Consider the following 72089-nt stretch of genomic DNA (forward strand, 5'->3'; position numbering starts at 1 on the left):
CACCTGTGCACTAATAATAGATGTCCTTCTGTCCAGCCACATACATATCACAACTTCCACAACAGCTTCCATATATCCACTTCTCCCCCTTTTTAGTCAAAATTGACCAAAGGTGACCTTTTTCAAAATAACACTTCAATCTTTCAAACATCAGCATCAGAATAGCTTCCATCCACATAGTCTAGTCCTTGCCACAACACAGTTTACCCAGTCAGAAATATCCTCTGGGATAACCACAAACTCCTTTACTTGCTATAGGTTCTCATGAACACAGATCCCCAACTTCCCCCTTAAACATTCAAATTGATTAGCATCCAAAGCTTTAGTGAAAATGTCTGCTAATTGCTTTTCAGTAGTAACATGCTCCAGAGTTATGATCTTCTCTTCTACGAGTTCTCTGATGAAGTGATTACGAATGTCAATGTGCTTTGTCCTGCTATGTTGAATAGGATTTTTGGAAATATTTATGGCACTCAGGTTATCACAGTATAATGTCATGACTTCTTGTGTGACATTGTATTCAGACAACATCTGCTTCATCCAGACCAGTTGAGAACAACTACTCCCAGCTGCTATGTATTCAGCTTCAGCAGTGGATAGAGATACACAGTTTTGTTTCTTGCTAAACCATGAAATCAGATTGTTCCCCAAAAAGAAGCATCCCCCAGATGTGCTTTTCCTATCATCAGCACTTCCAGCCCAATCAGCATCATAGTAACTAGTCAACATGGATCCAGATCCATGAGTATACAACATCCCATAGTCACTGGTGCCATTGACATATTTCAGTATTCTCTTCACTTGGTTTATGTGACTGACTTTTGGTTCAGCTTGATACCTATCACAAACACCTACAGCAAATGCAATGTTAGGTCTGCTTGCTGTGAGATATAGCAGACTTCCTATCATGCTTTTGTATAGACTCTGATCTACACTGACACCATTTTCGTCTTTGGAGATTTTCACATGAGTAGGAGCAGGTGTCCTTTTATGGCTTGCATTTTCCATTCCAAACTTCTTCACAATGTTCTTGGCATACTTGCTTTGAGATAGAAAGATAGAGTCTTCCATCTGTTTGACTTGTAGCCCAAGAAAGTAGGTCAGTTCTCCAACAAGGCTCATCTCAAACTCAAATTGCATTTGTCTAACAAAATGTTCAACCATCTGCTCTGACATCCCACCAAAAACAATGTCATCTACATATATTTGTGCCACCATGAGCTTTCCTCCTTCATTCTTCATAAACAAAGTTTTGTCAATACCTCCCTTTTTGTATCCATTGTCAGTGAGGAACACTGTGAGTCTCTCATACCAAGCCCTAGGAGCTTGCTTCAACCCATAGAGGGCTTTCTTTAATCTGTACACATGTTGTGGAAGATTTGGATCTGTGAATCCTTTAGGCTGTTCAACATATACTTCTTCATTTAAGTAGCCATTCAGGAAGGCACTTTTTACATCCATTTGAAACAACTTGAATTTCATAATGCATGCCACTCCAAGCAATAGTCTAATGGACTCAAGGCGAGCTACATGAGCAAATGTTTCATCAAAGTCTACTCCTTCAACTTGAGTATATCCTTGAGCTACTAATCTAGCTTTGTTTTTAGTAACAACCCCTTGCTCATTAGATTTATTCTTATATACCCACTTTGTTCCTATGACATTTACTCCTTCAGGTCTAGGAACCAATTCCCATACTTCATTCCTCTTGAATTGGCCTAACTCCTCTTGCATTGCATTGATCCAGAACTCATCAGTCAAGGCTTCCTTGATATTTCTGGGTTCAATCTTTGACACAAAGCAGCCATGTGAGATCACTTCCCTTGATCTAGTAGTGACTCCTTTATCTGGATCTCCTATGATAAGATCTTTGGGATGATCCTTCTGAATTCTGATAGAGGGTCCCTTGTTTATTTTGTCATCTTCAGGTTCAGCTTGAGGAGGTTCTTCTTCCTTATTTTTGTCTAAGAGGTCAACTGGAGAATCATTCAGAGATGTCTCAACATCGTCTGTGACATCCGTCTGTTGGTCATCAACCACAACATTAATGGATTCCATCAATACATTAGTTCTGGAATTAAAGACCCTGTAGGCTCTGCTGTTTGTTGAATAGCCTAGAAATATTTTTTCATCACTCTTGGGATCCATGTTCCTTCTTTGCTCACGATCAGCCAGGATATAACATTTGCTACCAAATACATGGAAATATTTGACTGTGGGTTTTCTTCCTTTCCAGACTTCATAAAGGGTTGTGGGAGTTCCTTTCTTCAATGTCACTCTGTTGTGAACATAACAGGATATGTTCATGGCTTCAGCCCAAAAATGATAGGGTAATTTCTTAGCATGAATCATAGCTCTGGATGATTCTTGAAGAGTCCTATTTTTTCTTTCCACCACACCATTTTGCTGGGGAGTGATGGGGGATGAGAACTCATGATGAATTCCTTCTGAAGAGCAGAATTCAGCAAATTTGTTGTTCTCAAACTCCTTCCCATGATCACTTCTAATTTTGACAACAGGACTTTCTTTTTCCCTTTGAAGTTTCAAACAAAGCTCCTTAAAGACTTCAAATACATCAGATTTTTCTCTTATAAAATTGATCCAGGTGTATCTGGAGAAGTCATCCACCACCACATATGCATATTTCTTCCCACCAAGGCTTTCTACTTGCATGGGTCCCATCAAGTCCATATGAAGTAGCTCCAGGACTTTGGTAGTTGTGTCATGTCTAAGCCTCTGGTGTGACATCCTTATTTGTTTTCCAATCTGACATTCTCCACAGATTTTTCCCTCATCAATCTTTAAGTTGGGAATTCCTCTAACAACTTCAACAGATATGATCCTTTTCATACCTTTAAGGTGCAGGTGGCCCAATCTTTGATGTCATATCTTCACCTCTTCTTCTTTGGCTAAGGTACACATTGAAGAGTATCCAGTTTCTTGAGAGCTCCACATGTAGCAGTTGTCTTTGGACCTAACTCCCTTCATGATTACTTTATTTTCTTTGTTAGTAATTAGACATTCAGTTTTGGTGAAGTTTACATTCAGACCTTAATCACACAGTTGACTGATGCTTATAAGATTAGCAGTTAATCCCTTAACAAGTAGGACATCATCAAGGTCAGGAACTCCAGGGCAATCCAACCTTCCCATTCCCTTGATTTCCCCCTTTGCACCATCACCAAAGGTAACATAACTCATGGCATGAGGATGAAGTTCAGTTAGCAGATTTTTGTTCCCAGTCATATGTCTGGAGCAACCACTGTCAAAATACCAATCTTCTTTAGCTGAAACTCTGAGGGAAGTGTGAGCTATGAGACTTGTGACCTTTGTCTTAGGAGCCCATTGCTTTTTGTTGACAGTCTTGTGATGCTTGGACCTTGATTGGTATTGAGACTGAACAGGGCCGGGATAGCCACATAGCTTATAGCAAAAGGGCTTCAGGTGGCCAAATTTTCCACAGTATTGGCATTTCCATCTTTGATGCTTCCCTTTTTGCTGTTGTGACATCTGATGTGACATCTCAGGTTTGCTTTTAACATGGCTGCACTTAGGTTTGAGTTTTGGTTTGCAACCAGTGTAACTGCACTCAGCCTTGAATCCAATACCAGATTTGTTTCCTGTTATTTGGCCAGTCTGGAGAATCTTGTCTAAGATGACAGATCCATTGTTAAGCATTCTTACATACTTAGTCATCTCATCTAGTTTGGAATTCAAGAATACAGCTTCCACCTTCAATTTTGAGATGGTTTCCACAAGCTCTTCCTTTTCATTTTCCAGCTGAGCTATCACTTTCTTCTGGCTTTCAACTTGTTTGCACACTCCTGCCCTTCTGTGGCACAACTCTTTAAGGGTTTTTTCATCATCAATTGATTCTTCCTCAGACCCCCATCTTCCTGTCAATGCAGTCACATGGTTTGTGGCTTCTTCTATTTCACTTCCATCAGACCAAGAGGCCACAAGACTCCTCTTTTGTTTCTTGAGGTAGGTCCCACATTCAGTTTTAATATGACCATACCCATTACACTCATAGCACTGAACTTCTTTGGGCTTTTCTTCAGACTTTGGTTTCTTACCAAAGCTGTTGGATTTACTGATGTCAGATATGATGTTCTTGACATTACCCTTTGCTCTCACATCTACCCTTTTTATCAGTCTGTTGAACTGTCTTCCCAGCATTGCTATCTCATTTGCCAGGTCTTCATCAATATCTTGACCACCTTCCTCATCTTCCTCTTCAGTCTTTGACATAAATGCTATGCTCTTGGCTTTCTTTTCAGCTCCATCACATATTCCTATCTCAAATGTTTGGAGGGATCCAATTAGCTAATCAACTCTCATATTTGAGATGTGTTGAGATTCTTCTATGGCTGTTACTTTCATAGCAAATCTCTTGGGGAGTGATCTGAGTATTTTTCTTACTAACTTTTCATCTGACATCTTCTCACCCAAAGCTCCAGAGGCATTGGCAATTTCAAGGATACTCATGTAGAATTCATGAATATTTTCATCTTCTTTCATTCTTAAGTTTTCAAACTTGGAGGTGAGCTGCTGAAGTCTAGACATCTTTACCCTATAGGTGCCTTCATGAGTGGTCTTGAGAATGTCTCAAGCATCTTTGGCCACTTCAAAGTTGTTTACCAGCCTGAAAATATTCTTGTCTACCCCATTGAATATTGCATTCAATGCTTTAGAGTTTCCAAGAGCAAGATCATCCTCTTCCTTGGACCATTTTTCTTCAGGATGCACCCAACCTGTTAACACAGTTTTCCAAGCCTTGTTATCAAGGGATTTTAGAAACGCTACCATTCGAGGTTTCCAATAGTCATAGTTAGAACCATCCAAAATTGGTGGCCTATGAACAGATCCTCCATCTCTCTCCATTGTACCAGAAAGTATTGCCCCTAGATCTCACCCAGAACCAGAGCAGGATGCCTGCTCTGATACCAATTGAAATTCTGGTATCAGATATAAGATGTCGAAGGTAATGTCACGACACTAATATCTGTTAACACACAATGGATAAAAAATACATAATGGTAAAGCAAATAACACAAGCAATTGTTAACCCAGTTCGGTGCAACTCACCTACGTCTGGGGGCTACTAAGCCAGGAAGGAAATTCACTAAAATAGAATTAGTTCAAAGACTCTTCGTACACTTCAAAAAGTTACAGTCTTTCTCACCTAATCTCTACCCGTGCAATTTTTACCTAAGCACTCTTAGATATGAGAACCCACTCACTTCCCTACAGTCACACACCAGTGATTTTAAGCAACAATCCCTTGTGAAAAGAAAATACTTTTCAATTACACACTCTTGATTTTACTTCACAGTTTCAATCAAGAAGACACACTCTTGATCTTGCTTCACAGCTTTGATCAAGAAGACACACACTTTTGCTTAACAGCTTTAGAGTGACAAATTACAACCACAAATCAGTCCAATTCAATCATCAATGGATGACTTGAATGACCCACAAGTCTCAAGACTAAACAAACACAAACCCTAGCTCTCTCTCTATATTTCGCTCAGTATTGGTTGTGTGTTCAAACAGGTTTTCTAAGTCCTTTTTTATAGAAGCATCCAGCTGGGCTTGGACATCTTGAAAACCCTAAATCTATTTTCCAACCAAATCTTTTTATAACAACTAGTTAGATCTCCTTGGAAAATAAGTAAATCTGGTTGTAATCCATGATTGAATGCGCCAGCTAATCATATCTTCAATCATACAAAGATTGCCATTAATTGTGCAATCACAAAACACCAGACATTCACACTGAATGTTCTGTGTACAAGATGTTATGACATCGGGTCTGACATCCTAGAAAAATCCTGCATAATCCAATAATTCCTTTTATAACTTCCAGCTGGTACATCCATATCAGATGCCATGACCTTGTGTATGTCATCTGAAACAATCATGCATGAACATGTCTTTCATTTAAGATCCAGCAGGTACATCCAATATCAGAAGCCTTATCATTGTATGTGGCATTCTGAAACAATCCTGCATGAACATGTTCTTGAACTCCAGCAGGTACATAGGATATCTCATGTTAAGACATCACACATAACATCTTGTGAACACTCTTTGTTTTACCAAAATTGTTGTCAACACTTAGAATCAACACATATAACAAAAAAAGAGAAGGGGATTTTGTAAATTTCATAATTTCCTTGGTCACAAAACTCACCAAGGAAATTTGGTGCAGAAAGCTCTGGAAGAAGGAAGGGTCCAGTTTGGAGAAAGGCCAAAAATGCAGGTGGATTCTGACCCTTTTAAGGTGGAAGAAGCATTGTATGTTGAGCCTCTAGAGTGCATGATGGTGGAGACTACTGATGGTCCCATTGAGGTTCTCAAAGCAACCTCGTTAGCTGAATCATTTGAAGTAATGATGTTCGAAACTACCGAAGGTTTTGGAGTCAAAGACGAAAGGAGGTCTGAGTCGGCCTATCCCCAGCTTGGCGAAAGTTTTTCTGACTTCCAAGAGAAGTGAAAGGAGAGGGGATCAAAAGCTTTATTATGCCTGAAGTGTAGCACGGTATTCGACGAGAAAATCGCCGAAAGATTGGAGGCCGAGAAGGAGGAAAAGTCTGTTGTCCCACGATTCGTGTTCGACAGGCGCGGAACACCTCGAAGGAACGAAGAGTACAAAAGACAATTTCAACGTCCCCGCCCGAAGACATTCATTCCTCCAACTGATGTTCCACGGGAGAAGTGGATAGAACCTGTTAATCAGAAGGGGGGCAAGAAGCCAAAATGGAGGGTGTTGGAAAAAGAGGCAATGTCTCCAGAGAAGATAAGAGGTTACACAATCTCTCCTAACTACAAAGGAAAGGATCCTATGACTAGGACACAATGGAGACGCCACCAGCGAAACAAAAAAGTTGGGGAAGTTGTTACCACCCCACAGTCGAAGACCTCGGAGACTGCTGGACAAAAGGAACAGGTGTCAAAGGTCAAGGGACTTGCAAAAATGATGGCCAACCAGACAGTGGCCATGACCGTCGACTCGACGGGAAAGAAGGCAGTGATAGCTACTCAAGACATGGAATGTTCGTCAGAGATCGAGGGACGGCCACGAAGCGAGGAAAAATGAAGGAGGTGGAGCCGGAGTATTCTCCCCAACCAGAGGAAGAAGAACCTGGGTATTCTCCTCAGTCTGATGAGGAATTCGACGAGGATATGTACGATGAAAACAACAATGATATCTACAGTGATGATTTTGTCGTAAATTATGGCATTGTGTCGGTACTACCAGTCGAATACGACATGGTATCTGAGGTTTCTAAAACAGAGGGAGACTTTGTACCAGACGAAACAAAATGGGGGAAAGCATTTATGCTACTATGTCATGAACAGCGGCGTGGTGGAGGAGCAGAAAGTAATGTTTGAAAGACCCAGTCCTGGGATGATATGCCATCTAAAACCATTGTTCATCAGAGCTAAGGTGGATGGAATGGCAGTGAATAACATTTTTGTCGACGGAGGTGCTACAGTCAACCTAATTCCCTATACTCTGTTCAAGAAGATGGGAAAAGTCGATGAAGATCTCCGACAACACAACATGGTCCTTTCAAATTATGAAGGGAAAGCCAATAATATAATGGGGGTGGTCCAGGTCGACCTCGCGGTAGGCACGACAACACGTTCAACACTATTTATGGTAATAGAATCAAAAGCCAACTTCAACTTACTCCTGGGTCGAGAATGGATCCATGGGAAAGGGGTTGTTCCCTTAACGGTCCACCAAAGGCTTATAATCTGGAGAAAAGACGGCATCATAGAGAATATTGAGGCTGACCAAAGTTATTACCGGGTCGATGACAGGGGTTCCAAGAGTTCGTTTGACCAATATTTGGCGAACATAGCGCCATGTAATGACGAATCGGGATCTTATACTTCCGTCAATGCTGGTCGAGTTATGAACTTGGACCCTAATCATGGTTTCATTTGGGATAACAAGGAATACACAGGGTCAGAGACAGGAATTCCACCTACGGGGTGGCCAACAGTCGACAAATATGACTGTTGAGTCAGAAAGCCTGGCTCGAATTTCAGCCTATTTGGCTTAAAACAGGAGGAAATCAATTATAGAAAGGAAGAAACTTCATAATTTGGCCTGTGAGGCCGAAAGTCTAGATGATGGTCGACTAGACCAGACAACAGTTTTAGAAACCCGGAGGCTTTATTGTATCTATGACAATGAGCCTTTGGGGTTCGAAAAGAACCCACAAAATAAGTCCCAGAAGATGCAAGCGCAAGATCCCCTCGAAGAAATCGACCTGGGAAATGGAATAACAAAAAGACCAACTTACATAAGTACTAAGGTGGGGTCAGAGATGAAGGCAAAGCTAGTCGAGGTATTGACTGAATACAAGGACTGCTTTGTCTGGGATTATGAAGAAATTCCAGGTTTGGATCGAAGCGTAGTAGAACATTGACTGCCTATCCAACCTGGGAAGAAGCCGTTGAAGCAACACCCTCGACAGTTTGCTTCGAACGTTACTTCGAAGATCAAGCAAGAAATCGAAAAGACTCCTAAAAATTCGTTTCATAAGAACGACAAGGTACGTCGAATCGTTGTCCAACATAGTGCTTGTCATCAAGAAAAACAGAACTCTTAGGATTTATATAGATTTCAGAGATCTAAACAACGCCACACCAAAGGATGAATATTCGATGCCAGTGGCAAAATGTTGGTCGACTCGGCTGCAGGTTTTGAGTAATTGAGCCTACTTGATGGATACTTCGGCTACAATCAGATTCTCATTGTCGAAGAGGATGTCCCCAAGACAGCTTTTCAATGCCCTGGTGCGCTGGGGACATACGAGTGGGTCGTCATGCCGTTTGGTTTAAAAAACACAGGAGCAACTTACCAAAGGGCCACGAATGCCATCTTTCATGACTTCATTAGGAAGTTCATGCAGGTATATATCGACGACATCATGGTGAAATCGTCATCTCAAGAAGCACACCTAGATCACCTTCGACGCTCGTTTAATAGAATGAGGAAATATGGATTGAAAATGAATCCATTGAAGTGTGCTTTCGAGGTACACGCAGGTGACTTCCTGGGATTTATGGTACACAAACGAGGTATAGAGATCAATCAGAATAAGACGAAGGCGATCTTAGACCTCAAAAGCCCATCTACAAAGAAACAACTCCAGTCTTTGTTGGGGAAAATAAACTTCTTAAGAAGGTTCATCTCAAACATAAATGGTAAAACAAAGGTGTTTTTGCCACAACTTAAAATTAAGAAGGAAAGTGATTTTCACTTAGGCCCTAAACAACAAAAGGCTTTCGACGCGATCAAGGGGTACCTTACCAAGCCTCATATCCTGTTGCCCCCTAGTAGAAATAAAAGTATGAGTTTATATATTGTTGCATCTGATACAACTATAGGGAGCATGTTAGCCCAAGAGGACTGTAATGGTGTTGAAAGGCCCATATATTACCTCAGTAGAATGTTGGTAGATGCTGAAACTAGGTACAATCTCATATAAAAACTATGTTTGTGTTTGTACTTTGCCTGTACGAAATTAAAACAATATATTAAACTAGTTGATGTTTATGTTTCGTCTCATTACGATATTAATAAACATATGTTGTCTAAGCCTATTCTACATAGTAGAATTGGGAAATGGGCATTGGCGTTGACAGAGTTTTCTCTAACTTTCAAGCCTTTAAAAGCCATGAAAGGCTAGATCGTGGCAGATTTTATAGTGGATCATGCCATGGTCGAATCATCCCTGAATATGGTCGACACCACACCATGGCGTCTATATTTCGATGGATCGAGTCACAAAGACGGAACAGGAGTCGGGGTTTTGATATTATCCCCTCATGTAGGTCCGACGAAGTTTAAGTACACGATCAATGAGAAGTGTTCCAACAACAAAGCCGAATACGAGGCCTTAATAGTCGGCCTTCAGCTTTTGAAAGAGTTGGGAGCTAGTCGAATCGAAGTGGAGGGAGACTCGGAGTTGATAATAAAGAAAGCCACGCGCGAATATAAGTGCATCAAAGGGAGTTTGCTGAAATATCTTGTGACTGCAATCCAGTTACTAGAACACTTCGAAGTTGTAGACATAAGACATATGCCCAGAAGTGAGAACCAAGAGGCAAACCATCTGGCCTAAGTCGCTTTAAGGTATAAGATGTCTAAGTCGAAGTTACAAGATATGATCGAGGTTTGAGGAAAAATGGTGTCAAGTATGCCCCCAACAGAAGACGTCCTCGACGAGAACGTCAGTCATGGTGGGGGCCCGATGAAGAGTGTCAAGAAACCCGTGGAGTCGAAGAGGCATGGGAACATGAAGTTTTTTCTATCAACAGTTCATCACCGACAAATTGGAGAAAGCCAATCATCGACTACTTGGAGAATCCAGTCGGAAGTACTGAAAGAAAAACCAAATATAGGGTTTTGAGCTACGTGTGGTCAGACAACGAATTGCTAAAGAAGACACCAGAAGGGTTACTACTCAAATGCCTGGGAGATACCGAAGCGTATTTATCCATCTACAAAATACAGAGTGGGGCCTGTGGCACCCACCAGGCAGGCTATAAGATGAAATGGTTGTTATTCCGACAAGGGGTTTACTGGCCTAGCATGTTGAAAGATTGCATCGAGTTTGCCAAAGGATGTCAGGAATGTCAAAGGCATGCGGGTATCCAACATATGCCAACAAGCGAGTTGCATGCTATTATAAAACCATGGCCTTTTAGGGGATGGGCTTTAGACATCATTGGAGAAATTCGTCCGGCTTCGTCGAAGCAATAGAAGTTTATCCTAGTCGGGATAGACTACTTCACCAAATGGGTCGAAGTTATCCCTCTGGTAAAGGTGGACCAAGAGGCGGTGATCGAATTCATTCAGAGACATATCGTGTATAGGTTTGGGATCCCCGAGACCATTACGACGGATCAAGGGTCAGTATTCGTGGAACGAAAGATGCAGGAATTTTTCGTTGAGACAGGTTTTAAATTGGTTACCTCTACACCCTACTATGCACAAGAAAATGGCCAAGTAGAAGCAAACAACAAAGTAATAATAAGTCTGATTAAGAAGCATGTTGGTAAAAATCCAAAGAATTGGCACAAGACTTTGGACCAAATTCTATGGGCATGTCGAACGTCCCCCAAAGAGGTGACGAATTCGACGCTATTTCGACTAATGTTTGGTCATGACTCCATATTGTCGACGGAGATATGCCTACAGTGTGTCAGATTCCAGCGTCAAAATGATCTTCAGTCAGAGCAATACTAGAACATGATGTTCGACGAGTTGGCTGATTTAGACGAAGAAAGGTTGGTTGCGGTCGAAATGCTGATCCGGCAAAAGGAACGCGTAGCCAAGGTATACAATAGAAAAATAAAGGGAAAAACCTTTGTTGGTAATGATTACGTGTGGAAAGTAATTTTGCCTATGGATCGTCGAGATCGAACCCTAGGTAAGTGGTCACTGAAATGGGAAGGACCATTCTGAGTAACTCGGACATACAATAATAATGCGTATGAAATCGAAGAACTTGGTGGGGATCAAAGGGTCTTAAGAGTAAATGGAAATTATTTGAAGAAATATAAACCTATGCTACAGGAAATACGAATCCAAACATAAGTTTCATTGATTTTGGAGAAAGTGTCCCAGGAGGACATTACAAATATGGTCGACAGACCTACAAAATATTGAAGAAAAATTTAAATGGGGAACCTAGATTTGAAATCCTCAAACGCGGCCATCTCATGCTTAATCCTATTATCTAGAGAGATTTTCTTCCCGCGTAGATACTTGATGTTGGCTTCAATTTTGAGGGCTCTCTCCCCATGAGATACCCCTCTCATGACCTCACCGTCGATTGCCTCCTGCTCAGAGATCCCTTCAACCGTCTCCAAAGAAGCCTTCTGCGCTTCAACTTCGGCAATCTTTTTGTGATGGAGGTGGTGCTTCAGTTGACAATCGACGAATTTGTTGCAGTTTTCTTAAGGCCTCTACAAGATTCCGATGTTTGATTAGCCTTATGTCATCCGGAGCCTTCTTCCGCCGCATAGGAGTGGGTGAAGTCTTGGGTGGAGCTTTCGACGGAGAGAAAATGTGCACTCTCTTATGAGTCTTCATTGTCCGTCGTAGGCGCCTCTTCAAACACCTGAATATGGAGACATATAAAGAAGCAGTTAAAAAAGTCTTAGCAGAAAATTGGTTCACAAGAAGGATGGGTCATACCTGTGGAGGAGGGCTCGAAGGCACCCGTTTCTTTTTCAGAGGTTTCACCAGAGGCGGTTCAACAACCCTCTTTCGACCCTAACAACAAAAAACCGTCAGATTGGCAGAACACCAAATAAATAAAATTAAGTTAGTGTAAAGGTACCTTTTTAGGGGCTTCATCGACAGTAGGATTTTGGATTTTTGGGTGGGGAGCAATGACAGATGGAGGCGGAGGTTGTATGTCGCCAGCGAGGGTGGAGAGTGCATTAACCATGTTCTAGAGGAACTGGTCGCTGGCAAAGGAGCTATTATAGTAGGAGTTCCACCAGTCATCAAACTCAGTGGTCGTCAAGAAAGAGTTGGAATCGAAAAACTAGAAGTTCATAGCAGTTGTTGGATCGACAGAAACGAAGACAAGCCATGTGATCATCAGCGGTTAGAGATCGACCAGACCAAATGATGTCGGTATCATGAGATACCAGGTACTTTGGAACCATCTGGCTCAGACCAAGTTGACGGGCGACAAGGTTCGGTTGGTGGCTCATGAAGCCTAATCCCTTCGGACCTGGTTCAATCCTATAGGATAACAAAGTTGGAGTCAGAAAAGCCCTCCATATAGCGTTCGACTGTGCTGCAGATTTGGGGGAGCTGCCAGGAAGGGGTCCTTGAACCATTTAGGGCCAAAATTCCAGTCAGCAAATGGCGCCATACCAGGAGCGAACTTGTTCGCTTCAATGAACATGTTTAGATATTTCAGAGCCAATTTGGCCCATTCGATTGACCAGTCTTCGTTCAGTCACATAAGACGCTCTGACATGGTGTATCCCAGTTGATACTTGAAGGTAGCATTTAGCCAGTGTTGTAGGAGCCACAAAGGACCTGACAAGTTCAGGGATTTGGGGGTGTTGGCGAGGAGTTTCAGCTTCAAGGTTGCCAGCCCCAGGGCCTGGTACAAAGAAGCCAGCAAAAGTTTGTCCAACGATATTTATCAACCCTCATGTATCTGGATCGCCAGGGCAATATAACTCTTGGCTATCTGCAGGGACCCGGGTCAGAAGACATAATAAGAGAGCCACAAGGTGAGGAAAGTATGTGTTCTTCATCGGACACTTCGAAAAAATCTTTGTTGTGATGGTCTTCGATATAATTCAAGAGGCTGGCCCGACCAAATGTGAAGGTATTCTCAGTCGAAAGAGTTGGGTGGAAGGTCTCCCCTAAGGGTGAAAGGCCGGTAATTTCCGCCACGTCGAAGAGAGTAGGCGTCAACATCCCACATGGCAGCTGGAAGGTGTTGGTCAAACCCTCCCAGAAGTAAAGAGACGCCAGCGACATGCAAGGGTTAACACGATGGGCGTACCTCGAGACCTGAATGAGGTCGAAAATCCTAACGCTCCTCCGCTGCTCTTGACGCTTGCGCTGGACTTTGTTAAGCCACGCCAAGTACTCCTTGTTGCCAGGAGTGGGCATGGAGAGAAAAACCCTAGCTTTTGCCTCCATGAATCTGACATCAAGTGCGACAGATCTGTCAAAAGTAGGAGGCATATCGGGTTTATACCCAGGAAAGAAGGATGCGAACTTTGATTAGGTATATTCCTTCAGTAGGAGAAATGGCTAACCACCTTGACATCTATGATGCTGAGTTGAAGGCAAACTTAAGGGTACATGAGAATTTCAAAGGTTTTCCAAGAGACTATCTAGAAGGAAAAGTTGTTGACTTTGCAACCTCCATGAAGTGGGATTCTTTGGAAAACGTCATGATCATTCTCATCTTTGGATTGACTCTCTTCCCCAGTGAAGAAAATTTTATGGACTATGCAGCCATAAATGTGTTATTAGCTGCGAAGGTTGAGGATTAGGATCTTACCCCTGCTCTCCTTGCAGATGTATACTACACCCTCCATCACAGACATGCCAAACATAGAGGTATGATGTTGTGTTGTGCTTCACTACTCTCCACTACTCTACAAGTGCACATCTCTCACCTTGCAAAAGATATGATTATTGTTGACGTTATGAGTGGACTAAGTGGGCTCAATAATTGGTCTCACTTAACAATAATAATATCATATGGCATCCATAAATCCTTCACCGTGATGACATGATCATAAGTTATGGGAGCTTCTCCAATGTACCCCTCATAGGGTCAAGGGGGTGCATAACCTACAATTCAGCGTTGGCTATAAGACAACTAGGATATCATTTGCCTTATAAACCTGATGACAAAATTATTAGAGGGTTTTGTTCTACAAGGGGTAACTTTGAACAATTCAACTATCCAGAAGGTTATCCCTGTCTGGAGACAAATTAGCATAGGTAGAAGTAGCTTAAAGAGCCCTAGATATGAGGTTATAGTATCTTATGCTCAATGGATGAAGGAAATAATGCATAAAGTGAAGTTAAATTTTGCTCTCAAGCAGCCAGTTGCAATAAGGACACCTCTACCAGTTGTAGTTTCTATGGAGGAAGTGGACATCTTTAACGCCATTATCCTCCAACTTAGAAAAGAAAAGGAGGAATTGGAGTAAAATGTTCATCAAGTTACGTATGAGAGAAATTATCTGAGGATGGATCTTGACCAAGCGGTAGAACAACTTAGAAGGAGTGAAGAAATGACTATGATAGAAGATGTCAAGAAAGACCAAGCCTACACTGACCTTAAAGTTGTTAGCTCAAGCCTTAAGACACATAAGAATGGTTTAGATAAAGCTTGGAGTCAGAGTGATGAATTGAAAGAGATTTGGATGAATTCTACCAAATAACAAAGGGAAATGAAGGAAGAATATGAAGCATGCATCCAAGGTTTAGAAGCTGAAGTCCAAAGTCTCGCCAATGCTCTCTGAGAAGTCAGAATTCAAGCCATGTATAAGCAATAACAAAGAACGGCAGCTGAGGGATTACTCTCAATGCGTCCATCTGAATGGAGAAAGGCATATGAAGAGATAGTAGAACTTAAGAGGCAGATGAACCTCACTGATGAAGCTTATGAAGAAATGAGGGTGTGGGGAACTTATATGGAGGAAAATAATCACAAGTCCCCATATCTGAACTTGTGACTCACCTCTTTCACAATAACGATAATATATGATGCATGGCATATGATAATGCAATGACAACCACAACAATGATTAGATCCCCACATCTGACTGTAAACAATCATGCAAAAACAACAACACAATAATGATTACATTCCCATATCTAACTGTAAACAATCATGCATTTAAACACATTAGTGGTGGTTCTCACTCCGAAATACGCATCTCAACAATCATTAACAAGTATTTATAACAATTCACATAATTATAATTTCACTTCTCAACATATATTCACACATAGAATAAACATCCACACAACACTCAATCATGTTAAATCATCTTAACATCACTTCATTATTGATACATTCATTAACCATTTGTTCGTTATCATTAACTATTACGTAATAAGTAAAACAATTATTTTTTCACAAATTCCAGCACCCATCTAGCCTCTGAATACATCACTATGGGATAGTCATATGCCTTAGATTTCCAACTCTTTGAACTGCACTTCATTTGGATTCACATAACTAAATTCATGGCAAAAATGATCGAATAAAATAATAGGTTTCAGCTTAGCAATTTTTCAAATTTTACCTAGCATTAATCCATTGATATGGGCCATCAATCGATTGACCTAATTCCTTAATACATTATATTTCTATTATTTTTCACATTTTGACTTAGAGCAATTGATTGATTCAGGGAATTAATCGATTGGCATGGTTTAATTTTGTAGATTTTCCCAAAATTTCACGTGATCAATCGATTGACATAAGATGCCAATCATTGACATCAACAAATTTTCTAAAAATTCTAGTTTTCAACACATTTACTTCATCTTCCCCATCCCCTAACCCTCATACATCAAACCAATTCATATTATATAACCCAAAATACATCATATCATGAATTTAACAGCATATAACAAACTCATAACAATTAAACATGTTATCACACACAAACTAAATCATGGATCATAATTGGATACACAATTTGCATAAATTTCATAAAGAATTCATCAACACATCAACAATGGTGAAATTAAAATAAAACTCTAAAAGAGGATGATGATCCATCTCTACCCTTCATACAATATACACCCATATAAGAGTAATCTCCCCCCCCCCCTTACCTTGGATTTCCATAAAAGCAAGCTCTAAGCTCTTTAACAATAGTGTTTTTCTTCCCAAACTCTAGGTTGCCTTTCTTGCCTCTTTTCTCTTTACCTCTCAGTTATCTCACTTCTCTGTCATCGATTCACACTAGTGATGTCTCCACACTCAAGTCATCCCTCACTTGCACATTGTTTATTTGAGCCACATGAGATGGATTTGGGACATACCTCTTGTCATACCCCAATTTTCCCTTAAATCAATCAACCAATTCATTCCTCCATACATTTGCATCATATGCCTAATGTGTACAAAATCAACCAGAATAAAATTTTAGTTTTACAAAAAGAACAGTTGAATCGATTTTCAATTGCAGAAAATTTCAAATTTCAAATTCGGGCCGACAATTGTCTGTTTTATTGGTCTATGTTATGCATAATTTAATCTGGTATGCTCGTTTTATTTTTGTGCACCTTCGGGCGGTCACATTTTGGTCATTCTCAGCCTTTTCATCTAGTTATTTTTAACTGCGAAATTTGATATGCGTCTGTCTATTTTACTGAACTTTATTTCGTGTAGATTATTTTAATGCGTTCATTTTATTTTTTTCACGCATTTTTGCACTTGGAGATACGTAGGAGTGATATTCAACGTCTCGTCAAACACCCTAATAAAAAATATTTATTTTCTCTTTTTCTTCTCAGACTCTTAATAATTAGAAGAAAGCAAACAAACAAAAGTTAACATTCCATTCGCAAAACTAAATAAATGGTTCTCGTTGAGTATAATGGATGTGAGGGGTGCTAACACCTTCCCCTTTGCATAATCGACACCTGAACCCGAATTTGGTTGCGACTACCATTTTCTTTTTCTTTTAAGGCTTTTATCGATATTTCCCCTTTCCTTTTTAGAATGAATAAAGTTCGGTGGAAACTCTATTATCATCTCGATCGTGCGAGCACTCATGGTCATTTTTTACGCCGCGAAACATACGAAGTTGAGACACATGAAACACACTATGAAGATTCGAAAGAGACGGTGGCAAAACAACTTTGTAGAATACTTCTCCTACTCGCTTCATGATCTAATAAGAACCAATGAAACATAGTCTGAGCTTTCAAGATTTCAAAGCACGGCCAACACCTATTACTAGAGTAACTCTAAAAAACACATGATCTACCTCTTGGAATTAAAGTGTTTTCCTTCTCTTAACATAATAACACTTTTGGCGACTTGATCGATCACCATTTACACTCAGTTTTCATCATCTATCCAACATTGAATCTTCAAGAATCGGTAACATTTTGCTCTTTATTTTAGTGATTTCTTTAATTTATTGCATTTTATGAATTTCCGCTTTTTATGTTGCATTAGTAGCTTTTCTCTTTTTGTCGCATTTTATGCGTTTATGTGTAGTACTGTTTGGTTTCTAGGTCAATTAACAAGTCCAAAAGTTGCGTACTAGAAGAATGAAAGTCAAAGACTTAATGAAAAGTGAAAAATAGACAAAACTGGGGGATGACATGGGTGCCCGTGTCAGCTGACATGGCCCGTGTCAGCATGTGCAGAACCATCCAGTGAAAACCCAGAAAACAGTGGGCTGACACGGGTGCCCGTGTCAGCATGAACCTGAAAGATTATTGCGTGCAAGACAACGAAAAGCTAGGCTGGAACTTTCAGAAGCAACCCCTATTGTTTATGAGTCTGAAAAAGAAGAAGCTGTTTCAGTTCATTCAGAAGACTCCGAAGCCGTTTCTGAACCAAAAAATGGTTGAACTAATGGCTGAAGCTCCACCACCTCCTGCAGAAAGACTTCTGGGTGATTATGGGGGTGCAAATGCTCCTACTGGAAGGTTAGCAATTGTGAACCAACCGGTAAATGTTGATCACTTTCAGCTGCATCCTTCAACGATTCGTCAACTCGAAAGGAGACCGTTCTCCGAAAAAATCAATGAAGATGCCAATAAGCATTTACAAAGATTTCTGACCATGATGACATCGTTAAAAATTGAGGGACACTCAGAGGAAGCTAAAAAGTTGGTGATGTTCCCGTTTACACTGTCAGAAGATGTCGAAGAGTGGTTTTACTCTTTACCCGCGGGAAGCATAACAGCTTGGCAACAAATGGAGACTACATTTTTGAATGAGTACTTCCCTGCTTCTGTGTATATCCACAAGAGATATGATATTATTAATTTCAAACAGAAGGAAGGAGAGTCACTTGGAGATGCTTACAAGAGGTTCAAGAGATTGTTGGTTGCATGTCCTACTCATAATATGGATGCAACTGAACAGATGCAAAATTTTGTGAATGGACTTAGAATGAAGACTAAGCAACTCATAGACACAGCTGCCGGTGGCTCAACAAATTTTACAATAGCCACTGGAATAAAGAAAATCATTGAAGCCATTGCAGCAAATGAGCATCTGGAACTCTATGACCGCAGTGTAAGTCAACCTGAAGATATCATTGATCTCAAACTAGTAAATCAAGTTGTGAAGATGGAAGATCAAATAACAGCTGAAGTAGAGAGAAGACTCAAGAAAATGACTCTTGACACTCAAATGGTGGAATAAGTCCAACCGGTCCAACCTATTCAAGCTGTTAGTTGTGAAATTTATGGAGGTCCTCACTTCGCCATGCATTGTGTGGCAACTGCTCAACAGGTAGAAGAGATTAATTTTCTGAAGCAGAACAATCCTTACTTCAATACTTATAATCCTGGATGGAAAAATCATCCAATTTTTTCCTGGAAGGACCAACAAGGAAATGCTCAGAAGCAAGCACCCACCCAGTATCAAAGCCAACCACAACAACATTATCAACCACAACAACAACAACCTTATCAGCAGCAGTTTCACTAACCCCAACAACAATTTCAACAACAGGTTCCAAGAAAAGCAGATTGGGAAATTGCCATTGAAAAAATGGCAGCTCAAAGTTCACAATTTCAAGAGGAGACTAGAAGTAATCTGAGAAACACTGGTCTTCAATAAAAAATCTGGAAGTGCAAATGAGTCAGATTGCTCAACAACTCGCGGGTTCGCAAACACTAGGTGCATTACCGAGTACTACAGTTACAAATCCAAGAGAGCATAATAATGTGAGTGCGGTAACCACAAGGAGTGGTAAGGAAAAAGAAGTCCATGAAAAAGATGATGACTAAGAAGACCAATTGCTTAAAGTTTATTTGGAGATAAAAGAAAATGAGGTTGTTAGTGAAGAGGTGACGGTACCTAAACCAATGGTTAAAGAAAAAGCTAGTGAATCAAAGTCGGTTGTCAAACTCCCTTTCCCCACAAGAAATAAGAAGAAAGAGCAACATGAGAAGAACATCGAGAAATTCTTGGAGATGTTCAAAAAGCTTGAGATTAACATTCCGTTCTTGGAGGCACTTGAGCAAATGCCCTCTTATGCTAAATTCATGAAGGATATTATTTCAAAAAGAAGGAGCACTGACACTGACTCTATTGTACTAACCGAAACTGGTAGTGCTATTTTGCAGGGTATGAAGATTTCGGTAAAGAAAAAAGATCGAGGCTCGGTAATTATCCCTTGCACTATCGGGGATAGATCTTTCAAAAAGGCCCTTATCGACTTGGGGGCATGTGTGAGTCTCATGCCGTTATCCATCTACAAGAGGTTGGGGATTGGAAAAGTACAGGATACCAGAATGACACTTCAATTTGCTGACCACTCTGTGAAGAGACCTTATGGAGTGGTGGAAGATGTTCTTGTGAAGATTGATAAGTTTGTGTTTCCGGTAGACTTTGTGATCTTATAAATGCCGGAAGATGAAGAGATACCGCTCATTCTCGGTAGACCATTTTTGGAGACCGGGAGGTGTTTGATAGATATAGAAGAAGGCACCATGACTCTAAAAGTTTATGATGAAGAGTTAAAAATTGATGTGCGTAACACCATGAAATACAAAGATGATGTGGCCACCAGTTAACATATAAAGGTGATTGGTCAAATGGTTCTGAAAGAAAATCCTCTAGGTGAACAAAAATTTCCCTTGGAAAGAGTTCTAAGTCTATCAATCTCTGAAGACACTGAAGAAGTTGATGAAAAGGAAATGGAAGTGTTAACTATGATGGTAACACAACCGCCCTTTAAGGGATCTCGATCACTCCGATGGGAAAACTTAAGGGAACCCCAAGTTGAGGAAAAGAAAGATGAAACTAAGAAAGCGGTTGAGCTAAAACAATTGCCTGAAAATATTAAATATGTTTTTCTAGATCCCGAAAGAAAATGCCCGGCGATTATAAGCTCTAATCTAGAGGTTTCTCAAGAAGACAAGCTTGTCAAGGTTTTGAAGAAGCACAAAAGTGCAATGGGATGGGCGATAGAAGACTTGAAGGGAATTAGCCCTACGGTGTGTATGCATAAAATTCTCATGGAGGATGGTCACAAACCAGTGGTGCAACCACAAAGAAGACTAAATCCCGTAATGAAGGAAGTGGTTAGGAAAGAGTTTGTTAAACTGTTAGATGTCGGGTTAATTTATCCCATATCCGATAGCTCTTGGGTGAGTCATGTTCATGTGGTCCCGAAGAAAGGAGGAACTACAGTTATAAGGAATGAGAAAAATGAGTTACTCCCTACTAGGACGGTCATGGGTTGGCGTGTGTGCATCGACTACAAGAGGTTGAATCTGGCGACCAGAAAGGATCATTTTCCATTACCATTCATTGATCAGATGTTGGAAAGGTTGGCAGGTCATGAGTACTATTGTTTCCTTGATGGATACTCTGGATACAATCAGATAGCGGTTGCACCGGAAGATCAAGAGAAGACAGCTTTTACATGCCCCTATGGTATCTTTGCTTACAGAAGAATGCCATTCGGGTTATGTAATGCACCAGCTACATTTCAAAGATGCATGACCTCCATTTTTGCAGACATGCTGGAAAAGCATATGGAGGTCTTCAATGATGACTTCTCGGTATTTGGCTTTTCTTTTGATAATTGTTTAACTAACCTTTCCCCTGTGTTAGAAAGATGCCAACAGGCCAATCTAATTCTCAACTGGGAGAAGTATCACTTCATGGTGCGAGAAGGAATAGTCTTGGGTCACAAAATCTCTCACAAAGGGATAGAAGTGGACCAAGCCAAGATTGAGGTAATAGAAAAGCTACCACCTCCTATGAACGGAAAAGGTATAAGAAGTTTCTTAGGACATGCGGGTTTCTACCGCAGGTTCATAAGAGATTTTTCCAAGATAGCTGAACCCTTAACTACCCCGTTGGTTAAGGACAAAGCTTTCATTTTTTATAAAGAGTGTGTCGTTGCTTTTGAAACCATAAAAAATAAATTGGTGACGGCACCTATTGTCATTGCTCCTGATTGGTCTCTACCTTTTGAGATCATGTGCGATGCAAGTGGCAATGCAGTAGGAGCGGTTCTTGGGCAACGTAAAGATAAACTGTTGCATGTCATATATTATGCTAGTCATGTGTTGAACCCTACACAGATGAATTACGCAACTACCAAAAAGGAGTTGCTAGCTGTAGTCTATGCCTTTGATAAATTCAGGCAATATCTATTGGGTTCCAGAGTCATTGTTTATACTGACCATGCTGTTTTGAAGTATTTGTTTGCTAAGCAGGACTCTAAGCCAAGATTGTTGCGATGGATCCTGCTCCTCCAAGAGTTTGATGTGGAAATCCGGGAAAAAAGAGGGTGCGAAAATACTGTGGCAGATCACCTCTCCCGAATGTCCCCAATAGAGGAGAATGAGAAAAAGCGTCCAATAAAGGATGAGTTTGTTGATGAACACATCCTTGCTGTTATTGGAATGCCTTGGTTCGCAGACTACGCGAACTATCTAGTAGGCGGGGTGATCCCGAGTGAATTTGATTCTAACCGTAAGAAAAAGTTTGTTCATGATTGCAGGTTCTATTTGTGGGACGATCCATTCTTGTACAAGAAGGGAGTAGATGGGTTGGTCAGAAGATGTGTTCCAGAAGAAGAACAGAGGGATGTGCTGAAAGCTTGTCACGATTCTGACTACGGTGGACACTTTAGTGGCGATAGAACCGCTGCCAAAGTCCTCCAGTCAGGCTTATACTGGCCGACACTTTTCAAAGATGCTCAGCAAGTGATCAAAGAGTGCGATAAGTGCCAAAGAATGGGAAACATCTCGAAAAGAAATCAGATGCCGCAAAACCCCATGTTGGAAGTTGAACTCTTTGATGTGTGGGGTCTTTATTTTATGGGACCGTTTCCACCGTCATTTGGAAAGAATTACATTTTGGTGGCGGTGGGTTATGTATCCAAGTGGGTAGAAGCAGTCGCTCTACCAACAAATGATGCAAAAGTGGTGGTCAAGTTTTTGAAAGAAAACATATTTGTCATGTTTGGAGTGCCAAGAGCTTTAATAAGTGATGAAGGAACTCACTTCTTAAATCACCTAATGGAGAAGCTACTCTTGAAATACAATGTGAAACATCGGATAGCCACTCCATACCACCCGCAAACAAGTGGTCAAGTTAAAGTGTCAAATAGGTAGCTGAAACAAATCCTAGAGAAGACAATTAATGCTTCTCACAAGGATTGGGCGAGTAAGTTGGATGATGCGCTTTGGGCATATCGTACTGCTTTCAAACACCGATTGGTATGTCCGCGTATCAATTGGTATATGGTAAGGCATGTCACCTACCCTTGGAACTTGAACACAAAGCTTTGTGGGCGTAAAAATTCCTTAACTTGGATCTTGTGAAAGCGGGAGAATCCTGAATCCTTCAACTCCATGAGTTGGAAGAATTTAGGAACCGGGCATATGAAAATGAAAAGATCTACAAAGATCAAACGAAAAAATGGCATGACAGAAGAATCCAAAGGAAGGAATTCTGGGAAGGACAAATGGTACTATTATTTAATTCAAGGATGAAGTTATTCTCTGGAAAACTGAGATCGAAATGGTCGGGTCTGTTTGTGGTGCACAAGGTATATCCCCATGGAGCAGTCGAAATAAAAAATCCATCCAACGGGGACATTTTTAAAGTGAATGGCCAGAGATTGAAGCCTTACAATGTGGGGCAAGCAGTTGACCAAATTGATGTTGTTCATCTTGTCTGATAAGATGAGCAACCGTCGAGCCAAGCGACGTTAAACGAAGCGCTACGTGGGAGGCAACCCACGCTTTTGTATCTAATTATGCTCTTTGTTTTATTGTGTGTTATTTACTTGTAGGTGTGAACAGTGTTTGCTAAGAGAAGTTAAAGATAGCGGTAGCAAAAAGTCTCTGAAAATGCATAAGCAGAAGCCAGGCACAACTCAAGAAAAGAAACAAAGAAAAATAAGAAAACATGGGCCTGACACGGGCGCCCGTGTCAGGATATGCAAAGGAAGGGTGGAAATTGGAATTCCAGGGGCCTGACACGGCCGCCCGTGTCAGGTGACACGACCCATGTCAGCCCCTGCGTGGAATAAGTTGGAAAAAGCGCGTTTTGGCAGGACACAACCCGTGTCATGGGGTAGTGTTCCGCTGACACGGTCGCCCGTGTCAGCTGACACGGCCGTGTCAGCTGACACGGCCGTGTCAGCTAGCGCAGTGGTGATTTTTTTTGGAAAATATGACCGTTGGAGCATGGTCCCACCTACGAAATTCACCCTATAAATACACATTATCCCCCATTCTCTCCTCATTTACCACATATCTTCCATTCTCTTTCACCTCCATCTTTCTTTCTCTCAAAAATACCTAAAACCTCCATTCTCTTCACTCAAAGCTCTCCACTTTCACCTCATATCTCCATCAATTCTCCATCCGTCTTCACAAAAGTTTCACCATTCTCCACCCTCAACCTTCCTACGGTAAGATTTTCCCCTAATCTCTCTTTTTAAATTCTTGTTCCTTTTTTTGTTGTGTGCAGGTACGAAAATGTCTCGCCGAGTCGAAAAAAGCAAAAATGTGGCGGAATCATCCCGTCCACGACAAAGGGCGAGAAGAACCCCGAACGAGCACGACATTGTGTTCGAGAACCTGGAGCACCAGAAGAGGTATGCGGTTCATTTAAAAAGAAAATTAACCCCCACGAGGTATATGTGTAATGGCACTCTGCAGGAATTGGGATTGCAAGCGGAGGTCCACCGTATGTTCCACACCTTAGGGATGTTAGAATTCATGCAGCTGGAAGCGCCTACTTTCGCGTGCATTACGCTTGAATTCCTGAGCACCATTGAATTTAAGCTAAAAAATAGTTGGAATGGAACGGAAAAAGAATATTACGGTACGTTGCAATTTCGATTATTTAATATTGATATGGAATTGACTGTGGATGAGTTAGGGAGGATCTTAAAACTCCAAATCATAGGCCCTGGAGCGGTGCCTGATACGTTTGTCCCAGCGGAATTTTGGACCGCCATAACAGGTAACACTAAATATGTTTCCAAAGGGGCAAAGGCATCGGGTATCCATAACCCGTGTTTCAGGTACGCACAGAAGACGTTGGCATACACCATGTTTGGTCGCGGAGACAACACCGGTGTTGCCACTCAAAGGGAGTTGTTCTTCCTGTACAGTATGACATCCCAGAATCCAATCAACGTAGCAGCATTTGCAGCTGACTACTTAGGAAGAGTTGGTCGCGCTACTTCATAAGATATTTCTGTTGGCAGCATGATTACTCAGATTACCGATCATTTTGGATTTGGCACTGCACTCTCTGACTCTCCACAGGTGCCAGGTAAAAACAAATTGGACATGGCCGCCTTGATCCAATAAGGCATGATTGCGATAAAACAAGATTATCACTCTCTTATGTGTCAAAAAGTCTATGTCATTGCTTTACCTGCTTACGATTTCATCAGTATTACTAACAGAGTCAACTGGCTTTATGACTGTCCCGACTTGGAAGAGGGGGACGAAGATTTTTTTGACTCTTTTCCTGCAGATGAACCGATGGAAGGTGCACCGAGTACCGAGGAGCCTTTTCACCAGCAACCGCCAGAACCGACTCAAGCCTCCGGGTCCTACTCCATGCCGCAAGACCAATGGGGCTGGATTCAGGATGAGACCGGTCACCTTCACACGGGGCAATCCAGGCAAGGTGAGGAGCTCACCAGGTTCGGAGTCGAACAACACCGTCAAGGGACGGTTTTAGATGAGATGAACGTGATGATGCAACGCATGATGTTGCATTATCCGTACCCGCCACCACCTCCGCAGTAAACACTGTAAGTACCCCTCTTATCTTGACTTTAAACATTGCGGATAATGTTTGGTTCAAGTGTGGGGGGGGGGGGGGGGGTTTAATTGCTTTATATTTTATTTTTATTTTGTGTTACTTTTCGTTGTGTGGCTGTTTTAAATTTTTTTAAGTTACAGATGGAAGTGTATTATGTTGGAAAAATTATAGACTAGTGGATAGTGAGGGAAAGACGCAACCCCGGGTTTGCTCCCGAGGCAACCTGGAAAATGATACAGCTGAGAAACATAATGTTGGACGCAACTTGGAAACTCTAGACCGAAAGAGGAGAAGGTAAGCCCAAGCTGAAAAAGAAGTTGTCTGTCATAAAGAGTGGTTTGGAACCTGCAAGCTTATCCAACATGGTGAGATCTCAGCTTAACAAACACAAAAAGAGCGCATTCAGGTATGACTTTATCTCTCTAATTTTGTGCAAGTTCTACTGATACAACACAATACAAAAACGCACACTGAGGCACGTTGTTTGTTTTCACCCTTTTAGCCTTTCTAGCCATCCATAATGTTATATTCATCCGTTGTTAACCCCGTTGAGCCTGTACCCCTTTGTTTGTGTAAACCGTCATGTTAACCATAAGCCAAACACTTCCTACCCTCGCTCGGCATGATTGTTGTAATGTATAATGTATGCAAGAAGATAAGTTTGGGGTGGTAATCCTTAGAAGAAATGTTGGAAAAAGGGCAAGTGCAAGAAAAAGAAAAAGAAAAACTATGTAGAAACATCCGCTTCTACCAAAAAAATATGAAAAAATAGAGAAATGAAGAATAAGCACTTGCCTTGGAAATAGACTCACGCATTAATGTGATAATCTAAAGAAAAATTCGAGTGAAAAAGAGTCAAGATTGGACGACACCCCAGAAAATAATTCTTGCACAAGGAAAAACAACAACATGAATGCCGAGTTGTAAAACCATTTGTTATCCATTTTTGTTGTTTACTCTCCCACTGTACCTAAGCCCCGTTACAACCCTAAAGACCTCTTAAAGTGTGTGAATTGTGTTTGTGTAGTTGACGTAGAATCTATTCAAAAAGTAAGAGTTGATATTGCATACCTTGATTTCGTGAGTGCTAAACACCTTAACCCCGAGAGATTTTGTGAGTAGTGTGAAGAAGTTTGCAGGTAAAAGAACACTCTCAAATGATAAGGCAATGGAGAAGTTCAAATGGGTAAACCAGAAGCCTAATCGGGAAGGAGAAAGATAAGTTGCGAATAACATCAGTTGTGTTGTGGAGAGAATAGAATCCATGGTTGACCTCCGTGTTGTCTCTTACATCACTTGAGGACAAGCAATGAGATAAGTTTGGGGTTGTGATCGGTCACCATTTACACTCAGTTTTCATCATCTATCCAACATTGAATCTTCAAGAATCGGTAACATTTTGCTCTTTATTTTAGTGATTTCTTTAGTTTATTGCATTTTATGAATTTTCGTTTTTATGTTGCATTAGTAGCTTTTCTCTTTTTGTCGCATTTTATGCGTTTCTGTGTAGTACTGTTTGGTTTTCAGGTCAATTAACAAGTCCGAAAGTTGCGTACCAGGAGAATGGAGGTCAAAGACTTAATGAAATGCGAAAAATAGACAAAACAGGGGGCTGACACGGGTGCTCGTGTCAGCTGAAACGGCCCGTGTCAGCATGTGCAGAACCATCCAGTGAAAACCCAAAAAACAGTGGGCTGACACGGCCTGTGTCAGCGTGGAATGCAGGATGGACTTATAGTGGAGCCAACACGGGCAGCAGTGTCACCTGACACGGTCCATGTTGGCCATTTCGCCCCATTTGCTGATTTTTCATGTTTTAACACCTTTGGACGTTCAGAGGGCAATTTGGGCATTTCGCAATGTTTTTAGTTGTTTGGAAGCTATTTAGTTAGAATTTAGGCACAGAGAAAAGGGACTTTTGATCGTAGAAGAAAAGAGACAAAAAGAAGAAGCGACCGTGCAAAGTGTTTAGAGGAGAAGAGATCTTCAAGATCGGAAGAAATTGAAGATCAACCTTCATCAACAACAACTTGTAATGTCTTTAATTTGTAATCTACTGTCTTTGAATATTATGAGAGGCTAAACCCCCCAATGCTAGGGAGTGTCCCTGAATTGCTACTGTATGAATATTTTATCCATGGTCTTATAATCATCGATGTTTTCTTAATTTAAATTATTGTACAACGCGCTTAATGCTTAATTTTATTGGACAAATGAAATTTTGATCTCTGGTTAAGGTTTAGGTCGGACAAACTGCCTTATCGCTTGTTGTATAATAAAACCCATGTTTAATCACTTAGGAATGAGGATCAAACAGTGGGCACCGTTAATTCTTGATCAATTACATATTTCATAACAACAATTTGAATAACTAAGAAATTAGGATTGAAATTGACTGTTAATGGTTTTCGGCTAAGGAATTAGAGAAAACAACTCTGGAGAAACGGTTTTGAATTATTACAACATAGATGTTATATAATATGGAAGAAGTTTATTACAAAGCAATTCATACATTTGTCCCTAGCATGCTTTCTCATCTCGGTTAAACAATTTTTATACGCTTTATATTTTTATTTCTTATTATTTGTGAAAATAATCATCAAACCCCATATGAACTTTTGTTCAATTGAATTATTATAAATATTGGTACTTACTACGCAGTCCTCGAGATCGATACTCGGGATAACTCCCTTTTTATTACTACATTGGTGCAAATAGTACACTTGCTATTTTGCCGATCACGACTCTACGAAGCTTTCATCCTCTCTTGGATCATCTTGATCTTCTTAGTAGTCTGTTGAACAATCTTCGGTCCATGCACAACACTCTCACTAGAATCATACCAACACAAAGGCATCTTACACATTCTATAATACAAAGCCTCAAACGGTGTCATCCCAATACTAGAATTGAAATTGTTGTTGTAAGTGAACTCAACCAACGGTTAGTAACTGTCCCAGTTACCTCCCTGCTCTAAAACACAAGCTCCCAACAAATCCTTCAAACAATGGATAGTCCTCTCCGTTAGACCGTCCGTCTGCGGACGATAAGCCAAACTCAACTTTAACTTAGTACCCATGGATTCCTACAAACTCCTCCAAAACCTCAATGTAAACCTCATATCTCTATCAGAAGCAATACTCGATGGAATACCATGTAAGATAACAACATACTCTATATACACCTCAACCAACTTTTGTAATGAATAACTAATATCAATTGGAATAAAGTGAGCTGATTTAGTCAATCTATCCACTATAACCCAAACTGAATCATTCCCTTTAGAAGTTCTAGGAAAACTCGTCCCAAAATCCATGGAAATACCATACCACTTGCATTTAAGAATATCCCATGGTTGCATCAAACTTAACGGTTTTTGATGTTCAATCTTCGACTTTTGGCAAGTCAAACACGGATAAATGGACTCAGCTATATCATTCTTCATTCTTGGCCACCAAAACATTTTCTTCAAGTCATGATACATTTTAGTAGCACCAGGATGAATACTCATACTACTTCTGTGACCTTCCTCTAGAATACTCTAGTTAAGTTCTGGTACACAAACCATGTCTCTGAATTTCATCACATCATTCTCGTCGATTATGAAATCACCTTCTTTTCCTTGATTGATTAACATTAATCGGTCAATCAATCCCAAGTCAATTTTTTGACCTTCTTTGATTTCTTCAAGGATACCATTGGTCAGCTTCAACGTCCCTAACTTCACACTGTTATGAGTCTCTTCACACACCAAACTCATGTCATCGAAATTTCCCAATTAATTCCAACTCTGGAACCCTTAACATCGACTCATGCAACAACTTTCCACATAACGCATCGGCCACGACATTGGCTTTACCCGAATGGTAACTGAAGCCAAAATCATAATCCTTCATAAATTCGAGCCATCTTCACTGTCTCATATTCAAATCTTTCTAATAAGTACTTCAAAATCTTATGGTCACTAAATACTTCAAATCTGAAACCAGACAGATAATGCCTCTAAATTTTTAACACAAAAAACGCTGATGCCAACTCTAGATCATGTGTAGGATAATAATTCCTCTCATGAACTTTCAACTGTCTAGAAGCATAAGCCACAACCTGACCATTCTACATCAATACACCACCTAGACCCATCGTCGAAGCATCACAATACACAACAAAAGATTCACTTAGACTTGGACAAATCAAAACTAGAGTTGATGTCAGCTTCTTCTTGAGTTCTTGAAAACTCTCTTCACACTGAATACTCTATACATAAGCTTGGCCTTTTGAGTCAAATGAGTCAAAGGAAATTCCAACTTCGAAGAGCCTTCGATGAATCTCCTGTAATAACCAGCCAAACCCATAAAACTTATGATTTCAGTAACAGACTTCAGAGTCTCCCACTGCAACATTGCCTAAAGTTTTGATGGATCCACTGTGATATCACCACTACATATCACATGACCAAGGAAGCTCACTTATTTCAACCAGAACTCACACTTAGATAACTTTGCGTACAACTTATTTTCTTTTAAGGTCTGCAACACAACTTTTAGATGCTCTACATGCTCTTCATCATACTTAGAATATATCAAAATATCGTCGATGAACACAACCATAAATTGATCTAGATATGGATGTGAAATCCTATTTATATACTCCATAAACACACCTGTCGAATTAGACGCGCCAAACAACATCATCAAATACTCATAGTGACCATATATCGTTCTGAACACAGTCTTCAGAATATTTTCTAGTTTCATTTGAATCTAATGATAACCTGATCGCAGATTAATCTTACTGAATACGCAAGCACCAACAAATTGATCCATCAAATCATCAATTCTCGGAAGAGGATACTTATTCTTGATAGTAACATTGTTTAACTGTCGATAATCAATACACAACCTTATGCTACCATTTTTCTTCTTAACTAACAGCATCGGTGTTCCCCATGGAGAAACAGTCGGTCAAAAAAAAATATTCTCAAGTAGATCCTCTAACTGTTTCTTCAACTCATTCATCTCTGAAGCAGAAGTATAAGGAGCCATTGACACATGACTAGTACTAGGTAATAAATCTATAGCAAACTCCATCTCACGCTTCAACGACAACTCACTAATATCATCTGGGATCACTTTAGGAAACTCACACATAACAGGTAGATCTGTAATCATTTTATCTCTTCCCCCTCTCAAGTACGTTAACCCAAAGAACACTTAAGCACTCTATCTCAAGGACATCTCTACCTGCCTCACAATCATGAAACTCGACTATGTACTCTCCTCATATTCAAGAAAATTTACAACATCTGCACTCAGGAAATCAGTGGCACATTGAACCAAACCTTCACACCTGAAACAACTCAGAGAAGTAGAAGCTTCTCCTCCACTTGTTTCAACCTCGCTCTTGTTGGCAAGCGGTTAGAAAAATAAATGAGCATCGGCAGTGTTTCACACATATGTCGCATACTAGGGAACAAATAAAATTGCACAACCTGGCCAGATGGACTTCCCTGCTATGATACCACTATGTAAAATCATAAACCCTAAAACTTATATAAAAAGATTTAATCGATAATTTAAGGTGTCACTACATCCAAAAACTTTCAAAAACATTTAACAACATGCAGAAAAAATTAACATAATAACAATTTCAATATCAAATTTCACAAAGAAAGTGTTAGGATTTAAACCACATAATTTAATATTAACTCAAAACATAATAAAAATGCTTCATTCCCGATGTTACCGATCATAGCACTTAACCGACTAAAAACGATAACAATAAAAAAATGAAGATGAGCTCCAAGAAGCTATCTTCCACTTACAACAACAAAACTCTACTCATGATTATCTGCAAGATATCCATGGTGGACAATCTAAAGCAAAATGTGAGAGTACGCTTAAATATGTTAGCGGTGCAAAAGATTATGAAGGGTAGCCAAAACAACAACAGTGATCAACAGGTAATGTATTCATGCAACAATCATCGATAACATAAACTCATACAAAATACTCTAATCAACTCACACAATAAATTACTCATTCACATCAACTCATATCATCATTTAACTTAAACTCATATATATATATATATATATATATATATATATATATATATATATATATATATATATATGTATGTATGTATGTATGTATGTATGTATGTATGTATGTATGTATGTATGTATGTATGTGTGTGTGTGTGTGCGCGCGCGCGCAATGCTCGTCATGGTCCCTTATCTGAACTTAACTATTATGTAACCAGTAAAATTATTAATTTTTCACAAATTCCAACATCCATCTCGCCTCTGAATATATCAATATGGGATAGTCATACGCGTTATATTTCCAATGTTTTGGACCATACTTTATTTGGAATCACGAAACTAAAGTTATGGCAAAAACGATCTGATAGAATAATAGGTTTCAGATCAACAATTTTTCAAATTTTAACTAGCACCAATCAATTGATATGGGCTATCAATCGATTGACTTGATTCCTCAATACATTATGTTTATGTTATTTTTCACATTTTGGCTTAGCGCAATCGATTGGTTCATTGAATTAATCGATTGATATGGTTTAATTTTTTAGATTTTCTCAAAATTTCACGTGATCAATCGATTGACACAAGATGTCAATAGATTGACATCAGCAAATTTTCTAAAAAAAAACAAGTTTTCAACATGTTTACTTCATCTTCCATATCCCCTAACCCTCATGCATCAAATCAACTCATATTATAACACCCAAAACACATCATATCATGAATTTAACAGCATATAACAATCCCATAACAATTAAATATGTTATCACACACAGATTACACCATGGACCATAATAATGGGACACACAATTTGCATAAATTTCATCATGAACACATCAACAATGGAAAAATGAAAAGAAAAACCTAGAAGAGGGCGAGGATCCCTATCCACCTTTATACAATATACACCCATAAAAGAGTAATCTCCTCTTTTACCTTGTATTTCCAGCAAAGCAAACTCTAAGCTCCTCAACAATGGTATTTTTCTTCCCAAACTTTAGGTTACCTCTCTTGCCTCTTTTCTCTTGTTCCAAAATAATATCTACTGTAAAAAGTTTTCAACTCTCTCCTTTTCAATTTAAACCCAAACCTAATTCTCTCTAATTAGGTTATTCTCTTATTATCCTCAACTTACTGTCATATTTCCTATCTTGCCCCTACTCCTCTTACTAAATCTAATTTCTTTTATTTTAATTTCTAATAATTTAATTATCCACCAAATTCTATTATTTCCCTTATTTTTCTACAACCACCTTATTTTTATTTATTTCACTCAAATTAAATTAATTAAAATTAATCTAATTAATTTCTATCATTCCCTTAACTCTCTCCAACACCCTCCGAAGCACATATATTTTCTGATTATCCCAATAAAACACATAATTAATTTAAAGAATTCAAATAAAATACAACTAAATTAAATTAAATTAATTAATTGAATTCAGGGTGTTACATGGTTTGTGTATACAATACTTTTCTATCATACATGGTAAGAACGAAATTTATCGATCGCGAACACAATTACCATAAGTTATTTCTCAGTAGTGGCATAGTTTATATGAGCTTTGTCCAGGGTCCTACTGGCATAGTAGATGGCATGCAACTTCTTATCCTTGCGTTGTCCTAAAACATCACCTTTTGCGTAATCACTAACGTCACACATAATCTCAAAAGGTTGACTATAATTTTAAGGTTGTATTATAGGTGCAGAGATTAGTGCGCTTTTCAGCAACTGAAAGTACTCATGGCATCATTCGTCGAAGATGAACTCAGCGTCCTTCATTAACAGACCAGTCATGGATTTGGTTATCTTAGAGAAGTCTTTTGTAAATCTCCGGTAGAAAGCAGCGTGTTCAAAAAAGCTCCAAACTTCTCTAACATTTTTTGGAGGATGCAAATTCTCAATAACCTCTATCTTGGATCTAACGACCTCTATTCCTCTAGCTGACACTAGGCGTCCAAGGATTATGCCTTCCTTCACCATGAAGTGGCATTTCTCCCAATTTAAAATAAGGTTTACATTCAGACACCTCTTAATTACCTCCTATAAATTAGCTAAACAATTCTCAAAACTTGACCCATACACAGAAAAGTCATCCATGAAGATTTCCATTATATCATTTATAAAGTCCGCAAGTATGAACATCATACATCACTGAAACATGGTTGGAGCGTTACACAACCCAAATGGCATTCTCCGATAAGCAAAAGTTCCATAGGGGCATGTGAAAGTAGTATTTTCTTGATCGATTGGGTGAATCGGGATTTGGAAGAAACCCGAATACCCATACAGGTAAGAGAAATGTGAGTGCTTAGCTAAGCACTTAAGGATCTGTTCAATCAACGATGTCCATAAAATAACATGGATCATCAATAGCATGTGCTTTCATAAACTATGACAATATAAACTCAATCTTCTCCTCACCAACCTCGAAAATGAGTTTCCCTCTCTTCACATTTATTATAGCACCGGTTGTGGCTAAGAAAGGTCTACCTAACAAGACCGGGATATTAGAGTTTTCTTTGATGTACATCAGTATATAGTCTGTAGGAATGTATAACTGGCCGATTCTGACTGGGATGTCTTCTAGTATTCCTACTGGGTACTTTACTGATCGATCATCAAACTGAAGGGACATTTCAGTGGGTTTCAGATCACCTAAATTTAGTTTTTCACACATCTAGAGAGGCATCAAGCTAACACTAACTCATCCCTGGATCCTTCAGTTTGGGTGGCATCTTGTTATGTATAATGGTGTTGCACTCTTTAGTCAGCGCCATCATAATGTCATTATTGAGTTTCCTTTTGTTAGATAAAATCTATTTAAGGAACTTAGTGTACGAAGCCATTTGGGTTTATTTCCTACGAAAAAAGAATAGTGATGTGGAGCTGCTCCAGAAGCTCCATAAACCTCTTTAATTATCCCTCGGTCTTAGACTTTTCAAGTCTTTAAGGGTAAGGAATGTGCGACTTATAAGGAGGAGGAGGTATGTATGGTTGTTCCTTCTCAACTGTCTCCTTTGCTTTGAATGTTTGCCCATTATCAACTACAGGCTCTCTCAGGTCCTTTGTCAATCACTCTCTCGGGTCCTTCTCTACATTCCTTTCTATAATCTGGTCTCCAACTCTATTATCCACGGGTCCGTCTAACTCTGTCCCATTTTGCAGTGCGATGGCATTAATGTGTCCCTTAGAATTGGGTTTTGGCTGGCCAGAAAATATTCCAACGGGGACAATAGTGGCTACTTGTTGCTAGGCTACTTACGAGATTTGATTCTCAAGATTTTTTTTATGGGTAGCCATAGCATCTACCTGATTGGTTAACTTCTTAATCTCATTTGTATGAAAATTATGGTTTATGAACTCTTTATTCTGGCGAATTTGATACATGACAAAAAATTCCATCATTTGTTCAAATTAGACTTTTGGGTGCATGAGGAGCAACAGGGGCTCCTTTGTGGTTTTGGAAATTAGGTGGAGTGGGGGGTGCATGGCTAGGTGTAAAATGAGCATCATTATTCTTGTAGAAGAAATTTGGATGATTTCTCCCTCCAGGATTATACGTATTGGAATAGGGATTCCCTTGCGGGTGATTAACCTGGTCAAGGGTAGGCTCAGATAATAACTGATAGTTAGTAGTGGTTCTAGGCCATATTTTCTATGATTTGGTAGGCTTCAAAGAAGGGCTTGTCCATCAAAGCTCCTCCTACCTCAACATCAAGAGTCATTCTTGTATTTTAGATAAGACCGTTATAGAAAGTGTGGATAATCAAGCACTTTTCTAAACCATGATGCGGGCAGAGTCTCATCATGTTCGTATATCTCTCTCAGGCCTCAAAAAGGGATTCACCGTCAATTTGTCTAAAACATATTATTTGGTTTCTTAACACTATTGTCTTACTCGGCGGGAAATATCTAGCTAAGAACACCTTTTTAAGCTCATTATATATGGTAATAGAATTCGACAATTGGGACTGTAGTCAAGCTCTAGCTCAGTCCTCTAGGAAAAAGGAAAAAGGCACAGTCTAATGGCTTCTGGATCGACGTCATTACTCTTCAACGTGTCAGCATATTGTACGAACACGGAAAGATGCAGATTAGGGTCCTCCCTTGGGCTACTAGAGAACTGGTTCTGCTACACGATTTATAGCAGAGAGAGTTTCAATTCAAAATTATTAGCCTAGATTGCAGGGTTGACAATACTCGAGTCTGACTCATCCTGGAATGGAACGAAAAAGTCCTTAAGAGGACGGTTATAATTATTCGCAGCCATTGGGATAGTGTATTGAGCGTGAAGTTATTCTAAACGACATCTAATATGAAGAAATTTCTCGGTTTTGTCTATCCATTGCTCTAATTAGTCCCCGGAATTGCGGGTACGTGGCATACAACCGAGAAAAAGAAAAGAATAGAATAAAAATGTGTCTTAGCCTATACGGTGCAACAATGGAGTTACGATATTGACTATATTCGTCCCTGACAACGGCACCATAAACATGATATGGTTGCAATTACACGAAAATATCGGTTATAGTAAGAAAATGTCAAACCCACGCAGACCAATGTCAACTACTGTTATCTATCGTTACTTTGTGTATCTAAGGTGATGAAAAAGTGTTTTTATTTGCAAAAAGGGAAAATAAGTTGTTCTGAATTAATTATGAAACGAGAGACCGGAATATAGTTCTCGTCGACCGTTAGCGCTCACAGAGTCATTACTTATATCTAAAATGAGAAAATATTTTCTTGTAGAAAAATAATTAGTCCTTAAGGTATCATACGCCATCGCGTGACCGGTACCGAACTTTAGCCCGTAATCTAATTGTTTGCTTTCCATGTCCAACGTGTTACAATGCAAAATTCTTTTTGAAAAATAATTACTTTTAATTACTCAAAAATTGATTAAGATAGAAAAATTAATTTAAAGGTACCGCCTGCTTTCGCACGTCCGCTATCGGATTTTAAGTGTATAAACGTCTGTTTTCGAGTGTCTGCTTGTACTCTTAAAATCGCATTTTTGAAAACTGAATTTTTCCTAATTGATAAGAAAATGTTTTCTCAGTGTTTAGAATCAAAAACTAAATTTTCCTACCGTTAGATAAAGGTTTCATTCTTTTGAATTGAAACTGGTATATCAATGTTTCTGCTTTTGCAACAGACTTTAATTTTAAAAACAGAAAATATTTCGGCTATAAATAAATCTCATTTTAATTATAGTCTTTAATGACTAATTAGAGTGTCGGTACGACGGTCCTCACATTCCGAACTCGACAGATTTAGTCGGACATATTTATTACGTAATGCACGTATGGTAACTGAAACAAAGTAAAAGTAGAAAAGGAACCTGTATTAATAAAATACAATATTATAATAATCTGTTCCAAAGTAGAGACTTGAATCTGGTCTAGAAAAGTTTTTAAAAATTCTCGAAAAATTATATCGGCAAGATTAAAGATGAATCCAAACTAAGAACTAAATTTGCAATAATTCCCCGATGTGAGAAATTAATCGCTTTTACAATAAGTGCTTTTCTGACTCAAAAATAACGATAAGCTTGGATGTCTGTTTTTTCTCAATTGAAAATCATATTTATAATGTCAAATCCGTACTATGGATGCTTTAGATCATGTATGAGAAGTGGAGAAAATGGGAGAGTGCATAAACTGAATCTTGAGACGTGGGCGAAAATTTTGGGCTTGAAACACCTGACGGGTATCATAGTAACGACGACTTGTCCGTCACAAGGCTAGGAAAGAAGACGGTCGTCATTCGTCTGGAGAACTGTCTGTCATCCAACTCAAGCGTCTATGATGCATAGGTAGGGGTATGGTACCTAGTGCAGGTACTGATCCTAATAAAGGATACAATAATTTTAGAAAAAACAAAGTACGGGTACGTTAGTAAGAAATAAGAATTTTTTATGAAATGTATAAGTAAAAAACTAAATTGTTAGGTTCATAACAAAACATAACTATAAAAAATTAAAAAAAATATCAAAAATAATGTAAAAATACAATAACAAAAAAAAATTAAAACACATAAATATACTATATTGATATTTGAGAAAATCACAAATTTTATTCAAAACCATGAGAAAAAAAAGGAAGTACCACGAGTACCCTGCTCGATAAGAATAATGAGACCATTTTAAAAGTACACATGTTTTAAGAATAATGAGACCATTTTAAAAGTACACATGTTTTAGAGTCAGGTGTCTTTTTTTCATTTTGTTGACTTTATGTTATGGGTTTCACCTCCCAATGGGGTGATGAGTGACGACCATCATGCTAGCAGTGAACCGTCATCATAGTAGAGTACTTGTCATTTTCTCCTGTTTTCGTTGTTTTTTCACTCTCACATAGAGACCTCTAAGCATTAAGCACCTGAAATAGACATAAGATACCAACATAATACTACAAAAAGATACGGAAAATGACATTAAAAAATGCATGTGAATCGAATCGAAAATACGACATATTTTCGAATTATCAGTTAGTATCTTATTTTGGCATCTTTGCAAGCACATTCACTGAGAGAATGAGTGTACAATCAAAGGTATGGAGATTGTAGCACTATGAGTGAAGTCTACATCATTAATTCAAATTATCTCTCTTATTCCTTACAAGCATATTGGGACCAACCGTTCAGCCCGATAAAATTCACCTAGAGCTTGAGGTTCCACCTGCACAACTACCCAAAAAGTCAAGTTGTGACATCCTATAACTCAAATACTTGAAAACATATTTTCAAAGTCGTTTAGTATTTTGTTCTTTGGTGTAAGTTGTCAGAGTGAGAGTACAACAATTCAAGCATTAAAAAGAATTGGCATGCAAGCCAATCAAGTTGTCTCAAAATAATCCTCAAAGCATCAACCAGAAAGAAACACTCCATTTGTTTATTGTGGTTCGTCTACATCATCACAACCAAGCAAATACAAGTAAACAAAAGGGGTGAATAATCAAGTCATGCGAAGAATAACAATAACTCATACAAGACACGTTTAGATAATCACATTTTCACATATTGTAAATTCACCTTTAGAGTGCCACATAAGACTTTACATAATACACATTAAGTTTAAGATACATGCATGAACACAATGTATTTTAAGGTTGAACATTAGGGAATTACTACTAAAGACTAAACAACTTAGAAATTTCATCATTAACTAGAGATCATACTATCACATTTCACATTTATGCCATTATATATACTTTTCCCAAACACATTATAGCCATCAAGTTATTCTCATAGCTTATATCTCACACTTTGGTCACATAAGACACAATTTCACATATAGGATATTTAAACACAATACATAGTGACATTGATTTCACTACATAATAATCACATACCACATAATTTGCAAAACATATTTTAATACAAATACTTTAACCTAGAAAAAATAGGTTGCTAACAAATACTTGAACAAGTTCACTCCATTAACTAAGGACTCAACCTAGTCCATCAACTTTACCTTACACCTCTTCATTTCCATGATCCTTAGCTAAATCATAATACTCCCAAATATGGCAAAAAGCAAAGGATTTTACCATCATTGACAATTTGTTGAAAACACATCCATCTAAGTACATTAAATGTGAAGATGTTGATGCTTAGCTAAAGAACCATAGAAGTGAAAAAGTGTGGAATATCGTCTACCTGAATTCCATTCCAATTTTGCATGGTTCTTGCGTTTCCCATTCTTGTAACATTGGACCAAAATATTGTCAAAGATCTTAAAAATTACATGCCATTACTAGGCTCGCCAAAAGTCCCTAAAGAACCAAACTTGGTTATGTGTCAAAATAATACTTTTATAAAAGTTTAAAAAAATATATACATTTAGCTTCAATAGAAGTAAGCAGGATGAGCAGGATGAGGGTAAATAATATAATACGATTCACAATTGTTCAATTTCTTATAAGAATCGGAAAAAAGATAATTTAAAATGAACATTGAAAAATCAAATACTAAATTAGACTTTTCTACATTCTCCCAAGTCCTAAATACTTAAAAAAATGCGGCAGGCCTTCCTAGTTGACAAAAATATTTCAAATAAGCAAAATACAAAGTTACTAGTTTGTAAAGATTATCCTGATCACATTTGTAGCAAGTTGACTCTAATGTGCAACATTTGATCACATTGTCAAATGAAGGTTAAATTTCATCATAAGCATTGTAAGTTGCATCCCTCCTCCTTTGTCCGGGCTGGGGACCGGCTGTGTTTATATCAAATGAGACACAGGCGGAGTTAATTGCCAAAATCACAGGAGTCCTCCATCATGTCTTTAAGCATTGTCTCTATGAATGAAGAGAAACAAACACCAATCACTTCACTCGATAGACAATTAAAATAAGGAAAAAAGAACTCAAAAGACTAGTCTATTAAGTAGAAGAATCTCATAGACTAATTTAACATTATCACGTCCTTTAAGAGCACATGTCCACGGCAGTTTTCATTCTATCGGCACTGACCTTGACAATAGTTCTTTCCGTTTAGGTAGCTTCACTCGCCTACCGGTATTAGGTGGTATTAGGTGGTGCACCTTAATCCAGCATGTCCTTAGCCCTTTTCAATGTTCAACTCTCAATAGATAGACTCATAATTAGAATTTAAGCACGTGATGAGAGTCCATAAGATGAAAGAACAATGGCGTAAATATCTTATAAAATACTTTTATCTATTCAATATAGAACTTCTACAAAGGACAAGCACATTTTAGAACATTGTAATTGCAAAACATCAAACCATTATCCTTCTTCTGTCGGTCTTGAAACCTCATTATCTCATAGGCAGCCTTGCCCTAGGAAGATTTTTGCAACTACACCGGTCTATATGTCCATATATGCTTTGAGTTTTTGTCTGTCTTAATTTTCAATTGCTCAAGAATTTTCAATAGAAGAAAGGTAGTTTCCATACATGTTGCCTGCCAACCGAAAATTTCAATAATCAAAACCCATGTGATGCACCGTCATGAATGGAAAGGTAAAATAAAACCATACCATAAAGTCTCTGATTCTATTAAAATTCAACTTTATCCATATATCTATATGATCTCTATATTTGACCACTTAATGTCATTTTAATCATCAAATTTTAATATCAAATGAATAATACAATTAAACCAACAGAATCAAAAAGCTTTTTAAAAATTTTACACTCTAAAAAATATATTTGAGAAAATGTTACAAAGTCAAGGACCAATTTAACAATTTACTCTAAAACCAAGATTAGCATGCATGACTTTATTTAAAAGAACTACTTCAATCCCCGCTTAATATTTAGAACTATACTTTTCAGTAGCATAAGTTGTCCAAAAGTACACTTTCTGATCACACAAAATTAGTCATTTTTTCATCATCTTCTTAGCCATAATAATACACAAAGAGAACAATTTAAAGATAAATGTTTTAATAACAAATACATTGTTTTTATATCACATTAAAATATTATTCAATTTCTACTCATATACATCTAACACTAAATAAAATAAAAAAAGATATCACATTTGTAATTTATTTAGAATTTTATTCTGGCACTTCATCTAATCTTAATCTTAATTTTAATCATTATGATAAACACATTAACTCATCATGAACAAATATTTTTCATGTGATATTTACCAAACCTTCCAAATCATTACATATATTCATCAAATTCATATTGCATATTACTCCTTGAGTAATTAAAGGTAACTCATTATTTGATATATTATATTATGAATTCACATTTCTTACATTTCTTTCTTTAAGGTTATTGGTTTGTTGATGCTATGCTTAGTTTTATCAGAGATGCTTGATAGTCCATATAAACCACTGATGCATGTTTAAGGGTGATAGTGAGAATTATTGTTAAATATTGTTGCAACTAATTAAGATTTATTATTCAAGTTCATGTTGGAGGTACTCAAGAGTTTTTGTCATTTCAAAGGTGCCATGTTTCAGTGCTACAAAAACAAATACACAAAGGATTAAAAATGTATGCAACATAACCGATTATTTTAAAAGAACTGGTGTTGATATAGCTGAACACAATTTGATCCGTACTATATACCAGTTTTCCATTCACGACTTGTTTTTCATGCAACCCCTCACAAACGTTGTTAATATCTCAATTAATCCACATCTACATTTTATCCCTTTTGAAAAATCAAAATGCTACAAATTTCTGTAACACACATTCAAACACTTGTATTGGTTAGGATTTATATAAATTTCATCAAATTTATGAGACCTACATAATTTAGTGAAATCATGAGTTTTCGCCAATAGAATGAAATATGTTGGAATGTATATAAAGAGTGTGTTCCTAACATTACTAGGTAAAATTACCATTTTATCAAACAAATATATATATTTTCTTTGTACTTGTAAAGAAAACATGTAAAATAGAGTAATGTTTGTTAATCTCACCGGTTCAAACTCCACACTATTTTCATGGAAACTTTTCGAGGGTAAAATAATTTTAATTTAAAAATGATTTGGTTCATTAGTATAGAACAATTTGATGAGTTCATTGTAGTAATTTAGTGAGCATGTGAATTTCTTAGAATATATTAAAGCATGGTAAGAAACCACCAATCAATAAAACAAGGCTAAAGCCCAAGGCCACTGCTCTCCTTACCCAAATTTTTAACATTTGGTGCATCTGAAATGGTAGTGGGATTGGCCAGGAATTCATTTTTTAATACCTTGAGTTGCTGATCGGTGCTCACTCTATTTATACAAGAGTTGATTGAGGGTACCACTGAAGAACATGTAAAAAAAACTGACCAGGAATGACTATAACAAGGGGCAGAAAGAGAAACATACCGGTAGCATAATCCAATTCAGCAACCTAACAGTTTTTCCTACTTGAGCTACTCCTGCAAACCACAGGAATTGAAGGTGGGAAGCAAAATAAACGAATTGAAAACATGGAACACAAATTAAGTATGCTAAGTCCCTGGCACGCAAAGGTTTGCCACATAAGATATTAAATGTTAAGTACTCACTAACCTCAATATCACTTCTTTTTTAGAGTAATTGTTATTCAGTGGAAGAAAAAAAAATCCATAATTATTTTCACTACATGACTCCTACCAATCATCATTAACATAGCGAAATTGAACTCCCCAATTACAAACCATTTTACCTGAAATCTTGTCAATTTCCCAACATTGATAAATGAGAGATTTGACACCATGCATGAGTACCGTTTTTAAGGTATTGTTTTCCAGACCCGAAAAAGAGTTGCCAATTAATGTTATAGGCAAGTGATTTCACTTGTGGCAAGAAAAAAAAAGGCTTAAATCCATCATACAAATAAAACAAGTTTCGGCACATTAATATTTAACAATTGACTGTTCAAAAAGGTTGATATGGACGTCTAATAATTTTACAATCCACTTGTCAACAGGAATTCCGATATTATTATATTGTTGGCCAGTAGTTACGCCGGTCAAGTAGTTACCATCTATTCAGCTGCGCTAATACAATTCCATCAAAGTTTTGTTATAGAAACAAGGTGTGGGACAACAAAAAAAAGAGAAGGAACTGGGGAGGAAGAAGGGGGATTTGAGATGTGCAATATGGTAATTTTGAGAAGCATGCACTAACGTTCCAAAGTTTTTTACTCGTTAAAAGAATTAGGCATCTTGTACCAAATCATTCCTTCACTAAATTATATAAACGTGGAAAGACAATTATTTACAGCTTCTAAGAGGAGAAACTCAACTGCCACAACCATCTACAAGAAGGCTCAAGTTTGTTTTCTCATCACCAAACAAGTAGGCAACACGGCGACCAATAGCATTCAGTTCAGCCTTTCTCCAAAAATGGTGATCCATAACTACCTGAAACACCATAACACTTAAATCAATACCCAGAACTCATGCACTGGATGGCATGTCTTAGTCTAATTTCTATTATTATTATCATCAAAACATCAAAAAATTCATGGCATAAAAGGATCAAGAGCTATCACAAAACAAGGTATGCTAAATTGTCAAAGAGAAACATGCATTCATTGGTAGTTGGAATCTAGATTAGCTTGCGAAGCATTTGATACAGAGCACACGAGATTTCCACTTAGTGAAGGATAGCTAATGCAAATTGTAAATGTAATAGTGCAGACAGCATACATATATCAAGCAGACGCCAAATGAACAATACATGTCAGTACTTTAACAGAGTAAACCAATCTATGCAACTACTCATACGAGGTCCATATCAAGTAACAAAAAAATTAATATAGCATGCTAATGATTAAAAATAGATATTTAACCCCGTGACCGCCAGATTACTTTAAGCGAGTGGAAACATACTAGGTAAAGGTTTACAAGCACTGTCGCAACACATCCAATTTGATGTCAACAGTCCAGTGAAATATAAAGCAACAGTCCTCAAATATTCAGTGTGCAACGTGTATGTTGGAAGCATTATCCTGCAAGGAGGAAAACAACAATAAGATTACATTCCAATCAAAGAAGAATAACTCTTTCTGACAAATATTCCAGTCAAAATAAAATAATTCTCTGATCAATTGCATCCACCGAGCATTCACAAACAACTAAGATATGCACACTTCCAAAACATTTTTTATTTTTAACACATACTAGATAAAACTGAAGCCGAACATACATGTTTATAGAGTTGAATGCACGCACCTAACAAAACCATAGTCTGAATTAAAAAGAAAACTATAACATGTAGGAAAAGGAGAAGTAGCTATCAACAAAGGGGGAGAATAAATTATAATCTATAGTATCAATATCAACTAATCAGTTACCAAAAAGAGAGGAAATTTTAACATTTCAACCAATAAAAGATAAAGATGTCATATAAGGAAGATTAAATAAACATACATTACCACTGCACAGACTGAGGAAGCACATAATAAAATGAACAACAGTTGGTCAATGCATGCCAAGATTAAGCACAGATTTTAAAGACAAGTGCATACCTAAGGGAAAAAATTGTCCACTCTCCAGTAGTGCATACGGGTATTAGTTTCAATAACAGCTTAATTCAATGATCTGCGACACCTGCATAATGACATAAATGTTGCAATTACAAAGAAAAGAAAAAGCTGACTTTCACATTTTATTTCATCCTAAAAGTTCTGATAAAATGCTGATCCTACTCAAATGTCTATCAAATTGATGCTTTTTTCGGAATGGCTAATGATAGTATATGTTATAGAACCCTCCTTATCACTTCACACTACTTAACTCCCTCATGCCAACCACACCAAAGCCAACCTTATATAGATTTTGTAGGGTTATAACATAACCAAACGGATTTGGATTCTCTATCTCAATAGGAAGAGAGAGAAGGAAAATTGATTAAAAGTGGAAAGGAGCTGGAGAGAGGTTGGAAGGAGAAGGCCCAAACCATTTCCCGTTAGGTAGGGTCCAATACATTTAACACATCCGTACTTCATTACAAAAATCAGAAAACACATTTCTATTGGATCTTAATGATATTTCCTCAGACTTATTTGAAGTTTTTCTCCATGAAATTTAATCAGCCCAACTTTCACTTGATCAATTAGACCCATTCTTAATGATTGTCGATTGGTCTTTTCTTCACATGACCAAACCCTTGTCTTTTTTGAATTTTAGTTATCTACTCATCAAAAGGAGCTATTAAAACTACCGTCAAATTACATTGGTTTGTGATCTCATCACTTCTAATATATCCACTCATCCACTGCAGCACTCAACTCCTGTACTAGTTTTTAAGGAATATCGTAGTGTTGTAAATAATTTATTGGTACTGTAGTTATTTTTACTATTGTTTTCGTAGTAATTTATATTCGGACCTTTAGTCCATTATTAGATTAGAATAGTCTATATATAGAGATTAGTGCTCGTGCATTTTCATAATCGAAACATATTATTAAGTTTTCATATATTGCCTTATAGGTTTGTGATCTCATCACTTCTACCTAGGGGTGGCAAAACGGGCTCGGCCCGCGGGGAATGCCCGTTTTGCCCGCACTTTTGTGCGGGGCGGGCCAAGGATTTAGGCCCTCACCCTCAAATGTGTCCGCCCCGCCCCGCCCCGTTTTTTTCGCGGGCTTTTGCGGGCACGTGTATTTACATATATTTTTGCATTTTTAGGCTTAAAGAGTGCAGTGCCCGCGGGCTTTCCCCGCCCCGCCCTCACTTTTTTGCGGGGTGGGTCTAAGTTTTAGGCCCACATCCTCAACTATGACCGCCCCGTTTTTTCGTGGGCTTTTGCGGGGCGGGCCTAAACGGGACGGGCATGCCCGTTTGCCACCCCTTTCTACCCGTCCCCTCCACTCGTTTTCAATGAATGGCGTATTTCCCTATTCATTAGTGATACACTTGTATCTTGTCTGTGGATCATATAGATCAAATCAATGCAATTCAGATATCTGGGAATAGTACCAATAAAATTGTAGGACATATTATGCAAAGAAATTGAAGAGTATAATAATCTTACTTTTTGGAACCACAATTGCAGGGAATCTTTTTCTCCTCCAAGGGAAACTTATAATTGTATGTAATTTCTTCACCGGCATTTATATGCCGCTTTGCATATATGAAAATCTTCTTTTGACCCTCAAAAGATATAACCTTTGTGTAACAGTTGGGCTGCCAAAAGTTCAGTTTAAATTAGGAAGAATGTGAAATCAAGAGTTGAAGTAACACAAGCATGCAGCCAAACACACACATGCATTTCAACATATAATATTACTGCACAAGTACCTCACAAGAATGGTTGATAAATCTTGCAATCCCTCCTTTCATTGTAGCATCAACCTACAAACAGACAGGAAAAGGAAATCTATCACTTCAAAAGTTATCATTGGATATACCAACATTATAGTATTAATTAAGGGGTGTGAAAAACTAAATTTAACTCAATACTCCTTTAGATAAGCTTTTGTAGATTAGGTATTATTCAAGCTTATCTAGTGAAAAATCAACCATATACACACGTGACATGTGTGTCTGAAAGGATTGTCGTATAAAATGTGTCTAGAAGAACCAAATAATAATGTTTTCGTGAGTAAATAACCTGTGATCAGATTAAGAAAGCCACAACTAACAATTAAGCTAATCATCCCATGAGCCCATTTATAATAGCGGTGGATTTACCAAATTATTGTATTCAAACCAGAGTTGGACAACGAGTGAATCATCTTCTTGGTTAAGTAACATCTAAGATTATAGTTACAAGCGTTCATATCTACCTTCTAAAGTCTATCCATAGACACCTGGACATGTCTGTGAATTCTCATCAACTCAACAAAATTGTAAGACTCTAACCCGATCCATTAGGTTTAATTCTTACAAGCTTTGGTCCTTTAGTTTCTATATGTTCCAATTGCAGAAAAGTATAGGCAACAATACCATTCAATACCAACATAGGGTAAATAAGGATAATAGGATATCAGATACATCTGACAACTGATCCCAAACTTGTATTAGGAAAGCAACATAAATGAATCTTCCAACATTAAAATTTTTTAAAATACTACAATGCATACTAACCACGTGTCCATCATCAATTCTGAAAAGGTAACTGCTTCCAATTCCCATTTTCTCATATTGAAGCTCACGAATATCAGATATCTGCGACGATAAAATTACATCAGTCAATTTATCAAATAAAAATAAATTCATTTATAAAAAAAAAAAGAGCAATTGCATTGAAAAGACAATGTTGACTATGTCTAGCCCACTCGCCAAACCAAGAATTGGACTGCAAATTGGAAGAGCCAGTATGCTTAATGATCAAATGTTGATATGTAGAGCAACAAAATTAAGTACAGAAATAATTTATTTTTTATATCCTTTTCTATGCATATTGATTAACTTATATTCCAGGTTCCTTAGTTTCTGTGCACCTTAATTAGTATACTTTGAACAAGTTACAGATTTTATCAACAATAAACTATTCATTCTTCGATAAAGCAATCATTAATTAAAAATATTCAACGGAAAATATTTCACCGAGAATATAGGAGCTCCTTTGCAATGAACTACGCAAAAAGTGACACATCTTCCTAGACATGAATATTTACAGACAAAAATTGTAAAGGTTACAAAAAAAACTGTTTAATTTGATTGATTTTATGCATATTGCTGTATATGAGTATTTAAGTCAAAAGTTACTTTGCGAAATAGACCAACATGATATGCCTTGAAATATGCATCTTTAGAACAATATTAATTTGTTTATACCCGAGGACGAATTAATTCTCCAATATATTCAATCACAAAGTCCTCTGCTTCTATTGGCTCTAAGGCAACAAGACCCCAATCGTGTATCTTGCTCCTTTGAAAACATAATCGCTTTTTTCGTGCCTGAAAGAAGCAAAATATAATAGTTGAAATCTGATTTATCACAATGCTATAGGTAAGTGTGACCAAAAAACACACTCATTTTTCAATCACCTTCAATTGAGGCACTTTCAGAAGATCTGCACCCTCAGCTGCAGCAAGAAGGTTACGCAATTTCACTCTATTGGTTCTTGCAGAAAGACCCTTACCATTTGACACCTGGGATGAAATGTTTTCAGAATTTCTGCACTTGTTTTGAAAACGTGGAAGACCCCTGACGCGTGCTCTACATGCAGGACTAGCACTTAGTGACCATTTATGCCATTCCCACCCATTAATAGAAGTCCTAGAACATCCATTAGATTTAGGACATAAATCCAATGACTTGGATATGGCAGATTCCTTCAGTGCCTCAGTTACTTGTTTGCTAGCTCTCAGATTAGACCCCCTATTTGAAATTTTCAAAACCTTAGCAGGATGTGGGGATGTAACACCGTCTGTTTGATGCTTCCTTTTTGGTTTTGACACTTTATTTGTCACTGCAAATGGCAATAACAAGCCAAAAACAAAATAAATCCATCCTGAAAACTAATAAAGATATTTTACATCAATCAGGTAAATTTCAACAAGGAACGAGAAGTGAGAACTAATAGACATATTACAAATAAACATACCACTTAGTTTATCTCTAGAGATATGACCAGTTGTCTTCCTGTGAATGGTGACATCAGAGTTATTTCTTTTAGCTACTTTCATACCAACAATATTATCAGTTGATGCCGATAGCCTCTTTTCATTAAACTTCATAATATCTGTAACACCATCTGAATAATGGAAAATGATAGATGTTATTCCTAAAAAAAATTATAAGCATAGAACTAATGACAAATTAACAAGGAAACTTATATACTTTGAACTGTATGTGCAAGCTTTACTACTTTCTGGCTAGTTATATTCTTCAAGGATAATTGATCACTGGGTAAGCTATTATCAACATTGAAAGAAGACCAGCTCTTAGAAGATGCTGATGGCTTCTTTTCATTGAACTTCATAATATCCATAACACCATCTGAATAATGGGAAATGACAGAGGTTATTTCTAAAAAAAATATAATCATAAAACTAATGACAACTTAACAAGGAAATTATATACTTTGAACTGTATGCGCAAACTTCAATGCTGTCTGGCTAGTTTTATTCTTCAAGGATAATTGATCACTGGGTGAGCTATTATCAACATTGAAAGAAGACCTGCTCTTAGAAGATGCTGATGGCCTCTTTTCATTAAACTTCATAATATCCATAACACCATCTGAATAATGGGAAATGACAATGTTATTTCTAAAAAAATTATAATCGTAAAACTAATGACAACTTAACAAGGAAATTATATACTTTGAACTGTATGCGCAAACTTCAATGCTGTCTGGCTAGTTTTATTCTTCAAGGATAATTGATCAGTGGGTGAGCTATTATCAAAATTGAAAGACCTGCTCTTAGAAGATGCTGATGGCCTCTTTTCATTAAACTTCATAATATCCATAACACCATCTGAATAATGGGAAATGACAGAGGTTATTTCTAAAAAATTATAATCATAAAACTAATGACAACTTAACAAGGAAATTATATACTTTGAACTGTATGCGCAAACTTCAATGCTTTCTGGCTAGTTTTATTCTTCAAGGATAATTGATCATTGGGTGAGCTATTATCGACATTGAAAGAAGACCCGCTCTTAGAAAATGCATCCTTCTTCCCTTTAATCATCTTAGTCTTTCCACCTTTAATAGCAGTTATTTTAACTTCTGAACTCTCATTCACATCTCCAGAAACATGTTTCCATAAGTTCGCCAGAGGCTTCTTCCCTGGCCCTAAATCATCTTCTACAACAGGCTGAAAGGAGCAAAACTCTTTCCGTGGTAGCTTCTTACGTTGATATGTATGCTTTCCATCCAACAGACGAACTCCAGAACTTTTTGAGCCTTCCTTCCTTTTTCCCAGTCCAGAAGTAGCATTATTCAAATGTTCCTTATTTGCACCAAATGACTTCCTCTTCTTACGAATTATAAAATTAAGATAAACAAATCAAGATACAGGAATGAGATGAAATAAAATCAAATAACAAAGACAGACAGACACTCAGAGAAACCAAAAGTAAATTCTCGTAATATTAAACAAGTTCTTACCTCATGACCACGAGACTGAAAATTCTTCTTTATGGTACATGATGACATAAGAACCTGTTTAAATGTAGAATCAAGAATTGACAACTTCCACTTCTCTAAGACTTCATCATGCAGCTTCTGTCTGCACAGTGCAACTGCAACATACTCTGTAATCTTGGGATTACATTCAACTATTCTTGAAGGTCGAAATTTTGAGTTGTAGGGAGGGAATATTATTTGAGAGTTCTTTTCAAATCCAGGTGGCATGTCACCAAACTCCTCTTCATCAACCACATCATTTAAATGTCCACACAATTCTTGAAATGCTTTTGAGAAAACATTAGACATTCGGTTTCCAGGTGAAGACGTGCAAATTGAGTCTATATTTTTCACAGGATCGACAGACTTGTCATTAAGAATTTCTTTAACTGATGTTTTACTTGTAAGCATCTCTGAGATATGGCAGTTACTATCATCAACCTGCAGCAACTATTAAAGGAAACTTCAACAAATAGTGTCTACTGTCTAAGTAGATAAAAAAATATGAATACTTGTATTCAAGTTACCTCACTGAATTTATCTTTTTCTAGGAAAGGAATTACTAGGTTTACTTCCTTTTCAACAACACTTAGAACGTAATCAGCAAGAGACACCTTTGCAGAGAAGTGAAGATCGTTCTCCACGCGTTCAAGAATGCATGTCAAAACTTTAGAATTATCATAACTGCATGAAACTCTTTGACCTTCGGCCATGTTTCGGCTTTTGAGGTTATTAGCAGATATAAACAACTCAGGATGACAGCCTCTTTCTGTCGCCATCACGCCAGACTGGATATCAGCATCAACATTGCATATAGAGGAACCTGGCCTGAGAACCAACTGTACAACAACTGTTTGATTATTATAAGTACAATTAAAGCAAAAACCTCAAGTAAGCAAGCCACTCAGAACTCACAGCTTCTGATTTAATCTTTTTAACATAATCTTTAGATTCATTAACAGTTGATAGAGGCTTAGGATGAGACCAATATTTCCTCTTCCTCCAGGAAAATAAGTACTCTGTTACCGTGTCAAAAAACACTGCATTCCACATGACTTGCAAGCAATAATCAAAAAGTGCTTTACGAACAACAGAATATGACCACCAAAAATTTTCAATGCTTCCAACTGCCTTAACACTCATTGAAGATGGTCTGGAAATTTCATGACAAGCCTGGTCGTCCAAAAAATGGGAAGATGCAGGCTCACTAGGAGGAATGGAAGTACCATTGTTCATCTACACATAAAACACGAACTGTTAAAGGAAATATCCGATGATATGGCACAATGAACAAAATTCCAAGTATTCAAAAACTGCAAAGCAAAGCATTTAAACGTTACCATTTTACTGTCCAACGTGCAAGTTTCAGAAGTTCGATTGGAAGACTTGAGCTTTTGGTTCTTGCATTTCTTTTCAGTAACAAATTCTGAAATGATATCGCCAATAATCCCATCTAGCACAACTCTTCGGGCAGCTTTCATTACACCCATGTGCAATTGGGAAGAAATGTCTTCGGATATTTCACAATTTAAGTTCATCACATCACCGACCCCATTGCTTTTGGAATCTGATCCACAAATGGTTCCAGATATATCTCCTTTCAATGCATTTACAGCGGCCAACAACACAAAGCTTCCATACTTATTGTCAAAATGGGAGATCTGTAAACAAATATAAATAAATCAAAATAATAACTATTATTGGAATAAAAGTACTTTCTTTATAGAACCCAGAGGCAAACATGAGTAATAACATCATGTTTCAACAAATAGGTCTTTATAGAACACCAGAGTCAAAAATAATGTCCAGAAAAATAAAAGACACGAAGCTATAAGAATAAAAGGATATGATCAAGAGATTATATTCAAGGATATCCATGAAAACCACCCCAACACTTGTGGACACCTCCAAAACCCATGCAATAAAGGAAAATTTAATCCTAGCTTCATAAATAAACTTATGGAAAAAAATGAGGTGCAATGTATACTTTGGGTAAAGGAAACTTATAATAATCATAAACTTATCAACTAATCATTTCCTTTCATGCCCCAGATCGGCAGCTTATATATTATTTCACTGAAATCTTATCTTACCACTGTTGAATCTTCAAGATATCCATGGTGGTGCCAGGAAATCAATTCTGAAATGGAATGCGGCCCTTGTTTCATACCCTTATTATCCTCATAAAGCCAACAACATTCTCCTCCCGACTAAAACAAGAAACAAGACACAATCATCAAAATAAGCAACACATATGTCAAACTAACTCGTATTTAACAAAGCAGAGAACAGATATTGCACTACCATCTGACAAGAAATAATCCTCCTGAATGCCTCTGAGTTTAAATTCAAGTGATTGGATTCCTTAGTGCAGTCATTGACATTTGACTGTGAAACAGACTTTGAATTTGTGTTAACAGCCATAAGAGCAGCAGGCTCAAAAGATCTATCTTGCCCATATATTGTCATATCCCGAGAAGAGGAGCCATTAGTAGACATCGTTGTGTCTGAGAAATTCATACCCATGTATGCAAACCCGGTGCAAACATGGTCAGGATACTGTTGGAAATAATTCAATGGTACAGGATTCGTTATTGTGCCATTGATTACAGGATACACAGGAAGCTCAAATGGCAAGAAACCTGAAGTTAGCCCCTCATATAATTGCTCCTTAATATATGGACCACACATTTGTCCATGTTCATTCACATACATCCATCCACTCACAAAAACATGCTGTTGCACAAAGCCACGTAAACTCTGGTTCGAGTCTGAAATATTAACTGCGCTAGTAGAACACATGGGGACATTACTATTAACATTTGACGGGCAGCTCATCTCCATTCCAGAAATTGGATCAACTTGATCATCAATAAAGCCACGGGAGAGAATATATATCACCAGTAATCCTGCACCAAAAAGCATTTAAGCAAGTAAGAGATTTTAATATGGAAAAGGGACGGGGAGTATGGTATGTAGATTTATTAACAATTGATTTAAATCCAACCCAAAAAAATAAAAAAATAAAAACTCCAAAAACTCCTAATTGAAGAATAAACATTATAACAAAACATAAAGAACAATGGATTTAGGGTTTCACATAAAAAAATGCATAAAATTGGAAGGAAAAATAATAGAAATTTTAAAATTAGTTCAAATTTGACGAAAGTGATACACAATTAATTAAAGAGTGGTGTTATTGCATTGATGATAACGTTACAAAATAGTTTTGTTTTTTGCTTCCGTTTTATGGCACTGTTTTGGAATATCTCGGTAATGGTAATCATCATCATCATCATCATGATGTATACAATAACTAACAGTTAGATATTATTAACTACGACGAAAAAATCTATATATAAATGGAGATGAATGGAATAGAGGGAGAAACCTTTGGATCTCGATGATGATGCTATGGTTTGATTTGAAAGCGATAGGGTTTCGGTGGATCTGGTTCCATCGGTGTTATACTTGCGCGTTTTGTTTGGTCAAACGCAATTTTCCTCTATTGAAAGTTGTTTGGGAGAAAATTGATTCTTCTTCCAAAACTGGATTCTACTCAAGAACAATTTAGAGCTTTTGCGGTGGTTGAGAATCGATTTTGTAATTTAATAGGGTGTGATGAGTATTTCTTCGTACACTATCCTTAGCTCCTAAATAACTCCTCTTTCTATAATTTATTGTTTCGTTGCTTTTAGCGTTGCGAAATTGTCTTCAGGGTTTGGCTTGTGTATGACGGCTACCGTTTTTATTGGTTTTTCTTTGGCCCATTTAACTTTTTTATTATTATTATTATCAGTAAAAAATCCATGGTCCATCAATTTTAATTGATATATAATTTATTTAAATGCACTTATAAATATGAAAATTAATTGTACAATACACAATACCATCTTTTATGAAAGTAATACACAATGATCACATCAAATGAATTTTCTATAAAATATTTTCAAATTTAAAGTAGGTAAAGTTAACAAATCATGTGAATTAGTTAATGAAAATGAGTTTTATCAATCAACTAATTTTGAACAATGTTTACTAAATAAAGCTCAAATAACTTATCAACTTATAGTTATGTTATAATACCTAATCCACTTTAAATAGTTCAAGTTATAGTTAATTGTTTAACTGTTGTTTGAAATTGTGAATACAAAATCATTGAACCAAATACATTAAGTATAGTCCATGTGTGAATTGTAGCTTAGTTAAGTAATGAATGTTTTCACTTTATTTTCAATATTAGAAAATATAAGTTAGATTAGTCTTGACAACATTACATAGCTTGAAAATGCTATTTAGAACAATTTTTTGTTTGACAAATATATAAAATATATCAGTTTCACGTATATTTTCAACTATTTATAAAACTGTAAAGTTGTAACCAATATGACAATCATTTTAATATATTGAAAATAAGGTTGATCATAGTTACAATATTAAACATAATATATAGTCAAATAATCCTTTTACAAAATTATCAGTGAAAGACAAATTGGAGTTTGTTGAAGTCTTCAAAGTACGATCAACAATTTTAAAATAATGTTTGTGCATCATAGATGTTTCATCCCATATGATTAGCTTTACACGACGTATTAAACCAACTAAAAAGTCTTTTGGAATTATTTCACACATCGAATATTCATCAATATTTAATGGGATTTCGAATCTCGAATGTGCGGTTCTTCCACCAAGAATTAACAATACAATTATCTTGCTTGATACTACTGTTAGGACAATCTCACCTTTCGACCTTAATGTTGTAGACATTGCTCTCCAAATGTAAGTCTTGTCAGTTCCTCCATAACCAAATAGATCAGGCAAACATTACGAGGAAAAAAAATACAAGCAACTTGTATTTGCAAATATAATTTGTTTATTGGAGAAGATACAAACATCACTTACACTATGGTTGTCAAACTCCATATGATATGTTTGCATTCTTGCAAGCAAATTCGTTATCTGAGTGTTGTGCTCATCGTCAATAGTATTTGCAACTTTCATATCGAGAAACTTTCCATTAACTTTTTGTTGGAGAAACTTTCCATTGTTTTTTAAAAGGGTTGCTTGAAGCCATTAAATTTCTTCAAATAATTTATGTTTGTTTGGTAAAAAATGAAGATAATGGAGAAGCAGTTGTAAATGTGTGACAAAATATTGATTTATATAGAGATAACATTGGGAATCATATATTGCTAGCATTTATCTCAATCAAAATCTCATTATATATATATATATATATATATATATATATATATATATATATATATATATATATATATATATATATATATATATATATATATATATATATATATATATATATATATATATATATATATATATATATATATATATATATATATATATATATATATATATATATATATATATATATATATATATATATATATATATAACGTGAATTATGTGTTGTTTTGCGCAACAATCTCTAGCCTTCCTATATGAGGTTTACTTGCAGGACCGGCTATGGAGTCCCGGACTTCGTGTTTCGGGTGTATGGCTATTTGGTAAACAATGTTTCTGACGGGTTGAAAGGGTGTAAACGAGACTCTTGACGAGTCATGGAAGTAATAAAGGTAAAATGAAAAGTAGAAACGATAAAGTACTGAAACAAAGAGGATAAACGATAAAGCGAGACAAGACAAAAGATGAATTTTACGAATATTAAATGACTTGTAATTATAAAGTGGAGGCAAAATACATTGTTTGTGAGGAGAGTAACTTTTTTCTCGTAAACGCTTTGGTACTTCAAGCTTTACCCCTACTGTCAATATTCAAATTGTCACCTCTAGAATTCTCACCTAACATTGGCTTAAATACTAGTTAGAAAATAATCGTCGGGAGGTTATAAAGCCTTCATGTGGTGCCACGTGTCGATCCACTTCCCACATCTTGCCGCATAACTACCCACGACCTCTTTACGTGCCCACGTTCCCATTCTCCGCTTAAAACCTTTCGACTTCGACCGAAGTTTGCATGTGTCGATCGGCGAACTCGTCCACCCTTCTGTCGAGCAGCTTCCGACGAAACCCCTGGTCGAAATTGGCTTTTCCCTTAGCCAAAATGTGCCAGCTAACAAATTACCCCCTGAAAAGGCTGACCTTTTGACGTTTCATATTTTGGTTAGATGTATTGTCAGTACTCATGACTTAATACATAATGATGACTTTTTTCCGACCGCGCGATTTCCAAGACACTCAACCATCAGCAGCAACATCCCTAGGTTGTGGGATCTCAACCGAAGCCGACTAACTCTTCTGATTACTCCCTAGCTAGCCACTTGTCAATCACTTACTGCTCGACTATTCACCTCACTTGGCTTATAAATAGAATTTTCCCCTTCTTTACACATTCTTCTGCTTCCATACTTGTGTATCCTCTTTCTTAAAACCTTAAGCATACTTCTACATTGCGCTTTCTCACACAACATTTTCGAAAACCCTCAAACCTTTACTTCATTTCTCCAATGGCTTCTTCATCTCTCGCGAAAGAAAATGTCTCTTATGGTACTGACCACAACCCCATCGCCTTCAAGCTTACTGCTAAAGAAGGGATGAAAAGTACTCATCAACCTTCATCGCCTGATGAAGCCATTCTCAAGAACTGGAAAAACCAGTTGGTGATCCCATTCGTGGTGAACAAAAAGCTACTGCCTTTCCACTGTCCCTTTGTTGATACCAAATTTTCCCCAACAAAGGTCGCACTCTTTTTTCCTGGGTATAAACCCGATATGCCTCCTGCTTTCGACATATTTGTCGCACTTGATGTCAGGTTCATGGAGGTAAAAGCTATGTTTCTTCGCTCCATGCCCACTTCTGGCAACAAGGAGTACTTGGCGTGGCTTAACAAAGTTTAGCGTAAACGTCAAGACCAGTGGAGGAGTGTTGGAATTTTCGACCTCATTCAGGTATCGAGGTACGCCCGTCGTGTTAACCCTTGCATGTTGTTGGTGTCCCTTTACTTCTGAGAAGGTTCGACTAACACCTTCCAGCTACCATATGGAATGCTGACACCTACTCTCTTCGATGTGGCGAGAATTACCAGCCTTTCACCCTTGGGGGAGACTTTCGACCCAACTCTTTCGATAGAGAATACCTTCACGTTTGGTCGGGTCAGCCTCCTGAATTATATTGAAGACCATCACAACAAAGATTATGTCGGAGTGTCTGACGAAGAGCACATAGCTTTCCTCACTCTATGGCTCTTTTATTATGTCTTTTGTCCCGGGTCCCTGCATATAGCCAAGAGTTATATTGCCCTAACGATCCAGATACATGAGGGTCTACAAATATCCTTGGGCAAACTTCTGCTGGCTTCTTTGTACCAGGCTCTGGGGCTGGCAACCTTAAAGCTAAAACTCCTCACCAACATCCCCAAATCCCTGAACTTGTCGGGTCCTTTGTGGCTCCTACAACATTGGCTAAACGCTACCTTCGAGTATCAACTGGGATACACCATGTCGGAGTGTCTTATGCGACTGAACAAAGACCGACCAATCGAAGGGGCTAAATTGGCTCTGACAACCTGTCAGGAAACTCCAAACACCAAGATCTTCATGAAATATCTAAACATGTTCATTGAAGCGGACAAGTTCGTTCCTGGTATGACGCCATTTGCTGACAGGAATTTTGACCCTAAATGGTTCAAGGATCCCTTCCCTAACAACTCTCCCCAAACTGCAGCACAGTCGAATGTCATATGAAGGGTTTTTCTTACTCCAACTTTGCTGTCCTATAGGATTGAACCAGGGCCGAAGGGATTCGACTTCATGAGCCACCCACTGAACCTTGTCGCCCGTCAAGTTGGCATGAGCCAGATGATCCCAAAGTCTCTAGTATCTCATGATACTGACATCATTTGGTCTGTTCGATTGCTAACTGCTGATGATCACAGGGTTTGTCTTCGTTTCTGTCGATCCAACAACCATTATGAACTTCCAATTTTTCGATTCCAACAATCTTTCCTGACAACCACTGAGTTTGATGACTGGTGGAACTCCTACTACAATCGCACCTTTTTCAGCGACCAGTTCCTCCAGAACATGGTCGATGCGCTCTACACCCTCGTCGGTGACATATAACCTCCGCCTCCGTCCGTTATTGCTCCCAACCTAAAAATCCAAAAGCCTTCTGTCGACGAAGCCCCTAAAAAGGTACGTGTACACCGACTTAATTTTATTTACTTGATGTTCCGCCAATCTGATGGTTTTTTGCTATTAGGGTCGAAAGAGGGTCGCTGAACTGAAACCTTTGAAAAAGCAACGGGTGCCTTCGACCCTGCCTCCACAGGTATGACCCACTCTTCTTGTAAACCAGTTTTATGCTAAGACTTGTTACCAACTCTTTATATCTCTCCATATCCAGGTGTCTAAATAAGCGCATGTGGCGGACGACGAAGACTCAAACGGGAATGCACACTCCCATATTTTCTCTCCATCGAAAGCCCCGCCCAAGACTCCACCCACCCCTACGCGGTAAAATAAGGCTCTGACCCAGAAAAGTATGACCAAGGTGGCTCTTAGGGCTTCCTCGATAATCCAAAAAGACGTCGAAGAGATTTTCACCCCCCCCCCCCGGGATTCAGAAAGGACTCCTACTGCTTCGCCTCCTATCGATCTCCAGGTATTTGACCACACTTCTCTCATCATACATGGGTTTCTTTTTGCTTTGTGATCTAACACTTGTATCTTTCAGGGCCCGGTGGGCTCCCCGATTGAGGTCGAAGCCGAAGTCATGGATTCGACCGAACATCCCCCCATTGATGCTGCCTTAAGCCCCCAACAACAAGTTGAGTTTCAAAACGATTCCCCTACGACCTCTCAACCTCCTGCCTCTTTGCCACCTCCTGATGCGAATGTGGGTGATGAAAATGCAACAGCTAGCCTTTCGACTCCGGATGACATAAGGCTAATCAAACACCGAAATCCTGTAGAGGCCTTAAGAAAACTGCAACAAATTCATCGATTGTCGACTGACGCACCACCTCTATCAACTACTGTCGGTGATTCCTCAGAGCTTCATGTTGAGGTTGTCTTCATCCTTCAGCAGCTGAAGGTGTCACTCTGTGATGATGGATTTCTAGATGCTCTTAGAAAAAATGGGGAGATCGCTTGTGATATCTTTAAGTTTCTCGACTCTCTGGCCCTTCGCAACCTTCCAGCCTCAATGGTGAAGTATTTTGTCGAGTTTGAGGTTCTCTTCACTCAATTCACCAAGGATTTGAGCCTCCGAAAAAATGTTGACTTCCAAATAAACATGAAACTCAACAAGGCAAAGATCGAATGGGATTCTAGTGAGGCTTGTGAACGGTAGCTTTATAAGTTCGAACACAAGAAGGAAGAGCGTCTCCGTCAACAGGAAGTATTCGATCAGCAAATCTCTGATTACCAAGCTCAAATCGCGGAGCTTCACAAAAAGATTGTTGAAGTGGAAGCGCATAATGCTTCTCTGGAGACCGTTAAGGGGATCCCTGAGCAGAGGCAATCGACAATGAGGTCATGAGGAGAATATCTCATGGGGAGAGAGCCCTCAAAATTGAGGCTGACATCAAGTATCTACGTGGGAAGAAAATCTCTCTGGCTAATAGGATTAAGCATGAGATGACTGTAACACCCCTTTTCTACCCCAAAATATTTAAAATATAATCAAAGTAAATAAGCACGCATATAAATGAAAGGGCGTCACATCGACGTTTTCAAAAACTAAAAGCTTTCAAAAACCAACATCATTCATCATCAATATACAATACACCTGGTCATTTAAAATAACACATTTCGCTTATCATGAATATTCAAGAATATGCGTTCGCAACGAAAAATAATGAATACTCATGTATTTCATAAAATGATTCATGTCCCATACCATGGTCATCTCTCAATAATCTCCTCGAGATAACTAAAACCATATCTAGGATATTTGGCACTATGGCCTCTCAAACCGCAATTTTCAAATAAACATGTTCGCAAGTAATAACATAATACGTATTCAAATCACATATGAGTTCAATACTACCAATCTACCCCGTGTTATATGACCAGAGCATTAGCTCACTACTTAGTCTCTAAAACAAGGCACCGGAACTCTCCAGCTAATCTCGAGTGAGTTACCGTACACTTACTTCCGCAATACTACTCTGGAGTATCTGCATGATGCCATGTAAAGCAACATTCAAACAGAAGGGTGAGAATTCAAATCATTATGAAGAAGTATAATAAAGCACAATGATTAAATCAACAATGAACGGAATTCATCACACCTTGTATAACCATGTCAATAATATTAACCAACATTTATTTCACATGTTTCAAGCACACATAAAAACTCAGGGAGTATAATATTACAATCCAATACTATATTCTCAATTATACACATAACTACAATGATCACATAATCACATATTTTGCCAAATTATGTATCCAAACATCACCAAATTCAATTACTATATCTCATACACACCTCACAATCACATCAATGCAATCATTCAATTATCACATAACTCTAATGTGACTCAATGCAAGACATGTGACTCTATGCATGTGGTACCGTAATGTGAACCCAACGTTTCACCGCTTTCCGATTCAATATCTAGAATCCAAGCCACGCTTCCGATCCGGACAAGATCAAAGCCACTACGTCTATTTCCAATTAAGGATCAACGTCTGCTACGCCTATTTCCAATTAAGGATCAACGTCTATGTGAACCCACAGTTTCACCGCTTTCCGATTCAATATCTAGAATCTAAGCCACTACGTCTATTTCCAATTAAGGATCAACGTCTGTTATACCTATTTCCAATTAAGGATCAACGTCTATTACCATGTGAACCCACAGTTTCACCGCTTCCACCATGAAGCCGACCATGCCATGAATGAATGTACAAATACCAACACATATGAAATTAAGATCATCTCCACTATCTTAACATTTCACATATCACCATAATTCAACTCTATGAATTATCCACCAATGGTACATATACACATTCATAACAATATATCATTCACAATTATAGGCTAATTATCAAATACGCACACCTAGATTTCACTTCAAAATGAATACAACTTTTAAAATCTTAATTTTTCATTTTTCAATAGCAGTAACCGGTTAACACTCGGTGGGTAACCGGTTAACACAAAACAGAATGCAATTTCCTGCGCAGATTTTTAGCAAGTAACCGGTTAACGCTATGTGGATAACCGGTTAACACGAAACAAAATCAACTTTTGGGTAGGTTTTTAGCAAGTAACCGGTTAACGCTCGGGGGGTAACTGGTTAACACAAAAACATAATCAGCTTCTGGGTAGGTTTTTAGCAAGTAACCGGTTAACGCTCGGAGGGTAACCGGTTAACGCAAAACAGAATGCAAAATTTTCTGCGTTTTTCATCGTTGGAGGACTTTCGGACCTCCGATTTCGATTCCGTAAAAAGCCAAACGTTCAGAAAATTATAACTCATACAATACTCTAAGTATATAACGTTAATTTGCAGTTTTAACACAACCAAATCACCACAATTTAATAATACTCATCAAAACCTAACAATTTCAAAACCATGAAATTTAGGGATTTCAACGTAAACATATTTCTACCCATTGACCCAATCATACTAACCCATAATAATAAGGATTATCCCCCTTACCTCTTCAATTTTCTGGAAATCCTAGTTTCTCTCTTGTTCTTCCCCTCTTTTCCTTACTTTTCCTCTTTTCTTTCTCTGTTGCCGTCAAATGATCAAATGAATCTTATTTCTCACTCTCCTCACCTCTTATATCCTAGTATTATATTTTGGCTTAAAGAATGATACCTCTAATTTAATTATTAGGCTCAATAATACCTAGTATTATAATTTCTCTATTTAATTCAAATAAATTAAACAAATTCAATATGCACACCAAGTTAATTAATTCAATTATTCATTATATCTCATATAAACTAAATAATTAATTAACACACCAAATTAATTAATATAATCAATTATTATACTACCTAACTACCAATTAATTAATTAACATTCCAAATAAATAAAATAAAATATAATAATAATAATATAAGAAATAATTACTAAAATTGGGTTGTTACAACTCTCCCCCACTTAAAAGATTTTCGGCCTCGAAAATTTACCTCAAACGAACAACTCCGGATACGATTCCTTCATCTTATCCTTGAGTTCCCAAGTAACATTGCCATTGGCGACTCTGCCCCATACCACTTTCACCAAAGCAATCTCCTTACCACGAAGCTTCTTCACTTCTCGATCTTTAATTCGCACAGGTGATGTATCAACCGTCAAATTATCCCTCACTTGAACATCATCTAATGGAACAACATGCGATGAATCCGCAATGTACCTCCTTAATTGAGACACATGGAACACATCATGAAGATTAGAAAGTGACGGTGGTAATGTAATCCGATATGCCACTTCACCTACCCTCTCGAAAATTTGATAAGGACCAATGAAACGAGGTGTCAACTTACGCGACTTCAAAGCTCTACCAACACCCGTTATTGGCGTAACTCGAAGAAACACATGCTCATCTTTCTCAAACTCAAGAGCCTTCATCCTCTTATCATGATAACTCTTTTGATGACTCTGAGAAGCATTCATCTTCTCTTGAATCATCTAAATCTTATCCGTAGTCTCTTGAATCAACTCGGGTCCAACCACAACACTCTCTCCCGATTCGTACCAACACAAAGGAGTTCTACACTTTTTACCATAGAGAGCCTCAAAAGGTGTCATTCTAATACTCAAATGGAAACTGTTGTTATACGTAAACTCGATCAAAGGCAAGAAACTATCCCAATTTCCTCCTTGTTCCAAAACACAAGACCTCAAAAGATCTTCAAGTGATTGAATAGTCCTCTCCGTTTGACCATCAGTTTGCGGATGATATGCCGAACTCAAACGCAACTTCATACCCAAAGCACTTTGCAAACCTTCCCAAAATCTCGAAGTGAACCTCGGATCTCTATCCGAAACAATGCTCGACGGAATACCATGCAAACACACAATCCTTTCGATGTACAACTTAGCAAGTTTCTCCATCGAATAATCCATCCTTATCGGAATCAAATGAGCATATTTCGTCAACCTGTCCACAACGACCCAAAACGCCTCACAATTACTCGATGTTCTCGGCAAACCCGAAACAAAATCCATGGAGATACTATCCCACTTCCACTCGGGAGTAGATAACGGTTGCATCAAACCAGACGACTTTTGATGTTCGATCTTTGACTTTTGATAAGTCAAACATGAATACACAAATTCCGCTACATCCTTCTTCATACCTTGCCACCAAAACATCTTTCTCAAGTCTTGATACATTTTAGTAGCACCAGGATGAATACTCATACCACTTCTATGCCCTTCCTCGAGAATCCTCTTTCTCAAATATGCAACGTTCGGGACACAAACTCGGTCACGACACTTCATGATACAATTCCCATCAATCCGAAAGTCACCATCTTTGTCTTGATTAATCAATGTCATAACATCGACTAATTTCAAATCTGACTTCTGACCTTCTCTAATCTCGTCAATAATGCCACACGTAAGCTTCAACATACCAAGCTTAACACACGAAGGCGTCGCTTTACAAACCAAACTCAAATCTCTAAATTGCTCTAACAATTCAAACTCTCGAATCATCAACATAGACATGTGCAATGACTTCCTACTCAATGCATCGGCTACAACATTCGCCTTTCCAGGATGATAATTCAAACCAAAATCATAATCTTTCAAGAATTCCAACCATCTCCTTTGCCTCATATTCAATTCTTTATGATCGAACAAGTACTTCAAACTCTTGTGATCACTAAACATATCAAATCGCGATCCAAATAAGTAATGTCTCCAAAGCTTCAACACAAACACAACGGCGGTCAACTCTAAATCATGCATCGGATAATTCCTCTCATGAACTTTAAGTTGCCTTGAAGCATAAGCTACCACTTGCCCTTTTTGCATCAAAACACCTCCCAAGCCCAACAAAGAAGCATCACAATACACAACGAAAGGTTCTAACGGATTCGGTAAAATAAAAATAGGAGTCGTAGTCAATCTTCTCTTAAGCTCTTGAAAATTCGCTTCACATTGCGAAGTCCAAATGAAAGCTTGACCTTTCATAGTCAACTGCGTCAATGGTAACGACAACTTAGAAAATCCCTCAATGAACTTCCTATAATAACTAGCCAAACCAAGGCAACTTCTAATCTCAGCAACAGACTTAGGAGCTTCCCATTTAGATACAACTTCAATCTTCGTAGGATCCACATAAATACCACCACTCGAAATCACATGTCCAAGAAAACTTACTTCACTCAGCCAAAACTCACATTTAGAGAGTTTAGCAAACAACTTCCTCTCTTTCAACACCGATAACGCAACCTTCAAATGCTCGGCATGATCCTCTTCACTCTTAGAATAAATCAATATATCGTCGATGAACACAACAACAAACTTATCCAAATAATCATGAAAAATTCTATTCATATATTCCATAAATACACCAGGTGCATTAGTCACACCAAAAGGCATCATGGAGTACTCGTAGTGACCATACTGTGAGAGAATTCTTTACTTTGAATTAATTTTGAATGATAGCAAATTGTGTGATCATCATCCAAATGTTGGTTGTGCACTACATTACATGATACACTTGTGTTTTTATTGTGTTTTTATCCCATTCAATTGTTGCATAACTTTACATAAAGACCTACATTGACACATCTCTTAAAATAACACATAAAATCCATTTTGTGTCAGTATGCATCAACACATAAGCCTATGCATCGATACATACTGCATGTGGTATATCACAAAACTCCTTTTGTTCAGTTTGCATCGATGCATACGAGTCATGCATCAATACATGAAAGGCAAAAGGCTCTATGGATCGATCCATACGATCCCTGCATCGGTACATGACCAATTGAAACAGCCTGTGTATCAATGCATACACATTAGGCATCGATACATGACCAATTAAAACAGTCTGTGTATCAATGCATACGCACTAGGCATCGATACATGCTAGTGAAAAGGCCATATGCATCAATACATACGAATTATGCATCGATACATGATTAATCCATTTCACCAAAAACTCACTTATCTTACAGTATGCATCGATGCATACTCTCATGTATCAATGCATAAAGCTATTTTGTGCTCTAACAGTTCCTGTTTTGCTGCATATATAAGACAGGTTATGACAGCAGTGTAAAATACGAATTCTTTGAGGGAAAACAATTGAACACAAGATCAAAAGCAGTGTTGGAGCAATTGTTTTGAGAGCACATAGAAATCTGAAAGAGACTTCATCTTCTTCATCTTCTCAATCACTTTTCTTCAAGAACATTAACACATAACCATTCTTGTTCTTTGGATTAAAGGATCATCGAGATAACGTTCAGTGGTACGATCAAGGATCTAGCTGTGGTTTTCAGTGGAACGATCAAGGGTCTAGCTGAGTTGAAGATTGAAGGGGGTTTCTAGGAAAAACCTACTGGTTTGTCCTTCAAGAACTGGAGTGTTCTTGAGGGTTTGGGAGTCACGCTTGCAGAACAGATTCAGCCGCAGCGTTGCGTTTGGAGATCGGGGGATTTCGCAAGCAGGTCGTGGAACCGGTGAATTGTTTGCAATTTCGTGCAGGAAATTCTTGATCGTGCTCAGATCAAGTGAAGGTTCATACAAGAAGAAGTTCTTAGAATTTAGAATTTAGTCTTCGTATCATAACCTTGTATCAACGAATTCGGCAATAATTGATAATCAAAGTTCTCAATTTCATTTGAAATTGAGAGGGAGATGTACCCACACGCGAGGACGACGTGGGGAACTTCCTTACCAAATCTCTGTGTATCGTATTCTTACCTTACTCCTCTTTACGTTTAAAAACTGTTTTCGCAATTTCAGTTAGTGTGGTGTGATTGTTCCTTTTGCAAGACAGCAGTGGCAAGAAAACTTTTAATCAAACTCTACTGTTGTTCATCATTGATCACATACACACCAACTGTTTGACAAAACGGTTAGCTAGATTTTATTCATTGGAAATAGACTTTAATGATAAGTGCATTCAATTAGCTAAAATTCTGGTGTGGATTGTTTTTGTCATTCTTATTCAAATCCAACATTAAACTCGTGTGTCCGGTTTTCTAGTAGCGGTTCAGAATAGACGGAAGTCGATTCGGGACTGATTTTTCCGCCAACTTTGAAAACTCTGATAAAACTTTAAATCCGTTAAATTTTAAAGAGGTGATCTATTCACCCCCCCTCTCGATCACTAGCCACACCGTCTAACAAGTGGTATCAGAGCGTCGGTTCGCTGGTGCTCTGTGGCTGCCTGTAACAGTATGGATTCTGAACCAAAGGGGGCGTATAATAGAGCGCCTATTTTCAACGGTGAAAATTACGGCTACTGGAAAGACTGCATGCGAGTTCATATAAATTCTGTGGATAGGCTAGTATGGGCTGCCATTGAAAACGGTCTGTTTCAAATTACTATGACTAATGCAGTTGGCGCCATAGTACCTAAACCAGAAGATGATTGGAATGAGAAAGATGAGAAAATGTGGTCGTGTGATTGGAGAGCTCGAAACATGCTAATTTCAGCACTTGGTGTTGATGAGTATTATCGAGTATCCCATTGCACGACAGCTAAAGAAATGTGGGATGCTTTAGAAGTTGCCCATGAGGGTACTACTGAAGTAAAACAGTCCCGCATTAACACACTCAATCAAGAGTTTGAGCTCTTTCGCATGAAACAAGGAGAATCCATCTCCGACATGCAAAAGAGATTCACTCATCTAACTAACCGATTGAATGCGCTTGGAAAACCTATTTCCAATGAAATCGCTACTAATAAAATTCTCAGGTGTCTTAGCAGGGAGTGGCAACCTAAAGTAACAGCAATCAAGGAAGCCAACGATCTAACAAGACTTACGATTACAACTTTGTTTGGAAAGCTGGAAGAACATCAGCAAGCATTGGAAAGTCTTGAAAAATACGAGAACAAAAGTAAGAAGGAAAAGGAGAAGAAAAGAGACAAAGAGGGAGAGAAGAAGCCAATAGCTCTTGTGGCCTCTAGCTCTAAGTCCTCACGAAAAGAGCAAAGCGACAATGATTCAAGTAGTGACAAAGACTCGGATGATGAGGAAATGGGACTGTTTGTAAGGAGATATAACAGATTCATTCGAAAGAATGGAGTCAAGCATTCCGACAAAAATCTCATGAAGTTTCGAAGACAATCTACAAATTCGAAACAAGAAGAGAACAAGAAGAGTAGAGGAAGAGGATCCTGTTTTAATTGTGGTAAATCTGGACATTATAAAACGGACTGCCCTATAAAGTATAAGGATCAAAGAAAAGATTCACCAAAAGGGTACAGCAAACAAAGAAGAGCGTACATTGCATGGGAAAGTGATAGTGATTCATCAAGCACACAAAGCTCAAGTGATTGTGATGAAGCCGCAAATCTGTGTCTTATGGCTCACTCAAAAAATCTGTCCTACCACAAGAAGAAAAACAATGACAAAAAGGTAAAACAAGCCTATTACAATAATTTCTCTTCTATGTCTTTTTCGGAACTAAAAATAGCTTTTGAAAAACTGCATAACGAAGTTGTAGATGCTTTTAAAAGACTATCTTCCGACAAACATATTTTTTCATTTTTGGAAGGTAAAGTAAACAAAGCTGAAATTGAGTTAGAAGCGTTGAAAGCTAGTATTGCAGAAAATTCAAAAAATATTGACATTGACGGATGTAGTAGAGTTAGGTATTGTGACGCTTGTTATATTTGGCAAAAAGAGGTAAACACTCTTAAGGTCAAATTAAAGAAGGCGCTACAACCTAAAGTTACTTATGCCGTTGACCCTAGGTTGTTTAAGAAGTCATTAAATCCTCCATATGCAAAATACTCTTTTATTCTAAAGGATTCAATGAACAAGAAACAACAAACACATCATCATGGTTTATGTCATTATTGTTGCCATGCTGGCCATACCATTGAGAAATGCAAATTTAGGAGATTTCTTGTCCCTAAAGGTATTTATCAATGGAAGCCAAAAGGCAACCATGTTAGCACTTACCCACTTGGACCCAATGAAAATTGGGTACCAACTTCTCTCTTTTGATGTTGTAGGATGAGTGCCTTGCCTCCGCGGACAGAAGGTGGTTTCTCGACAGCGGCTGCTCGAGGCACATGACCGGTGACATATCGCTTTTTATAGACTTCAAAGCAAAGAAGAAGGGATATGTCACTTATGGAGACAACAATAAAGGAGATATACTCGACAAAGGTAGTGTAGGTAATCCCTCCACCACTACTATTTCAAATGTCCATCTAGTAGAGGGACTTAAACACAATTTGTTAAGCATAAGTCAACTATGCGACATGGGCTATAAAGTTTCGTTTACAAAAACTTGCTGCATAATTGAACATGCTGAACAGAACATTGTGTTTAAGGGTGTAAGAGTAAACAATATCTATATGCTTGACCTGTTTGATGTACCTTTAACAAGTACTAAATGTCTAGTCACCTTGAATGATGATTCTTGGCTTTGACATAGACGTTTAGCGCATGTTAACTTCGATTTGATAAATAAGGTTGTATATAAGGATCTAGTGGTCGGTCTACCAAAAATAAAATTTTCAAAAGACCACCTATGTGACGCGTGCCAAATGGGAAAGCAAACGAGGGTCTCTTTTAAATCTAAAAATGTAATTTCAACTTCACGACCCCTTGAGCTTCTCCATATGGATCTCTTTGGACCTTCTAGGACAAAGAGCCTAGGTGGAAATTACTATGGCTTTGTAATAGTTGATGACTACTCTAGATTTACTTGGACTATATTCCTTCACAGCAAAGATGAAACTTTTTCTGCTTTTAAGAATTTTGCAAATCTGTCCCAAAACAAAATGAATTCCAAAATAGTTACAATTCGTAGCGATCATGGTGGTGAGTTTCAAAATTATCACTTTGAGAAGTTCTGTGACAAGTATGGTATTGAGCATAACTTTTCAGCCCCTCGCACTCCACAACAAAATGGCGTTGTGGAGCGTAAAAATCGTGTTTTAGAGGAGTTGGCAAGAACAATGCTTAATGAGGGTGGATTACCAAAATACTTTTGGGCTGATGCTGTCAGCACAGCCTGTTATGTTTTAAACAGAATCTTAATTCGCCCTATTTTAAATAAAACTCCTTATGAACTTTTGAAAGGAAGAAAACCAAACTTGTCACATCTTCACGTATTCGGTTGTAAGTGTTTTGTTTTGAATAACGGTAAGGAAAATATTGGGAAGTTTGATGCAAAAGCGGATGAAGGTATCTTTCTTGGTTACTCACTGTAAAGTAAAGCATATAGAGTGTATAATAAGCGTTTACTTACTGTTGAAGAATCTGTTCATGTTTCTTTTGATGAGTCTTATCCGAAAAATGTCGGAAAAGGTATTTCTTTTGATGACGCAGGTGTATCTACAGAAGACATACTCAAGGAAGCTGTTGAGGAAACTGATCAGTCCAAAACAGCTGGCCATGAGAAGGAGGAAGATACTAGTCATGAAGAAATTGAGGAAGAAAAGACAGCTGAAGTGAATGATCTTCCAGCAGCTTGGAAATCCTCAAAATACCATCCCATTGACAACATCTTGGGAGACATTTCAAAGGGAGTAATGACCCGTTCTAAGATAAGTAACTTTTGTTCTCACTTCGCGTTTGTTTCACAAGTAGAACCTAAAAATGCCAAAGAGGCCTTGATTGATGAATTTTGGCTAATGACCATGCAAGAAGAGCTTAATCAATTTAAAAGAAATGACGTTTGGGAACTTGTCCCTCGTCCGCGAGATCATCATATCATAGGCACTAAGTGGGTTTTTAGAAATAAGCTTGATGAAAACGGAGTGATTACTAGGAACAAGGCACGTTTAGTAGCACAAGGGTATAACCAAGAGGAGAGCATAGACTATGAGGAAACTTATGCTCCAGTTGCTCGCCTTGAAGCTATACGACTTTTGCTTGCCTATGCGTGTTCTAAGGATTTTAAGCTTTACCAAATGGACGTAAAGAGTGTCTTTCTTAATGGTGTCATAAATGAAGAAGTATATGTTTCACAACCTCCTGGTTTTGAAAATGCTGAAAATCCAGATCATGTTTACAAATTAAAACGAGCTTTGTATGGTCTTAAACAAGCCCCTCGGGTTTGGTATGAAAGGCTTAGCAAATTCCTAATTGATCATGGATATTCAAGAGGTAAAGTGGACAATACTCTCTTTATTAAACACAAAGGGAAGCACATTCTTTTAGTTCAAGTTTATGTCGACGATATCATATTTGGTTCAACTAACATACACTTGGTCGAAGAATTTTCTAAGGTTATGCAGGGTGAATTTGAGATGAATCTAATGGGGGAGCTGAACTACTTCCTAGGACTGCAAATAAAACAACTTGATGAGGGTACAACAGTATGTCAAACAAAATACTGCAGAGAACTACTCAAGCGCTTTGGAATGAGTGACTCAAAATCAATTGACACCCCAATGCCTACCAACGGAAATCTAGATAAGGATGAGCATGGTAAGTGTGTAGATGTCAAAAGGTTTAGAGGTATGATTGGATCTCTCTTGTATCTTTCTGCTTCTAGACCTGACATCATGTTTAGTGTTTGTATGTGTGCACGCTATCAATCAAATCCTAAGGAATCGCACCTAAAGACGGTGAAGCGCATATTTAGATATCTTCACGGAACACCTAAATATGGGCTTTGGTATTCCAAAGGAAGTGATTGTAGTTTAGTAGGGTACTCCGATTCTGATTTTGCTGGCTGCAAATCAGATAGGAAAAGCACAAGTGGAACATGTCACCTGTTTTCAAATTCCTTAGTCAGTTGGCATAGCAAAAAGCAGGTTTCTGTGGCTTTGTCAACTGCAGAGGCAGAATACGTTGCAGCCGGTAGTTGTTGCGCTCAGATTTTATGGCTGAAGCAGCAACTACAAGACTTCAACATTCAACTCAAACGTATTCCTATCAAATGTGACAACACTAGTGCCATAAACCTTACTAAAAACCCTGTTTTACACTCACGCACTAAACACATAGAGATTAGACATCATTTCCTTCGTGACCATGTTGAAAAAGAAGACGTTGTATTTGAGCACGTTGACTCCAAAAATCAGTTTGCTGATATTTTCACTAAACCTTTAGCAACGGAACCTTTCTTCAACATTCGTCGCAAATTAGGGATCTTAGATCTTTCTCAATTGATGTCTTAAGCATGTTACCTCTTAATTATATTATGCCTCACCATTGTTGATAAGAGTTGTTTTAGATGTCAATTATCCATCACAAGATTACGCCAACAGAGGTAATATCAATCCTTTCTACAATTCTCTTATTGCTAAGTGATTGCGTATGTTAGAACAAATGCTCTTACTCTACTTGATATAAATTTGATTGCATATATTCCTTGCCTATATCGTGTGCACATTAACAATCTGACTTCTGAATCTTTCTTGGGCATAACCATCATGACATAGTGCATAATGCATATCCATACTGCATCAAAATTCATTAAAAGTTGGTTCAGCATCAGTATGCATCGACACAAAAGAAGTATGCATCGATCCATACATTCTGGAATTCATTCTTTTTAAAACTGGTTCAGGAGGCATCGATGCATCCATCGCATGTATCGATACACAGGCCAAATGTGAATAATAGGCATCGATGCATGACCATTTGCATCGACACATACTGATGCTATTTGAATTAAATGCATTTTTTTCTCTCTCATGCATCGACACATCAGCCAATCCTATCACTTCCTATCTCAAGACTTCATATCATCTGCCCTCAAAAACCCCAAAACCAGTGGCTAACCCTAATCTTCCTCATCTTCACTCTCTCTCTAAAACCCTAAATCTCACATCACCATGCCTCCACGCACTATTCCAGCCAGAGCAAA

At 37.9% G+C, this 72089-nt stretch overlaps 1 protein-coding gene and 1 non-coding gene across 15 annotated transcripts; one reads left to right on the forward strand and one right to left on the reverse strand.

Moving 5' to 3' along the window:
* The first annotated feature begins 35380 nt into the window (after nt 1-35380).
* On the forward strand, nt 35381-35487 carry LOC127116572 (small nucleolar RNA R71). Its single transcript, XR_007801395.1, has one exon. It is a non-coding gene; the product is annotated as a small nucleolar RNA R71 (small nucleolar RNA).
* A 3989-nt stretch (nt 35488-39476) lies between these two features.
* On the reverse strand, nt 39477-53827 carry LOC127137952 (histone-lysine N-methyltransferase ATXR7). 14 transcript variants are annotated; one of them, XM_051064368.1, is made up of 23 exons: nt 53497-53825; nt 52410-53014; nt 52199-52315; nt 51446-51766; nt 51021-51341; nt 50633-50944; nt 50088-50555; nt 49533-49956; nt 49294-49449; nt 49052-49210; nt 48809-48967; nt 48573-48722; nt 48013-48437; nt 47800-47922; nt 47107-47187; nt 46318-46371; nt 46052-46203; nt 44544-44625; nt 43906-44024; nt 43317-43434; nt 42413-42465; nt 40076-40527; nt 39477-39901 (listed from the first exon to the last, which is right to left on the reverse strand). In XM_051064368.1, exons 2-18 carry the CDS (start codon nt 52947-52949, stop codon nt 44604-44606), a joined length of 3984 nt encoding a protein of 1327 aa, XP_050920325.1. In that variant the 5' UTR covers nt 52950-53014; nt 53497-53825; the 3' UTR covers nt 39477-39901; nt 40076-40527; nt 42413-42465; nt 43317-43434; nt 43906-44024; nt 44544-44603. The 14 variants fall into 14 exon arrangements, with proteins under 14 accessions (XP_050920325.1, XP_050920339.1, XP_050920334.1 ...); XM_051064382.1 differs by having other exon boundaries at nt 39477-40527; nt 50088-50546; XM_051064377.1 differs by having other exon boundaries at nt 39477-40527; nt 49533-49953.
* Between the last annotated feature and the right edge of the window lie 18262 nt (nt 53828-72089).

Source organism: Lathyrus oleraceus, chromosome 1 (genome assembly GCF_024323335.1).
Source record: "Lathyrus oleraceus cultivar Zhongwan6 chromosome 1, CAAS_Psat_ZW6_1.0, whole genome shotgun sequence".
Lineage (NCBI taxonomy): Eukaryota > Viridiplantae > Streptophyta > Magnoliopsida > Fabales > Fabaceae > Lathyrus > Lathyrus oleraceus.

Coding starts and splice junctions, on each gene's coding strand:
- LOC127137952 (XM_051064368.1), bottom strand. CDS start 52,949: ATGGAGATGAGCTGCCCGTCAAATGTTAATAGTAATGTCCCCATGTGT. Junction 50,556..50,632: donor AAAAAGATAAATTCAGTGAG/GTAACTTGAATA, acceptor TTCCTTTAATAG/TTGCTGCAGGTTGATGATAG. Junction 49,450..49,532: donor GTTTGCGCATACAGTTCAAA/GTATATAATTTC, acceptor CCCATTATTCAG/ATGGTGTTATGGATATTATG.